Source organism: Triturus cristatus, chromosome 2_2, assembly GCF_964204655.1.
Source record: "Triturus cristatus chromosome 2_2, aTriCri1.1, whole genome shotgun sequence".
NCBI classification, from domain to species: Eukaryota; Metazoa; Chordata; class Amphibia; order Caudata; family Salamandridae; genus Triturus; species Triturus cristatus.
Window position 1 is genome coordinate 888843545 of NC_140582.1, and position 72089 is coordinate 888915633.

The window sequence follows — 72089 nt, forward strand, 5'->3', positions numbered from 1 at the left end:
AATAAGCATATGTTTCTGAATGCTTCTCCAGATATTGTAAACAAAGAAATAATACATACAAAATATATACATCATTAAAATAAGATACCAGTTCCTGATGAGGCAGAAGATAAGGCTTACTGGACATCATGTCTGCCCATCAGTGTTCCAGATGATGTACTCTCAGATCCACGTGTGATAAGGAGTTTAAATAAGAGCGTATTTTCTTCCACTGCAACGTCCTCTCCTGCAGTAGGTAGCCGTGGCTGACCAGTTCACCACCAGCAATCATACAAGGGATGTAGTGCATCACAAGCCACACTGACGCACCTACCTCAGTCTCATCAAAATTAACATTGCGCACATGATCTGACACACCTAATTTATACAAGAACAGTTGCATAGCAAAGGGGAATGGGGGCAGCGCTCCCCCACTCTTACCTGCTGTCTCGGTGGCAATCACTAGAGCCCCCAAATTCTTCAATGCGGCCGTCACGGGGGCAGTCAGAGCAATCGCCACATCCTCCCCCTTCAATGAGGCTGCTGCAGGACAGCAAAGTAATTGAACGCCACGGGCCCCAAAGGTCTAGCTACGCCACTGTACAATGCACTAACTGTCTTCAAAATGAAACCACTATTCTACCACAAAAAACATTACACGCTATTACACTAACTACACTATGAGCAGAGAAACGAACAAGTAGTCTATATTGGAAAAAAATCAATAAAATCATAAAACTTCACAATATGGAGACAAACAGATAAACCTTGACAAACTAATTACTAAAAACATCACACAATGTAGAGACAACTATAGCAAGACAACAAAATCAGCAAACACCTCTTCAATACACAACCAACTCGCAAGCACACTAAAGAGAAAGCAAAAATTACATGTGAAAATATGCTCTAAACATTGGCATCATTGCGTAAAGACAATTTGCATCATCATGTGTCATTTATCATGCACAAGACGACACAATCTTTGGTGTGTGAGGAGGTATCTAAAGAATTATGCAGCGCCACGCTAATCTGGTAAAATGGTGTGAAACATATCTATTTTTATTTTATAACAGCAAGATTACTAATATTAAAAAAGGGCATACATGATTGCAGTGTATTTACTCTTCTGAGTTACATCCTTAAGTACAAATATTAGCAAGATGCAAATGTATTTTTAATTTGTCAAATTTGATGATCGACATGTAAATAAGTATATTATAACAATATTAAAATGTTTGAAACAAGTATTAGTTAGTCATACCTATATACGAACAAGATTTTTCAATAAATTACACATTATTGTACATTACATTATATAAGTAATACACACACATACACATTGTTTAAAGGTTTTATTTTCGAAAATGCGTTTGCAACAACCACTACTTTTTACATTTTTTCATGATTTTTATACAGATTTTGGAACAGTCAACATACACACACACACACACACACACACACACACGCAAAACACATTTTGTTCATTCACAATAGATATACTAATGACACAGGAGGGTATTTATTCACAGATAATAGAATACATGGAAATAAACCCATTAGTCTCACTGTATTCCACATAAACAAAATCTAATTATGTCAAATATTGCAGATAACCATATTTACAAATGTTTAACATGCATGCCTGTAGCACTGCCTGCTGCCTAGCAACAATGGCTCACATACTTGCTCCATGCTGCAAGTATGCATTTGCTTACGTTGAGCTGTTCACATGGATTAATTACATATAATGTAAGTGACTTTGGTAATTATTAGAGTGATGCTCTTCTTCATTTCACTGCCTCAAAAGTAGCACACATGGAAATATTTTTACATACATAAAAGTAACATCCATTAGGTTGTGTGTCATTTTTAATTGGAGGAATATTTGCAATATCACAGACAGTCTCATTCATACACACATGTATTCTAAAACTATTTGTTGGATGAAGGAGCACTGGATGCTCCTGACATGAAACACCTATCTCCTCATCCAAAAACACTATGAAGAATATTGTGCTGCAAAGCCATTTATATATGTCCAAATGTAATGATTGCTGCACACGTATCCCCTTCCGTGTGTTTCTAAATACAGATCACACAATTGTGATGCAGTTATATTAATTGAACAACATCTAAAACAGTGGCAATGGTTAATACATGTATGTGCGAATGTTAGATAACATATGGGACTGTGTGTACAATTGTATAAGAAATATTTATTGAAGGAGCCCAACAGCCCCAGTTTTTGTTTTTGCCATGTGTATTTCATCTGTGTCTCTAACATGAGAGAAAGTAAGAAGCTCAGATTATGTACTGGATTATATGGTAATGCATTACGACTGATTTATGTGTGGCAGGAAACCACTATACTTTACAGTTCAAGGAAATATAAGAATTTTATATGAAAGAAAGTATTGATGTAGACAAAATATTATTTTTGATAGTCAGCTCAGTGACAGAGTCATAGAGCTTTAAGGACAGGTTTCAGTGACTAAGAGATTGTAGATTGTGTAATGAGAACATACTCATTCCCATGAGCTTTGTAATGCCATTGCATCTTTGGATTATTTCCAAATCTAATACATTTATGTGTGGATGAAGCGGTAAACAGAGGAGTGGGCATTTACCACAACATACAATAAGTACTAAGACCAAATTTGTATCTTTATTTTTGGATAGATACTGGATATAAAAGAGTTGTGTTTTATGAGTCTACCTTAGCTGCACACTGACACTATCCCAGAATGGAATAGCTCAGTGAAAATAAATACTGATAATACACAAATTTTGATTACATTTATGGCAAGGTCACATGTTTGAATATGGAACATCACACAATACTATCATGTATGCTAGTATGATTTTAAACTGAATACAAGATGTCATCAATGAGGTCTCAATTGTCACTTTGTGATTCAAACATTGGTGAATAACATGCATGTGGTTTCATCAAGAACACCCAGGTTGTACATGCATTTGAACTCTTGGAGACATGATATGGAAACTCAACCCTGGTGATGTATGCAAGTAATATCTTGAGGAAACGTGCATAGCCACAAATGGTGTACTAGCTATAAGTTGATAAAATAGCTCATGCGTAGCTTATGAGGGAGTCAGACTGAACCAGGGGATCTAAAAACCAACCGCTGTTCAATCCTAAAAAATATTTTGGTTATGTTTGCGGTTTGAGGGTACACTGGTTTGTGTAACAACACCAAATGCAATCTTGTGCATTGTGCCATTTATTCAAATAGTGTGCGGTCAATTTAGTGACTTGTTTTTTGCAACGGATTGTGCTTTTAAATTCCATAATCCGTGTTTTGATTTGGATTCACAAAGTGATAATTCAGACCTCAACGATGACATCTTGTCTTCAGTTTAAAATCATCACACGCCATTCATGTTGGTTTTACCCACAACATAATGATATGGCTATGTTATACATAGCATGCGTTTTGCCTCTTGTTATTATGTCTGGACTTGTTTGACATTACATGAATACATTATCATGATGAATTATAGATCTTGTCTTTAAGGGGCCATTTGTATCAAATAAGTGTAATGTTAAGCATCTCTCATTGCGTATGATACCCACTACCATTGTGCAACCGCAAGATGTGTCCACCATACTGAAATGCTAAACAGACCCTATGGTTATCTCACAAATCGCTCACTTTGTCAGGGATACATCAACAAAATCAATATTAAGATATTCAAGACACGAAGTAGTCACATATGTAGATTTTTTCATCCAACTCCATGCCCACTATCTTTATTTTGCTCAAGCACTCAGCGGTTGCTTTTTTGACAGCCTGTTGCCTGACTTTATCACTCTGCTATCGCGGAAGCACGTATACAACAAGGTCCGTCAACTGTTGTAGTTCTTCTGATCTCTGTAGCGTCATTGTTCCTCCACAGAGGCATGGCAGGTCAACGCCTTGATACTGTCAGTTAAATTGCCATAATAAGGATATGGCGGTTGTCCTTCCTAGGCATGAACGAGCACCCACAGCAGCACCCGTCTTGAGATATGTGTCCCTTATGTTCCTTTTGGTTTTCAGTTTTGGCAAGATCTGATCAGACTGCACTTCCTGATTCTCAGGATTTTATTAGCAGTTGATATACGCAGCCAGAGATGTTGCGCTGGTCTGTGGCATCCTATGTAGGAACTGATATTTTCATATTATATTCTGGCCTGTGACATTGTTCATTTGCTACAGGAGGCCAACTGTATAGATGTACATATTTATAGTCTCATGCTTCTCATGCTGACTGCTTTGACTTAGGTCTGGGCATAATTGGCTCATAAATTTGTATAAAAAAGAATTTTGCGCATTGCGAGGAGCGAGCTCTGTTGTCTTCATCAGTTTGTCTCCACAAGGCTTATGTCAATTCTTCTTTTTTCATACTATTGGAGTAACAATCCCTTTTGAGTTCCCCTCCTGATCATGGCATTTATTTTCACGGCATGTATTTTCATGACATTACCTTGGAAGATTGTTATCAATATCCCTTCTTTGCCTGTACAATACATAAATATGGCATTGCGTTAATTTTAATTAGACCTAAAATGGTACTTCACATTTTTTTTATTTTTGTGAGTTAGCTGTTTGCACTTTGCTTAACATATAGGTTGAATCTACAACTGATTGCTCACTTCTTCCTTAACTTAAAGGACGTTGATGCATCCTCGAGTTTCCACCGAGGTTGAGGTGGTATTGATGAGCTGAAATTGCGTGCAAGCAATAATCACATACACTCTCTACATTATTAGCTTAATGAGATTTTGGATAAACAATCTGATATCCTTGATTTGCTGTCCACTACATCTATTGGATAAAACTGTTCCCTTGGAATTTATTTTTATATATTGTTTGAGTGCTGTAATAACTGAATGGATGTATGTCTTTTGACATCTTATCTCTTTACAGGTTTACGTCACTATTAGTGAAGACCATTCAGAGTGACGATTCACTCCAACCACTGGTTTAGTATTTCACCTTTTTGGTTGATAAACTGTTGCGACACATGCATACCAACCTACTTTTATTTATCTCATTTTGGTCCTGATAAAAGCCGCTACACCGCTATGGAGGGTATTAGGAAGAAACATGCAGACCACCACTTATCTATGATAGGTTGAAGGCCCTCCAATCATAGCTACCGTTTTAGCTCTAACCTCTGGATGCCCCAATAAAACGTTTTGGGCTTACCCTAGAGTTAGTTTAATCTCACATACACCTATCTTTCTTTCTCTTCCTTACCACGCCCTGCTTATCTATTGGGTTTTGGAGACATCTTTCTGAAACACTGAAAACGGGAAACAACCTTTACAACGCAACTATTACATCGCACTACACTTACAACGCAGGCATTACAACGCAACATCCTTTACAACGCATGACACTACAACGCATACCATTACAACGCATACCATTACAACGTAGACACTACATCGCATGTCACTACAACGCAGGCATTACAACGCATACCATTACAACGCATACCATTACAATGCATACCATTGGAGTTAGAATAGTAATTTTTTTTTTTTTTTTTATTTTTAAAAACCTTTATTCGGATATTTCAGATACACAGCTATTCAGCCGACAACCCGGAGGTTCGGCAGCTCGTCAATCAACATATGTAGTCTTCTATAGCTGTCATGCAGGAGAGAAAAAAGGTTTCAATTTTTAAAGGAAAACATAACGAGCAAGGCAATATACATCATGTGTTCGCGTCAGATCCCACCGATGAGGCGGCCCCATATCCACCATCAGATCAGCCCTCAAGTGTGGAGGGGAGGGAGAGGCAGAGGCACTAACTTTCTATCAGATTTCATCCGCAAAACTCAAGTCGGAAGTGGGGCTAGGGGGAAAGGTGCTCCTCTGGTGGGTCAGTGGCAGGAGGCAGGCAGATGTACCCCCTATACTGGTTCCACCCCCCCCACACCTTGTGCCATTTCTTGGGCCTCCCCCGTGCACAATACACTGTTTTCTCCCGAAACATGCACCAGTCCATGTTGTTCTTCCATGCATCCAGGGTGGGCGGGCTAGGGGATCCCCACAATCGTGCAATATCCCGCTTGGCCACCATATTACCAAGGGTCACCCATTGAGTCTGCGCAGCATCGTAGTCTGTAGGGCCCCACACGTTCAAGAGACAGCGCCGCGCCTCTGAGTGCAACACAATACCCGTGACCTCCTGCATCACAACATGAATCTGCTTCCACAATTCCGCAATCACACCACACTCCCATATAATGTGCAGAAAGGTGCCCACCATCCCGCAGCCCCTCTTACACAGCCCGTCCTCGGAGAAACCCATGTGGACCAACCGGGGGCCAGTGACATAGACTCTGTGGAGTATCTTAAGCTGGACCAGCCGCAGCCTGGCGGGGATGGCAACCTCTTTCGGGGAGGAGACAGCGCACTGCCAGTCCTCATCGTCCAGCTCAAGACCGTCTCTAGTCCACTGGTCCCGCACCCCCAGGAGGAGATCGGTGCGGACGTTCACCAGCTTCTTGTAAATGAGAGAGATTGTGCTCTCCGGCACATGGCCGTCCAAGATCCGGTCCTCCAACGGAGAGGATTCGGGCACCTTCTCCCCCTCAACGAGGACCGACCGCAGCGCATGACGTACCTGCGCGTATCGGAAGTATTCCGTGCCCTCTAGCGCATATTCCGTCTGCAGCTCTGTAAACGACTTAATCCGCCCCTTGGCCAGCATGTCCCCCACCCTGGAGATACCAATCAGGTCCCATTTGTCGAAACCCTTAGAGTTCCAGAGTTTCCCCAGCATGTCCGAGTCAAACAGCGGAGTGGCCAGTGTGAGTCTATCCTTCCACCCCAGGGAGTTCGTGACTGCCTTCCACACGTTCACCGCTACCCCGGTCGGCCCCGTGAGGGATCCAGCCGGGGCCCTTGAATAAAGTGCTCTATAGTAGCCACCACCCCGCAACAACCACCGGTCCATAGCGAAGCCGGGGCTAAGCGCAGGACCGTAGACTCCGTGGTTGACTGCGCTCAGTTGAGAGGCCCAATAGTATCTCCGGATGTCGGGAAGCGCGATACCCCCGTCATACCAAGGGAGAGTTAGTTTTGCTATCGCTATACGCGGGCGGCCGTCCCACAGCAGCGAACGCTGTAGACTCTCAACCTCCCGAAAGTAACTGGCCGGGACCAGCTCCTGGGTGTTCTGCAGGGCATAGAGAAAGCGGGGAAGCGACATCATTTTAAAGAGCGCCGCACGACCGAGGAGGGAAAGCGGCAGCCGCCTCCAGCCTGCCACGTCCCGCCGCAGGCGCGCCAACGGAGGGAGCAGGTTTCGCTCATACCGTACCGTGGGGTCGGCTGAAATATAGATCCCAAGATACTGAAAGCCCTCCCGGGCGATCTGGATCGGGCAATTCCGCGGGGGAACCGGAGCGTCTCCACACAGGGCGTACAGATATGACTTACCCCAGTTGATGGTGAGCCCCGAGTTCCTCCCGAAGGAAGTCAAGATGTCGCAGACAACTATAAGGGACTTCCGGGGTGAGGTAAGATAGAGCAGAATGTCGTCGGCATAGAGGGAAATGCGGTCCTCGTGATCGGGGGACCAGCGAATCCCCCTCACGTCTGGGTGCCACCGTATCCATGCCGCTAGCGGCTCAAGGGCGAGAGCGAACAACAGCGGCGAGAGGGGACAACCCTGCCTGGTACCCCTTCCCAAGCCGAAGGGATTGGAGGTCCTCCCGTTAACCGCAACTTTGGCGAGAGGTCCTTCGTATAAGAGCCTCACCCAGCCCACGAATCCGGGCCCGAAGCCGAACTTCGCGAGCGCGGCCCACAAATATGCCCACTCAACCGTGTCGAACGCCATCGTTGCGTCGAGCGCCGCCACCACGGCCGGTTCCCGCATCGTCCCGACCCTTGCGATCACACCATGAATGCGCCTAAGATTCAACGCAGTATTCCGATGTGGGATGAATCCAGATTGGTCGGGGTGGATCAGGTCACCGATCACCCTGACTAGCCGGTTTGCGAGGATTTTAGCAAGGATCTTCGGCTCAGCGTTAAGGAGCGAGATCGGCCGGTATGAACTGCACCTGTCTCTAGGCTTGCCATCTTTATGGATGACCACGATCATTGCCAGGCGCTGGTCGAGCGGGAGGGAACCCGTCGCCCGCGCCTCCACAAACATGGCTCGTAGATGCGGAGCGATCTTGTCCGGCTGGAGTTTGTAGAGCTCAATAGGCAGACCATTCGGACCCGAGGCCTTGCCCGGACGCAAAGAACGGATCGCCCCCGCAATCTCATCGACCGTGATGTCGCCATCAAGGTCGTCCCTGTCCACGTCGGAGAGGCAAGGCAGGGCGAGATCGCGCAGGAGTGCACATGAGTCCTCCACAGGCCTGTCCGACACGGATGTATAGACCGTGCGGAAGTAATCCGCAAAGCACTGGACTATGTCCTCCGGCTCCGTGACCAGGACGCCAGCCTCCGTCACTAGGTCCGGCACCACTCGATTGACCCTCTCCTTCTTGTCCAGCCACGCGATCAATTTCCCGGCCTTGTCCCCGACGTCGTACAGACGGCCCCGCTGTTCCCTACTCAGAGCCTTGGCTGCGTCAGTCACGAGTGCCCTGTACTCCGATTGCTTAAGGCTCAATTCGTGCAGCGCCTCCTCCGTGACCTCACCCTCCAGGGCCAGCCCTAGGTCTGCGATCTCCGCCTCAAGCTGGGCGACCTCCGCGTCCCTCCGACGCTTGGCCGCTGTAATCAAGGAGAGGGCCTCACCCCGAATCACGGTTTTGAATGCTTCCCACAAGGACACCGCCGACGTGACCGAACCGAGGTTTTCTTGAAAATAACGGTCGATCGCCTTAAGTACCTCACTACGAGTCACAGGGTCTCTAAGATGCCACGGGTTAATTGGGGCCACCCTACCACCCACTCCTCTGGCAACATCCATACAGATCCACACCGGAGAATGGTCAGAAATACCTCGTGCCATGTGCCTGGCCTCAGAGACACTGGAAGCGTGTGCAGCCAGAGTAAGGACATAATCAATTCTGGAGAGACTGCCATGCGCACCTGAGTGGAAAGTGTACTGCCGTTGTGTGGGATGCAACATTCTCCAACAATCAACCAGCCCTAGGGTATCTATGAAATCGGGAAGCCACTTCTGAGCCCCCCCCGAAATCCTCTGAGGGTGCCTGTCAAGCAGGCCTGAGCCGACCGCATTAAAGTCACCACCCACCACCAACACGCCCTCTGGGAGATCCAGTAATGTCCTCTCTAAGTCCGCTAGGGTAGTGGGCTGCAATGCAGGGGGGACATAAACAGACACCAGGACCAGCGTCCTGCCCTCCCACCGTCCCGCTACTGCCGCGAAGCGCCCCCTATCGTCTACAGTAGTAGAGTCAACCTCAAATGGGAGAGAGGACCTGACTAGTATTCCCGCCCCTCTGGAACCCGAGGTGAACCCGGAATGCGCAACAAACTTATAGCCTTTACGATTGAGTGCATGGCACGTATTGCCAATCAAGTGCGTCTCTTGCAAGAGGACAATATCAGGGGCACATCTCTTCAGAAATTGCAGTACAATCCCACGCTTAATACGATCCCCCAGGCCATTCACATTCCAACTGAGTATTTTGAGGCCCCTACCCCCCATCCCAGCATGTAAGGAGACCACCACCACCCACGTGGAACCCGACCCGAAACACAGGAGCTTGCATCATGACGCCTTGCAGAACCAAAAACAACAACAACCCCAACAACAAACCCCACCCACCCCCCACCCTGCACCCCTGCGTAAGCTCTAAAGTGCCCCCCAACTTGCAGTGTGCCTGTCGCCCCTTATAAAACTAGTCTACGGAAAGAACCCCAGAGGAGGAAAAGCTCCCCTACTGCCCCCGCCACCCCCGGACTATCAACCTCCCGGAGGGATCGGAGTCGTGGTACTTAAGTCCCGGTTCAATGTTCGTCACCGGCACCATCTGCGCCACCAGAGCGTTCCACGCCAGGCCGCCCTTGGGGCAGAGTGTCCAACCAGTCTCCGACCATGTCGGGTGCCTCAAAAAAGAAAGTTCGCTCTTCGAACACCACCCGCAACCTTGCAGGAAAGAGCATGGCATATTTTAGTCCCATCTCACGCAGTCTTCTCTTGACCGCCATGAAGCCTTGCCGCTGCTTTTGCACCATCTGAGTGAAGTCCGGATAAAAGCTTACAGTAGTGTTCTGGAATGGCAGCGGGCCGGCCATCCGCGATGCTTGTAGTATGGCATCTCGATCCCTGAAATTAAAGATCCGGGCGACAATCGGCCTTGGTGGGGCCCCCACCTTGGGCCTCCCGCCAGGAACTCTATGGGCCCGTTCGACGGTAAAGAACTTGCTAAGGCCTTTGGGTGCCAGATGGTTCACCACCAGGTCCTCCACGAACAGGTCCACCGACTGCTCCTCCGAATTTTCCGGGACCCCAATGATGCGGACGTTGTTACGCCTAGCACGGCCTTCGAAGTCCTCCAACCGGCGGGCGAAGTGATCATTTGCTGCCCGGAGAGTACGGACTTCCTGCTGGAGGCCGGAGACATCGCCCAGGAGGCCGGCAGTCTTGAGGTCCAAGGACTGAACCCGCTCATTAGTTTTGCCGAGATCGGCCCGAACCAGGTTGACATCTATCGATATGGCATCTACTTTTTGTGCCAGGGTCTCAAATTGCTGCCCAATCGAGGACTTCATCCCTTCGATGGCCCCCATGATGTCCTGCAGGGTTAATTCTGTGGAGGGGGACGCCGCGTCCTTCGAGGCTTCCGACGTCGGGCCCGATTCGCCCGGGGACCCCCTCTGATGGGCATAGCGGTCCATGGTATTAGTCTGGGTGGAGGTGCCCCGCCTGGTGTTCTTGGGCTTCTGCTTTTCGGCGTCCGACCTGGTCGACATCTCAATCTGCCGTGTAGACAATCTCCTGGCCCGTACAGGGTAAATGGGCATGCAACCAGTGGCTGGCGCCGCGCACGCCCCGTCACGGGCGCCCTGGAGACTGGAAGGCGAAATCGAAAGTGAAAGTGAAATCCCCTCCACCTCCGACGACTCCTCCCCGACCAGGCCGCTGTTGTTCAATTAGGGCACGGGCACTGTGCCAACTCAAGTCCCGGGCACCGTGCGGGGATTAGGCCCCAAACTTCCAGGCAGTATAACTTCGGTCTCCGGTGGGCGATTTCGACCCGGACAACGGTTCCCGCCTCAGCAGCAGATCCTCTCCAATAGTCCGGGCATCAAGTACAGGATAATAGACAGGATAGATGCCGGAGGGAGCGAGGGTCTCGGGAGCTCTAGGCTCACGCGGCCATCTTGATCACGCGCTAAGCTCCTCCCCTAGAAGAATAGTAATTTTTAACCCCTACACTATCCAACACTTACCCTACTGTTGCACCCCCTGGAGTTAGAATAGTAATTTTTACCCCTATACTATCCAACACTTACCCTACTGTTGCACCCACTGGAGTTAGAATAGTAATTTTTACCCCTATGCTATCCAACACTTACCCTACTGTTGCACCCCCTGGAGTTAGAATAGTAATTTTTACCCCTATACTATCCAACACTTACCCTACTGTTGCACCCCCTGGAGTTAGAATAGTCATTTTTACCCCTATACTATCCAACACTTACCCTACTGTTGCACCCCCTGGAGTTAGAATAGTAATTTTTACCCCTATACTATCCAACACTTACCCTACTGTTGCACCCCCGGGAGTTAGAATAGTCATTTTTACCCCTATACTATCCAACACTTACCCTACTGTTGCACCCCCTGGAGTAAGAATAGTAATTGTTACCCCTATACTATCCAATACTTACCTTAAATGCAATTTAACATTATGCGTTGTAATGGTATGCATTGTAAAGGTAGTATGCGATGTATTGGAATGCATTGTAAAGGTAGTTTTAAAAAATGCGTTGTAGTGTCATGCGCTGTAATGGAATGCGTTGTAGTGGATGTTGCGTTGTAAAAATTGCGTTGTAAGTGCATGCGTTGTAAAAGTATGCGTTGTAACGTCATACATCCCTGAAAACATCCCTGAGCTCTTCCCTCTCAGAGAGGGTGTTGTAGCCCATATTGCAACCAGGTTCGCAATGCAAGGAGGTTTCCCTATGATGAAGCATACCACCTATGGGTGGGAGAGGGAAATCTTCCTGTTAAAAGGACACTCCTGCACTCTATTTCATTATCTTTCTAATTAGACCCAGGGTACTTGTTGTGTTTTGTTACTTCTTGTCTAGGGAAGCCGGTCCCTGCAGTCCCCTTAACTACTTCAGGCCCTCTCTTGTGTGTTAAAAGTACAAAGTAGATGCAGCACATGTAGATTGTGTTGAAAGGTCAGTGCAACATTCGTGAATTATGTCATAGATTTGCTATCTAATTCTAAAGCATGATTTGTGTGTAAAGGTCATTAATATCTTATTACCTAGTTTTAATAGCTAACACATTATTAAATATAAATATTGTTGGACCAACATCCTTGGGGTGGTTTTACTCCAACTTTTTCCCTTCTAGACGCTTGTTCTTACTGACTTCGGTTTTGCTGGCCTTAGAACTCTGCACACTTTACCACTGTGCTTGTGCTTTCTCCTTTTAAATATGGTAACATTGACTACACTGAATTTGCACATTTTATTTACTTGTAAGTCCCTTGTAAAGTGGTACTACATGCACCCAGAGCCTCTAAATGTTAAGCTATTAGTGGGCATGCAGCACACATTTTGTCACCCAATCAAGTGCCCTTTTCAACATGTCTCAGGCATGCCATTGCAGCCAGTGTGTGAAGTTTCAAACTGCTGGTGCAGATTAGGGCATACAAATTCTCCCTACTTCCACGGATAGAGTAATTTCACAGATACACGCACATACACACATCATACGCTTGGGCCCATTTCACTAACATATGCTCGATTACTCTATCAGCATAGAACTAGAACCTGTGGAGAGAAAACTCCTAAAACACCCTATACCTACACTGAGGTCGATAAGACCAGTTTGATATTATCCTGAGTCATGATCTAAACAACAACAATCAAAATAGAGTACTCAATAAACAACAAGAAATAACCACCAACACTGTATTTAAAATAACGGTACTTTTATCTAAAATTTAGTAAGAAAGTCAATCAAAGCAAAATCATTATTCTCATAATTACCTATTCTAGCTAAGTGTCATAAATGGGTCAGGACAGGTCTCTCAGTTGAAGTCTCCCGAGTCGCCGTCCTCACAGCATCGATCCTCACCAACGCAGGTTTGGGAAGAAGTGGCCTCAGACCCTCTCTAGGCTAACAATATTTATAGAGAAACTAGCAATATTAAAGAAACATAAAATGTTCTAAACGTCCGCTGAACCGCTGAGCAGAGCGAGCAGGAAAGGATGTAGCATCGCTACATTTGGAAAATCTCCGCTCAGAAAAATCACAAAAATAAAAAGACGGAAGAAGTGAAACTCGCGTTTTGCAAATGTTTCTTTCACATTCTCATTTCCTCGGAACCAGCGCTGTAATCACAAAGTTCATTATGGCTCCTTTGTCCTCCAAGGACACTTGGACATTCGCCCAGAGCTGCTGTCCTCACGGAAAACTTTTAAACCAGGCGAAGACTGTGGTCAGATGACTCTCGACCATGTTCAGCAAGGCCTTCTCATCAAAGTTCAGTCACTCAAATGCAGGCTTTAAACGGCAGCCATTTTTTACTAGGCCAAAACGGACCATCTTAATTAAAAGAGACAAAAACAACGTTACCACAGCATAGTGATTAAACAGTGTTAACCCCACTAATACCCTTATGTGTATGTAATTATCTAGCCTTTGCAACACAGAAAAGCATTAGTACACGACATTTCAAAAGCGTTTTGTGCTTTAAAACAAACAGCACTCAGCAACATTCATTTAGTAAACCTGCACATTATTATTTATGCAACGTGAACGCTCTCCCACGTGTAGTTTTCTCTTATTAGTACGTATTGGTTAATCAGAACATTCACACAAAACAAATAATTATCGTTACAAATTAATATTTTTAATTTCTTGACACTTAGACAAACCGGAGCTTAAGAACCCAATAGATTTTCAACAGAAAACTCTGCTCCAGCACTGCCACTTTGACATGGCAAGATAAACCTCTTGCTAGGCCAAAACCTCTCTTTTTTGCATGTAGGTTACCCCAAGGTTGGGCCCTAAACCACCCAGAGGGCTGGGTGCAGTGTATGTAAAAACGAAGACATTTATTTTTAAGTTTTACATGTCCTGGTAGTGAAAAACTCCTAGATGTGTTCTTTACTACAGAGAGACCTGTCTCTCCCATAGGTTGACTTTGGGGCAACTCATTACATTCAATAAGTGAAACCTTTCAATTGGGAGCAGGTAGGAATTTCAAGAGTAGGCTCTAAAGAATTGTAATTTAAAGCCCTCTTTAATGTAAAGTGTGATTTTAAGTCACAATTCTGAAAATGCCACCTTTAGAAAGTTGACATTTCTTGTCCTAACCATGTGGAGCCTTCAGCCTGTTTACTTGTTTACACAACTGGGTATAGCTGACAGTTTGTATTTGTGTATTGCTCACAGACAGTGTAACAATGAGTCATAGGTGTTGGCAGGATGAACCATTTCTGACTTGACGAGTGGAAGAAACTGTCGCCTACCACACTTGCATAAAGGCTCTGTCTGAGCACACTAACACATAGTTTTACACTAGACTATTGTTACCCCAGACAATCGAGGGCCAGGGCAAAATGGCAGGAAATTCAAAGCACCTCTGGAGGTGGAGCACTCCAGAACCTTCTACTTCAAAGTGGGACCATATATGAATATTGAACTCTTCGACCCAACTCTGGGCTGCTCTGCTAGAAGAACTGCTACTCTTTTGCCCTGGTGCATTGCTGCCAGAGTGATGGACTGAACCTGGATCTTGAACCCAGGACCCCCCGGAGTGACTCCAAAGGCTAGATGGCTGGCCTCCTGATCTGAGTGTCAAGGACAGAATCCCAGCACCTGGACTCTATCTGCTGTGAATCCTTATTTCCCAAGTATTGTGGCAGTCCTGGCCCCTTTGAAGTGGGCCTGGAGGTGCTGTGCCAGCCTATCTGTGGTTCTGTGGGCAGAATCAATGCAGCATGACATATCTCCTTGCAGCTGCTATTCAGAACTGCTGCTGCATAATGGACTTTCAATGCAGGCCTTTGAATCACAAGTCCCTCATCAATGGCATCCTCAACAACGTTGCAGGACTCCTCATCGCGAGTCCAGAAACTTCTTTAGAACCAGCCGTTCAACAACACATCTTCTACGCAGGACTATGCATCGCAAGGTCCTCGTCGATGACATCCTCGATGATGACAATGAACTTCCCATCACAGCCCTGCAGTTCCTCGGAATCGCCACTGCAAGACGCATCCTTGACGCGGGATCTTGCAACCCTCTGCAACCAGGATTTGAAGTACTCTTGCTCAACAGGCCTGTATCTAGCCCATGATCCATTGTGTTCAACCTGAACATGATTTTGTCCCAATCTGGTACAACCAGATAACCACATTTGGCTTTTTGTGCTTCTAGGATCTATTTTCACTTATATCTTTAAAATTGCAAATCTCCGGTTCCTGTGATTGAAAATTTGCAATTTTGGTGTATAATATTTTATTACATTTTACTCTACTTTTCTAAATTGGTGTGGCATTTTTCTTGTGTTCTGTTCTGACTTTATTACTGTTTGCAGTGTTGCAGAAATAGTTTACACATTGTCTCTAAGTTAAGCCTTACTGCTTTTGTGCCAAGCTACCAAAAGGTTAAGCACACTTTAATTTGAGATTTGCTTGTGTTCCACCCTAACAGAGATTGTAGTTCCTGCTTGAGTAGTGTTTTAACCCCCTTAACCGGTAACCCAAATTCCTACACATATGGATTGACAAGTCTCATGTGATTTACTGTTACTGCTATTACTGTTGATTGACATGTCTTTTCCTATTGTGTAGGGTTTCATTGTTTCACATGGCATCACAAAGGGTCTGTCTTACTGTTGCCTTTAATCTCCCAGATGCGTCACGTTGTAAATACCCCGCAACAGGCGCAAGGGGCTTGTAAATCTGCCCCACAGAGTAGGATCTTAATCGTTGCTAAAAAATAACAAAGCTGACTCTAGTCTGTTTTTCGGTTATTCTGGACTACTGCAGTTTTGCATATGGGAAAATATGGCACCCGAAAGTCGTCATTTTGATTTAAAATTCAAAGCATGTGATGCCCAAATGGTTACCAATGCAAGAAGCAAGACTTTATCGCCTGCCGCAAGTAGGCGCCATTGCCTTTGTTCTTGCCAAGAGCAGGACAGTAATCATTTTTGTTTGTCCTGTCATCTCTATATTTAGGCAGGCATTTTTAAGACCTTTATTTATAAGCAGAAAGATGGACTCTGTTGTTAATGCACTTAGATTATTATCTATACCCGATACAGCGAATGTGTGTCGTCAAATTGCCTTTAAAAAAAAAAAAATTCGGGCTCAATATTTTTAATTGTGTGTTTAAAGTGCTACAGTGTCTTTTTTTTTTTTTGTAAGCATTCTTTTGCTAGTGGTATTTTCCACCTGTATCGTATAAGTGTTATGGTGTTTACAGCTTGAATAGAACATGAGTAAAATGCGTTTATTCATAAGATTAATGCATTCTGCATATTTTTTGGGATATGTCTCAAAAATCGGCATTGAGCATTTATACCTGCTCGAAAAAGACGTTTTTTCTTTTAGTTTGAAACACTGGAGAGTCTTCGGACCGAGCACAGCATCGATGCAGCACTTTCATCACTGCTCACGATTTTCTCTTTCTAGCTCCTGTCGAAGAACAATAGGATTGGCCATCCCATCCGATATCCCATTTTCTTTCTTCTTCATAGAAATGTTGAAATGCATGTACGAGCACATTTCCTATTATTTGGTTAGTGGACCATGAGATCACAATAGCTCTGTTATGCAAATATACTTTGATATACAAATAAGGTCTTCGTTTTGCATTTACTTTGATAGACAAATTACTTCTTTTTCTATCATAAGTGTTGCAATTTGAAGAATAAAAGCGGGGCAAAATGATGTATTCCGATTCCTAACATTCCAACGTGTTCGATTGTGTCTTTTGACAGTATATGACAGTGACTAGCTACTTAAGCAGGGCTTTAAGTGGGATGAAAAAAGTGGGGGGGTCTCTCAAAGGAGCGTGGATTAAAAACACGAAAACTAAAAATCTGTGTTTAGCATAGTATTTCGCCCGACTTGTATTTTGCTGTTTCTGTCATTGCATCCCGATATATGATACAATAAGTAACAACGGGGCATATTATCAAGCCAGGCGATAAAATTATCGCCGCTTTAGCGGCAGAAAACTGCCGCTAAAATGGCGATAATGGGCTTGATAATATGCTCTATGGAATTCCAATTGAAGCCCATGTTAGATGTCCTTCACATCTAACATGGGCTTCAATTGGAATTCCATAGAGCATATTATCAAGCCCATTATCGCAATTTTAGCGTTCGTGCTGGTTCTGTCCCCGCCCTGAAATATCGGGAAGAATGCCACGAACTGTGCAGTAGATTTTTCGCCGGGGATAAGTCGTTAACAAGAATAATTGAGTTTAATGCATCCCCCTGGGGAGTATGTTTAAAATGGGCAAGCGGTGAATCATCAAAATCAGTCAACCCGCACACTTTGTTACTGCTTTGCTGACATAGTGTACAGTTGAAATCTCCAACCCAGATAATACATAAAGGGGAGAATTTTAGTGCTATTTTGTCCATTTCCTCTTGTAGGTAATTTATGACCCCTGTGCTTTGCTCTCCAATACCAATTGATTAATAATAAACTTACATCTAACAAATTAAAACACATGATCAGTTGGTACCAGGGTGAATCAATTACCTTTTCGATTACGAGCGCCTCATACCCCACTGAGATCAGAGTTACCAATCCCCCCTTGCTCTCCCTGACAGTGATGGTTCCGCTAAAACATTTAGCGACAAATATCCATCTATGTTAACATCCGCTCTACTCCATGTTTCCTGGGTACAGATAATATCAAATGTTTTAATGTACCAAACCCAAACCTCATCTGTTAGCTTTGGAATGATCCCTGCTACATTCCAGGAAAGGAGGCGTAGCTGGTGACAATTTCTTTGGAAGTAAGGTGCTTGCATGGCTTGTCCGTTAGGACCACTCGGAGTCTGGTCAGATGGCACAATAATTAAGCCCAATCCTCCCAGACTCTCACTCATATTATGTAGCTGGGATAAAGGGGGTTTATCGAACCCTTGACTCGCCTTCGAAGGATGTTGCCCATAATTAGCATTTAGTACCGCAACACCAATTTTCTGAGGATCAAACATTTTTTCCTCCAACCTACACCCCTTGGTTGGAAGTCAATCTATTTCAGCCAAATCGCTCAGTGGGGCAAATCGGTTTCTATGGAACCAGGGTTGTGTCTCAAGGTGCTTGGGCACTGGTAGATCGAAGTATTTCTCACTTATTCCATATTATCATTTAATGGTTTGGGTGGAGGATAAAAAAAGCCCAACAGACGTACCGAGATAATATGATTATACCCAATTTGATTTTGATTTGTCGTCATGTCAAGTATTGTTTTGACTAAGCCTGGGGATCTAAAGGTCAGCACAACACAGTCTCCTGCTACATTTTTGGTCGTTGCCCCCACCCACCTAATCCTACTGGCCATCTTAAAGTCAGCAAATAACAATTTATTAGCCAATCCTGTTTTTGTATTTAAAAAATGTAATGCCCTAATCCTCAATGAGGACCAATGTTCCCTCTGACCTAACAATAGTACCAGGACATTAGCTAGGATAATGATATAAGTTGTAGCTTGTGGCGGGAGCTGCAGATTAATATCAGCATCACTTATGCTCGGATTGTCACTCTGCTGACTCATAGTGGGGCCTTGACTTAAGGGATTGGTGACTGATTTAGCGTGCTCCGGGTTCACCCTTTTCCTATCAAAAGAATTATTTTATGTGGGCTGTCCATCTCTTCGCATGGGATCCTGGATCTGTGATGCTAGGTGGCTATCAATTGGGTGGGCCTTCCTTTGGTCTAAACCATCCTGTAACTGTGATTCAACTGGGGGAGTCAATATCCGTATTTCCTCCCCAACAGCCCCAACCACATTTTCTGTTGGCTTATGCATGTGAGCTAGTGAAGATGGGGGTACATTGATCCTCTCAAGTAAATGTAACCTATTCCCAATATCAGTCAGTTTTAGAAGGTTAGGGTTTAAGTGTGCTGCTAATACTGCTTGTAGTTTGTCCCAAAAAAGCCCCCCATCCACTGATGGCGCGGTTATTGTGGGGGGTCACCTCTACTTGAGATATGAACCTATTGGCTTCCAAGTTATGGTCATTATCTACGTGCTAACACTGATCAATCTGTAGCCTAGGTAGTACATCGGTTGATTTAAGATGTTTAGTTACTACCTGCCCCTTTTTTTTCTTCGGCTCTGGGGCCTTACTCCTGCCCCCCTTATTTTTTAATGACTGGCCTCTGGTTATAATTTTTGGCCTGACTTTGTGGCGTAACATTCTCTGTTATTATGTTTTGTGAAAGCAACCCACTGCCTTGTAGATGAGATTGGTTGTCGTCCCGGCTTGCAGGCAACCCCAGAATGCCGGGGCTATTAGATGCCAGTACCGGTAAAGCAGAGGGATCCATAGACAGGGACAGTCTACGTTCTGTTAGCTCTATTTTGTGTATAAGTGCCGATTCTGCTCTTATTAGGAAGGCATCCAACGTACCTACCACCCCCTGCCCTACTCTGGATTTGGCCATGACTTATTCCTCCCCTGACACCAAAAAACAAACTGATCAATAAAGTTGGTAAAGTCAATTAAAGTCAAATGGATTGGTCAGGATAATGAGTAAACCCCAGCCATCCAAACAGTACCTTTTTTTAAGCGCAATGTTTGTCTATATGACCTCCGGGATGGGAGTTGAAAATGGCACGGCCCTGCCCGGCCTCCTACGGCCTCTGATGGGTGCAGACGGGCCCGCCCTCGGCCCGGGCATGCCCGCGCACGTCCTGCGCTGCGGGAGGGCCGCTGTCATTTTATCTCACCCCCCCCGGCGCGATGACAGTCTCGCGAGAGTACAGGGGCCTCTGGAGGATGTAGTTCGTTGGGCCGTTCCCCTCATGGCCAAGAAAGACTTGGAGGAGCAGCTGTTCACCTCACGGCAGCAGCAGAGGCTGCGTTGTGAATTCCCTAGTCAGGTGGGCCGATGGGCGGATGTGTCGGATACAGGTCCTGGAAGCGTCCCGCGCTGCGGGAGGGCTGCTGTGGTTTTATCTCGTCCCCCGGCGTGATGACAGTCTCACGGGAGTACAGGGGCCTCTGGGGGATGTAGTTCATCGGGCCATTCCCCTCACAGCCAAGAAAGACTTGGAGGAGCAGCCGTTCACCTCACGGCAGCAGCGGAGGCTGCGTGGTGAATTCCCTAGTCAGGTGGGCGGATGTGCCGGATACAGGTCCTGGAAGCGTCCCGCACTGCGGGAGGGCCGCTGTGATTTTATCTCACCCCCCAGCGCGATGACAGTCTTGCGGGAGTACAGGGGCCTCTGGAGGATGTAGTTCATTGGGCCGTTCCCCTCACGGCCAAGAAAGAGTTGGAGGAGCTACCATTCGCCTCATGGCAGCAGCGGAGGCTGCGTGGCGAATTCCCTAGTCAGGTGGGCGGATGTGTCGGATACAGGTCCTGGAAGCGTCTATTTAGTTTCAGAAGGTAATGCTTTTCTAGTGGCAACTCCATTGACCTTTTTTTTCCGACTCTATATGTAACTACGCCAATGGATGCTACTGTTTTCGAATAATCTATGCATTTTTTTTTTTTACAGAGTTTCATATAGTGCGAACTTGACCCGAATCGGGAAGCAGAGTGCTTTACACAGCACCAGTTGCATTACAGGAGGACACATTCATTTTTGTTAGGCACGGGGGAGATTAAGTGATTTGTCCAGAATCACAGGATATTCAGCGTCATTGCCGACACTCGAACCCAGTTCCCAGGGTTCAAGGTCGACCGCCATAGCCGTCGTTATGCCAACTCCTTTCCCATTTGGATTTGAATATCTGTATGGGGCAGCCTAAAAAAGCGTTAAACTGCAACAAATCACCTGGCCCCTGCAAACCTATTTCTCTCTATGTCCAACACAATCCAATTCTTTGGTTAACATGGAGAAAGCCTCAGACTTTTTACAGGACTGCATTCCTAACTTCAACATACTGGCGCTATTCGAAAGAAACCATTTAAGGGAAAAGTCCTATTACTTCGAAGAGCCTTCAGATCTGCCATACTTCATCAATGACCACAAATCAGATCCAATGGATTTGGGGCATCTGCTATTAGATGACTCTTTTCCCCTTTCAATTGTGGCTGTTTATTTTCCCTGTTCTTACATAAGGTTTACAGCAATTAATATGAAATAAGGTCATTTTTCTCCCTTAATTGATATGGTTATGTTTCGTCTTTTTTCTGGATGCTTTCAATTGTGCATATATGACTTTACTTACATTTGCTCATTTAATGTAATTTATTAATTATTTTTAACATATTCCCTTTTTATTGCTCTAGTAGATTCCTAATGTGGTCTCCCCAAGTCTTTACTCCCTCCTGTCTGCTCCTAGCATCCTCAGTGTCCGCCTCACCTATCCAGTGTTAAATGTATATTTTTCCTTCATTGTTTTTATCCTCAGCAGATTTGTGATATGGTCGTCCATTTAGAATGTCAGCATATGTATTTCTTTACATATTTATTTTGTCCTGTTCCTATATTTGTTTTTTCCTTTATTCCTTATCACTCTAGTGCTTATGGCGCTGGGTCTATCTGTTAGGTGTTCTGCTGCTTCTTTCCCTATGAGGAATTTTTTGTGTTTAGTTTTCTTTCTTCCTCAGTATTGGAGGACCTTGGTCCTTGTACTTCCATTTCTCTGTGTATCTTGTTTTCCAAAGTGTGTTTGCCTTCACTATTTTCTATGCTCTTTCCTGTTTCTTTCCTTTTCTTTCCTATCTCTTTGCTCCTGAATGTTGAATTTGCCTTGTACTCCTAAGTAGTCAACAACTGTATATTTTTTGCTCTTTAAATACAACTAAGAACAGCTAAAAGGAATGTTAAAAGGGTTAAAAACCACACTAAACTTCAGCATGGCTTATCACGTCTTGCCCGCTCTAAATGTCATATAGCTTTGTTACAGGAAACCATCCTCCGTGATCTAGAAGTGAACCAAACTTAAGAAGCAGTGGGTTGGTGAAATGTTTTTATCCTCTACTCAAAACAATAATTTTGTGCAATAAATGTCAAAAATCCAATCATTCTCTCTCAACATCATTGTTCAGACGGACTCTGGCTATAAGTTAACCTTAGAATTGGGGACATTAAACTTACCAGACTTAATCTCTATGGCCATACACACCCAGACATGGTATTCTGAAGAACTTTTAACATACTATCTTGAAATACCCTTCTGACAACTTACAAGTAGGAGAAGACTTCAATCAGGTTTACGATCCTTCTCTAGACAGATGCTCCAATCTCACCACTCACTTTCTCAATCATGCAGGCTATGTAGGTAATTCGGAGATAGGTTCTATATTAATTTCAGACCATGATCCCGTATTAACTGGCCTTGATATTCTTGCCAACAGACCTAATAAATTCACATGGTGATTTAAAAATGTGCTTCTTTCAGATGCTGTTTTTTTCAAATCTTATGCTGTCTTCATCATCAAATTTTTTCAGTTTAACGAGAATGGACCGACCGTTCCCTTTGGTATGGGACACCTTTAAAGCTGCTTCAAGAGGCTTTATAACAGGTTTCCTCCACTTTAAGAAAAAAAATATTCAACAGAAATCTGCCTCTATCTTGGGTCATATCAAACATCTCAACATAATTATTACACTGGTAAAAGTAATACACTTGATCTTGATACTTTAGTTATTGGTAACATCATATTTAAGAAATTCTCAACTGAACAGGCCAGCGATACGCTGTTCAAACTTAACGCCAAGTATTATGGAGGCAACAACAGAGCTGATTCACTACTTGCCCGTTACTTAAAATGCCACAGGACAAATCAGCAATTAAGTCCATCACATCTCATAATGGCAAACAGGTATTCAGGGATCAAGATACTGCAGCATGCTTTGCCTCTTATTACAAAGACCTATACTCCCCAGAGCTTTCACCATCAGAGCAGTATCTCAAGCCATATTTCTCTACTCTCAAACCCAGGACTATACCACCTACAGATTTCTCCACCCTAGAACAGCCATTTCAAACCTAAGAAATACATTCTGCTGTTAAATCTCTTCCTAAAGGTAAAACCCCCAGTCCTGGTGGCTTTACGCTTGAATTAGAATTTAATTTTACTAAACATTTATTTCCCAAACTGTTTAAGCTTTTTACCAAATTCACCAATTCTAATTGTGCTTCTTGCTCACTTACGGAAGCTACTATCTGTTTAATCCCTATAAAGGATCACAACTTGACCCAATGTAAAATTATAGGCCCACTTCGTTTATTAGTTATGATGATAAAATATTAGCCAAAGCTCTAGCTCTTCACCTTCATTCTGTAATGTCAATTCTTATAGATGTGAACCAATCTGGCTTTATCCTCAACAAGAATTTTGGAGACAATTCTTGAACGTTCTTAAACATTATTATTTAAAGCCCACAAAATACAGGATTCCCTGCAGCATTATCATTAGATGCAGAAAAAGCCTTTTATAGGGTTAGTTGGTATTTTTTAATGAAGTCTCTAAATTGACATGTTAGTGAATCAAACTTTATTTGACTCGTCTATTGATCCCCTCAATTTTCGGTGTTGGTAAATGGTATAAGATCCTCCTACTTCCCTCTATGAAGAAGAACTCGACAGTGGTGTCCCTAATCACATTTATAATTTTTCCTACCACTGGAAATGGTCCTCCACTAACTGAGATCTTCTCCATATTTTACTGGTTTTAAAATTCATGACACCAACATCAAATTCACAGCTTATGCAGATGATATTCTTCTATTTATGCATCAACCCAAAACATCTCTCCGAACTTTCCTACAGAAACTCAATTTTTACTCTAATGTATCAGGAAATAAATTAAATATGGATAAAATATCAGTATTTCCCTCAAATAAATGTTGTCCTAGAGCTATTTTCAAAGGAGCAGAATACCAAGGTCAAATATTTAGGAGTACAGAATGGGAAAACTCCTAAAGATACACTTAAAATTACCTCTGATGTCTTTGCGGGAAAACTATTGACTCTCTCCCAAAAATGGTGTCCTTTATATCTCTCATGGTGAGGGTGTCTTGATACCATTAAAATGATCCTGCTTCCTATTATAAATTTCCATCTCATGATGCTCACTATCTGTTTATCTAAAAAAAAAAATTTTTCATTTGATAACTTTATTTCGGTCGGAGACCATAAAAGCATAAATAAAATTACATGCAAGATTACACATTTCATTAAAACAATAAATAGAATCAAGTTAATACAACGATTAAGAATGAATTAAACTGATGTTATCAAAGAAGAGAAGTTGTTAAAAAGGCGAGAATGTTTACAGAAAGCTTTTCCTTCTACGCCATGAGCCATATAAAAAGCGGGACACTGCAAAGACGATGGGGGGGTGGGTGTCGTATGTTAAGACCCTGCATGCCTGCGTGCAGTGTCTAAACCCAAGATTCCTGCATAGGGGGATGAGACACTTTTTCCTTATTGATTGGTACGCAGCGCAAAAAAACAAAACATGGCATATATCTTCTTGATTGTAATTACAAGCCGGCCAGGCAAAATTTTCTGTTTTTGCCCATTTGTGAGTAAATGCCCTAAGCGGTAAGCTACCGTGCCTTAACTGCAAGTAGAGCTTCCTTGCGAGGGGTGGATAGATTACATCTGGGAAGACCTCTGCTCGTGTTTCGGCTTTTATTAGAAGAAACTCTTTAGTAAGTTTCACCAGAGAGCTTGAACCGTGAAGGGTAAGTAATCTCTGTTGCCTGTGGCCTGTGAGTTCAGTTTTGGATGTCCTTTTACAGGACACCTCTGGGGATTCCCAAAGATCGGTCCTGCCGATCTTTGTACTAAGATCCTTGATGTGGGATAACCATGCGATGTTCCTATTTTTAATTAAGGCCCAGACCTCTATGAATTCCTCTCTGTAAGTTGCCAATTTGGCACCGACCAGAGTCTTTTCCAATAGAGCATGGGCCGCAAAGCTGCTAAATCTTCAATAGGTTCTATCCCCAAGTCAAATCGTCAAGGAATAAGCGGAGTGCTTATTGTCAAACCCACAAGACTTCTCATAAAACCCTGCTCAACCATGGTCAGCTTGGAGATATTTTTGTGACCCCATAGTTCGACTCCATACAGTGAAGCAGTTCTGGCTTGCAGTCGGTATATTTCTACTACCGGGGCTGCTGGTTTAAAGACCAAGGCACGCTGGACCTTACTAATCCCTCCCGCTATTTGAGACAACCTAAGCCTTGATTTCGAGATTTGTGGGCCCCAATCAAGGTTCTCTGTCAGGGTGATCCCAAGATAGACAAAAGTCCTGACTCTCTCAAGAGAAGAGCCGTTTAAGGTGGAGTTTGGACGAGTTTGCTTTGGGGGATTAAAAATCATGAACTTGGTCTTATCCAAGTTGGTCTCCAAGCCTCGGGCAGTACAAAATGCGAGAAAACCATCCAAAATACGCTGAATGCCCAATGATGTTTTGGATAACAACAAAGTGTCATCCGCAAACATCAGAGCGGGCACTCTACCAGTAGCCAACCTGGGGGCATCGTTGTCAACTACGTCAACCAGATGGTCGACGAGACCGTTAATGTAGAGACTGAACAAAGTTGGGGCCAGAACACACCCTTGGCGCACGCCCTTCCTAACAGGAAAGCGTGCGGACAAGTCGCCATGCCTCCCACACCTGACCTGGGCATAATTGCCGTTGTGGAGTCTAATTCAAATATTCAGTAGGTAGGGAGAAAGACCCATATCTGCCAAGACTTTGCACAACTTTCCTCTTGGGACAAGGTCGAAAGCAGCGCGCAGATCGACAAAGATGAGGTAGAGGCTGCCACCCTCCACTCTCACCGTTTTCCAGTATAAAACCTGTAGCCGGAAGATCTGATCTATGGTTGAGATCCCAGATCTAAACCCTGCCTGCAGTGTAGTCAATATCTTCTTTTCATCCATCCATCCCAAGATTCTATCTAACATAATTCTGCCCATTTATTTCTGGGAGGTGTCAATAAGGCTGATTGGTCTATAATTTGCCGGTTTTAGCGGACAGCCTTTCTTGAATATGGGGACTATCTCCGCACCCAACCAGGTGTCTGGCAGATCAGCCCCCTTGAGGATTAAGTTAAATAGTACCACCAAGTACGGGGCCCAGATTTTTGGTTGGGAGCGAAATAAGTCCGGGGGCATCTTGTCCAAACCGTGAGCTTTATTGAGTAAAAGCCTTACTATTGCAGACTCTACTTCTTTAAGAGTAATGGCCTCGAACAGTTCTAGGAAAGGAATACCCACGCCCACCAGGGAATCCTTATTCCATCCGCCACCCGGGGGTGCAAACAATTGGCGCTCCTGTTGGGGCTCAGGGGCGGCGGACGGGGAACAGATCTTAATAACACCAAGGACAGGGTCGCTCCATCTCGATGGTTTACACTCCAACGGTGAATCTGAATTTGGAGGGTCGCCCAAGTCCCCATACAATTCCCCAAAATGCGTTTCCCATACTTGTGGGGCTATATTTGCAGTTGGGGTCAAGGCTCCCCTACTCTCACCAGAATTCACAATAGCCCAAAACGCCTTGGGGTCTCTTTGAGAAAGGGTTAGCCTGAGTTCCTCCCATCTTTGCCCCTCCCAGTCCTTCTTTCAACTAGAAATGGCCTTCTTATATTCTAAGCGGAGTTTCTTAAGGTTAACCCTATCTTCGTCTTTAAATGCTGAAAGCAATTCCCTTTTTGCTTTTCTGCAAGAGTCATCGTACCAGAGATGTGTCCTAGCCTGCTGCTGTTTTTTCCCCACGGGATTGAACAAATCCACCAACTTATCAACTAAATGGGTATGAATCTCGGTGGAATAACTTGAGTTATATACACTTACATCCCCCATTGCAGAAAGGAATGGTAGAGCTATCTGGTATATTTTCGTCAGTTTAACGGGGGAATTCTGAAAGTTGGGCCATTTAACCCTCCTCCTATTGTTAGAAAGCGACACAGGAAGCGATGAGCTATTTGGATTGGGGGGAGGGTTTGTTAGGCCAAAGCTTCCCGGTTTGAGGGTTAAAACAAGGGCGTTATGATCACTGTCTTGTCTAGGGTAGATTATAAACTCCTGTAGCTTATCCCAGTGTCTTGTTTCCATTAGCATATAATCGATATTGGAGTTTTGGCCTGGTCTGTTAAACGTTGGGAGCCCCGGGCGATCGGGTTTCAGTCTCCCATTACAGGCCCTTAGGGACAATGCAAGAGATAGAGATTTAATTTGGAGGACCAGAGGGGTCCGAACTCTAACAGGAGAAATTTGTGGTTCCCAGACATGCCAGAACTGGTCCTCATCGTCCAGATCACCCGTGTCGGGAGACTCAAGGGGCTCAAATTGGCAGTTGAAATCGCCTCCTACTATTAGAGGGGCTGGGGGGTCAAGGGACAATATGAAGTGCTTTAATGCGTCAATGGTGCCAGATTCTTGACCATTCTTAACTGGTCTGGAATAAACATTTATTAGGGCAACCCTTGAGTTATCTTTTAGTGTTAGGAGTACACATTGGACGTCGAGGGAGTTTGTTGGAATCTGAACTGCCTGAACGCCCAAATGCGCCCCCACCCATATTGAAAGACCACCCGAAGGCCTCCCTCTACCACTTGAGGTTGCCAGAATATCAAAGGTGGCATAGCCAATCCTCAGATTCTCCTCCGTAGCCCAAGTTTCTTGCATTAGACAGATGTCATGGCTGCCTGTAAAATTGCTCCACTCGGGAGTGGATAACTTGCTTTTTATCCCAGCTATTGCTCTGTTCCTATCCGATAGGTCACCATTGTTTAAATTTGGGAAGATTTCTCGTGTTTGGGTGTTGGTTTCCAATATGGTGTCCCCAAGGTTCACTCCCAGCAGTAAATCCTCGAGGGGAAAAACCCCGTCGTTGTCCGTAATTTGTCTTGCTTCCAGATCTTCTGCATCTATTCTCGTGGGGCGGGGCGTTGATGCATAATCTAAAGTACTACTCTCACAACTACCCCTATCTACAACTATTTGGGTACCCATGGTTTTATCTAACTGGGGAACAGGACTCTGGATCACGACTGGTCAGTCAACCTCCTCCAACATACTGAATCTATTTTTTGGGGGAAATAGTGACAGTAGGGGGATATTCTGGAACCGGTCCTCCCGAATTACCATTTCTCGGCATGGTCTGTCATACGATTTATTTTCTCCCCCACCCACCTAGTGCCTCTGTTCTGCCCTGATCTGTGCTGAGATACTGGATAGAAGTAAGACAAGTGCAGTGGGATGATTTGGGTGTTAGACGTGTGGGGTGTCCTACTGCAGATATAATCTACAGCAAGCGTGTGCCTAAAGTTGACAATGACACAATTTACTGCAATGGATTTAGGTGTAGGCCCAATCCAGTCTATCCTCCTTGCACCCAGTATTTCTCCAGAGATGTTAAGGGGGAGAGGGCTATTTGAATTTAACCAGTGCATACATTTATTTTTTAATTCCAGGTAGTTCTCATTCTTCCCACCAGCGAGCACAACAACGTATGGTAGGGACTCAGGCGGGAGATCTATACAAGGAAACGCGGTGTTAAACCCCTCTCTAACAGTATTTCTGTTTGCTTTCGCTTGATTGTCTAGACATTTTTCCCCCACTTCAGTAGCCTCCCTCTGTGTTTTAAAACTTTCAGTGTCTATGTCCCTGGACAAAGGAATAATAGTGTCAGGAACAGTCTTGACCAACAGTTGAATGGGTACAGGTAAGGTCTTGGAACTGGTGAGGGGATTGTCATAGGTGGGAGCAGAACTGGAACAGGGGTTTGCAGGGGAACTAGTCAATTGGGCTTTACCAAGGCCTGCATTATTAATAGTAGAAACCAGTCTATCCAGCCTAGATAGCAAAGGTTTAAAATGCGAGCCAAGTAACTGTTCTATATGTGCCTGGAGGTCAAGTATCATATGTGTGGCCCAGAGAGGTGCCCGTATGGGGGGGTAGGGTAGGGGAACCATCAATCAGTGTGGCGGATTTAGTTAGAGGCTTGTTTTTACTTATTGCTTTGCTCTTCCCAGTCCTAGGTTTCTTGACTGCAGTGCGAGTTGCAGAAACCTTGTTTAGTGTAGAGTGGGATGGGGAATTAACAACCTCTAAGACATGCGTATCACTAGTAGTGGGCTGTGCGCAAGGCAGCTCAGCAAAGGAACACATGAGGGAGGAATTAAAATCAGGGGGATTGATGGTAGCAATTGAAGCGTCCTCCACTACTTGGGAAGAAGAAGGAATTGCGGGAGTGATTGACAAATGCCTCTCCGTGTTTTCTATAGCTGAAGCCACGACTCCAATTGTTTGCTGGACCATTTTGTCGATGGCTGTCAGACTTGGGAGAGATTGCGACGTTGCGGTCTGGTGCCTGGTTGCTGGGCGGGAAATGGACGAACTAGGATTTTTACAGTTTTTACCATTTCCTTTCATGTTTACAAATGGAAGGAAACAATCACGTGATTTGTTAAGATTCTTCCCTAGAATGTTAGGCAACACAGGGCATTACAAAGGATGAACGATTAGATGTAAAATCCGAGAGTCAATTAGTTTTATTACATGGGCAAAACCTAATTCTTAGAATAAGCAGAAACATCCACCTTTCATACTTTTAAAACAGTACCTTATGAGGTGGTGGGTCCAAATGAGGGGATGTCAGTAGGGTGGCTCTGCCCGGCCTCTAACGGTCCCTGACGGGCAAGGACAGGCCCGCCCTTGGCCTGGGCTTCGCCCGGGCGCTGCCCGTGCACGTCCCGCACTGCGGGGCACTCAGGGAGCTTAAATGCAGCCCGGTCGCTGCAAGATGACGTCGGCAGTTTGCGCCCGGAGCAAAGGACACCGGGAATTGAGGTCTGTAGGTCCGTTCCCCTCACGGCGCTGAACAAAGCAGGAAACCGCTGTCCTTGGCTCCCAAGTCGAGCCGTTCCCCTCACGGCAGTCTTACAGGTGAGTCCAATACCACCAAAGCTTGAATGTTTAAGAGCGCGTCCCACGCTGCGGGGCACTCAGGGAGCTTAAATGCAGCCCGGTCGCTGCAAGATGACGTCGGCAGTTAGCGCCCGGAGCAAAGGATGCCGGGAATTGAGGTCTGTAGGTCCGTTCCCCTCACGGCGCTGAACAAAGCAGGAAACCGCTGTCCTTGGCTCCCAAGTCGAGCCGTTCCCCTCACGGCAGTCTTGCAGGTGAGTCCAATACCACCAAAGCTTGAATGTTTAAGAGCGCGTCCCGCGCTGCAGGGCACTCAGGGAGCTTAAATGCAGCCCGGTCGATGCAAGATGACGTCGGTAGTTAGCGCCCGGAGCAAAGGACGCCGGGAATTGAGGTCTGTAGGTCCGTTCCCCTCACGGCGCTGAACAAAGCAGGAAACCACTGTCCTTGGCTCCCAAGTCGAGCCGTTCCCCTCGCGGCAGTCTTACAGGTGAGTCCAATACCACCAAAGCTTGAATGTTTAAGAGCGAGTCCCGCGCTGCGGGGCACTCAGGGAGCTTAAATGGAGCCCGGTCGCTGCAAGATGACGTCGGCAGTTAGCGCCCGGAGCAAAGGACGCTGGGAATTGAGGTCTGTAGGTCCATTCCCCTCACGGCGCTGAATAAAGCAGGAAACCGCTGTTCTTGGCTCCCAAGTCGAGCCGTTCCCCTCACGGCAGTCTTACAGGTGAGTAAAACCATTTTAGTGCAATCCAAACGATTCTCTTCAAATTTCTTTGGTAAGGAAAACCTCCTAGAATGTCTTTCTCATTATTAAAGTTCCCAAAATCTAGCGGGGTGTTGATTTCCCTGATGATGTGAGCTATTACAGGGCTTTCGAAGTTATGGTTCCTACTGGAACAAGCTATGATATCACCCTCTTTCAACAAACATCTACTTTTTACTTCAAACCCTCCTAAATATTGGCTTCCCAATACTATCCCTCATGCATGCACTCTCCTCAAACCTTAATATGTTTTTACTTTATTTCCCATTGATCAATCTTTCAATAATCCTATTTGATACAATATATATATATTTTTAAAAGAGGGAGACCTTTCTTCTGGAAGACCTGGTTCAACAAAGGTGTCTTGCTCATTTCTCAACTTTATGATGCTGGATCTCCTATTCCCCTTTCTGAACTATCTTCCACTTATAATCAAGAGGCTCATATGCACTCCCACTATCGGAAACTATGCACCTTGATCCACAACACCATTTTGCAGCAATTTCCTAATGACCCATCTCATCCAAGTACCCATTCTCACTCTATTGTCAATACCATTCACCCAAAAGTGTCCCACATCTATAAGCATCTGATTACACCTGACACTAATAGAACCAAACCACATACTGAGACTTTATGGGAGACTGATTTTGGGATCTTTTGGCTAATTTTGAGATGGGACAAAATATGGACAAAAATGAATTCTACTGCTTTAACTGCTTGTCCCACGCACACACTATACTTTTTTTACAGCACACTTTTTTATACCCCCATCTCACCTTTTTAAGTATAAGCTTATGCAACATGACACCTGCTGGCAATGTCATACTCTCCAAGGTACAGACTTCCATATGTTCCTTACATGTCTCAATTAGCTTTCATTTTGTCCTTCCATATGGAACTGTATTACTGTTAGTAACAAAACCCAGAACTTAGGTGGTGCTTTAACTGAATCCCTTAGTAATTGTAAATAGCGGTTTCAAACTGCTCGGCCCTAATTGCACAGTGCATGGAAAGTTCCGATGACTGTATTATGTTTTTATAATCTTTTAGATTTTAATGATGTTTTAATCATAGTACTTTTCACTATTTTTTATGATAAATAGTTATGCAACTGGTTTTTGCTTTAATAGGTGGAAAGTAATAGATTTATTGATCAAATTTTAGAGTTATATTTCTTGTATTTTTTAAACCGGTGTGTGTATTGTTTCTTGTCTTTTGTGATCTCGAGCGTTCGACATAAAGACTATGGAATTGTATTACTGATATTATTCAAATTCATTTACCCTTTTCACATAAATTAATTTTCTTAGGTACTGCTCATGACCTTAGGAACTGAAACAAGAAAACTGGTAAATTACTAGACTTATTGCTGTCCATAGCACTTTCTACTATTACCCCACTTGGAAGTCTACGTACAAGCCCACTCTACTATCTTGGTGTAACTTAGTATGTTACCATCACAGGCTAGACACCTTTAAGATATATTCAATGCAGCTATATTTTAAGCCTACTCAATTATGGATGGCTCTCACTACCTTTTAATCATGATCTGCTGAGGGTCATTTGCTGTCTTCTACCTGATTGTATACTTTTGCTCTACATATTCGCTCGTGAGAGGTTTATACTATTGTATTGAATAATGTTTACTTCCTGGAATGTTGTTGTATTTCCTAATTATGATTTGATATGTTCTGCCTGTACCTGTTCAAGGCAATCTGTACTTCTCTCCTGTCTATTTTTGCTCCTCTTTCTCTTCTCTGTCTTCTTCTTTCTTTCTATCTTAAAACTCTAATGTTTACCTTTACATTGCAACTTTAACAACCTCATCTTTCTTCTTTGCACTTAACTCTTACATAGTATTTCTTTTCCACGATCATACTTATCTTTTCATTTGACAATGTACTGTTTTTGTATTATTGCCTGTTATGATTCAATAACATTTCTTTAAAAAAAGAATATAGGACTCCATTGAAAGAGCACGCAGTCTACTGAAAGACCAGTTTCAATGTTTTCATACTACCAGTTAATATCTCCTTGTTGCACAAGAAACGGATGGTGAGTAGTCATTTTATGTTTTGTCCTGTATGATGTTACATTAAAAGATGCCTTTGCTACCATGAGCGTTACAACAAACAAATGATGTAAGGAATGCTGACAATGCAGACATTCTCCCCCAGTCAAGAGATCTGGGTTAAATCCATTGTTCTTTTGCCCACTACGCCACCCCAGTTTAGACATGGCCATATGCAAATCAGTCTTGACCCTGTGCCTCATGGGAACAGTCCAGCCTGAACTGCCAAGCCATGTCTTCCCTGGACCGGAATCAAGCATCCTATGACCGGTTTCTGGCTATCAGCCGTCATCAGCCAGGATAGCTTGACTCCAGTGGCGTAGTGAGCACGGGTCCCACGTCTGGGAATACCCATCCCACTTAGGGCGAAAAGCGTTACAACAAACAAATGATGGACGGAATGCTGACAATGCAGACATTCTCCCCCAGTCAAGAGATCTGGGTTAAATCCATCGTTCTTTTGCCCACTACACCACCCCAGTTTAGACATGGCCATATGCAAATCAGTCTTGACCCTGTGCCTCATGGGAACAGTCCAGCCCGAACTGCCAAGCCATGTCTTCCCTGGACCGGAATCAAGCATCCTAGGACCGGTTTCTGGCTATCAGCCGTCATCAGCCAGGATAGCTTGACTCCAGTGGCGTAGTGAGCACGGGTCCCACGTCTGGGAATACCCATCCCACTTAGGGCAAAAAGCGTTACAACAAACAAATGATGGACGGAATGCTGACAATGCAGACATTCTCCCCCAGTCAAGAGATCTGGGTTAAATCCATCGTTCTTTTGCCCACTACGCCACCCCAGTTTAGACATGGCCATATGCAAATCAGTCTTGACCCTGTGCCTCATGGGAACAGTCCAGCCCGAACTGCCAAGTCATGTCTTCCCTGGACCGGAATCAAGCATCCTAGGACCGGTTTCTGGCTATCAGCCGTCATCAGCCAGGATAGCTTGACTCCAGTGGCGTAGTGAGCATGGGTCCCACGTCTGGGAATACCCAACCCACTTAGGGCGAAAAGCGTTACAACAAACAAATGATGGACGGAATGCTGACAATGCAGACATTCTCCCCCAGTCAAGAGATCTGGGTTAAATCAATCGTTCTTTTGCCCACTACGCCACCCCAGTTTAGACATGGCCATATGCAAATCAGTCTTGACCCTGTGCCTCATGGGAACAGTCCAGCCCGAACTGCCAAGCCATGTCTTCCCTGGACCGGAATCAAGCATCCTAGGACTGGTTTCTAGCTATCAGCCGTCATCAGCCATGATAGCTTGACTCCAGTGGCGTAGTGAGCACGGGTCCCACGTCTGGGAATACCCATCCCACTTAGGGCGAAAAGCGTTACAACAAACAAATGATGGACGGAATGCTGACAATGCAGACATTCTCCCCCAGTCAAGAGATCTGGGTTAAATCCATCGTTCTTTTGCCCACTACACCACCCCAGTTTAGACATGGCCATATGCAAATCAGTCTTGACCCTGTGCCTCATGGGAACAGTCCAGCCCGAACTGCCAAGCCATGTCTTCCCTGGACCGGAATCAAGCATCCTAGGACCGGTTTCTGGCTATCAGCCGTCATCAGCCAGGATAGCTTGACTCCAGTGGCGTAGTGAGCACGGGTCCCACGTCTGGGAATACCCATCCCACTTAGGGCGAAAAGCGTTACAACAAACAAATGATGGACGGAATGATGACAATGCAGACATTCTCCCCCAGTCAAGAGATCTGGGTTAAATCCATCGTTCTTTTGCCCACTACGCCACCCCAGTTTAGACATAGCCATATGCAAATCAGTCTTGACCCTGTGCCTCATGGGAACAGTCCAGCCCGAACTACCAAGCCATGTCTTCCCTGGACCGGAATCAAGCATCCTAGGACCGGTTTCTGGCTATCACCCGTCATCAGCCAGGATAGCTTGACTCCAGTGGCGTAGTGAGCACGGGTCCCACGTCTGGGAATACCCATCTCACTTAGGGCGAAAAGCATTACAACAAACAAATGATGGACAGAATGCTGACAATGCAGACATTCTCCCCCAGTCAAGAGATCTGGGTTAAATCCATCATTCTTTTGCCCACTACGCCACCCCAGTTTAGACATGGCCATATGCAAATCAGTCTTGACCCTGTGCCTCATTGGAACAGTCCAGCCCGAACTGCCAAGCCATGTCTTCCCTGGACCGGAATCAAGCATCCTAGGACCGGTTTCTGGCTATCAGCCGTCATCAGCCAGGATAGCTTGACTCCAGTGGCGTGGTGAGCACGGGTCCCACGTCTGGGAATACCCATCCCACTTAGGGCGAAAAGCGTTACAACAAACAAATGATGGACAGAATGCTGACAATGCAGACATTCTCCCCCAGTCAAGAGATCTGGGTTAAACCCATCGTTCTTTTGCCCACTACGCCACCCCAGTTTAGACATGGCCATATGCAAATCAGTCTTGACCCTGTGCCTCATTGGAACAGTCCAGCCCGAACTGCCAAGCCATGTCTTCCCTGGACCGGAATCAAGCATCCTAGGACCGGTTTTTGGCTATCAGCCGTCATCAGCCAGGATAGCTTGACTCCAGTGGCGTGGTGAGCACGGGTCCCACGTCTGGGAATACCCATCCCACTTAGGGCGAAAAGCGTTACAACAAACAAATGATGGACGGAATGCTGACAATGCAGACATTCTCCCCCAGTCAAAAGATCTGGGTTAAATCCATCGTTCTTTTGCCCACTACGCCACCCCAGTTTAGACATGGCCATATGCAAATCAGTCTTGACCCTGTGCCTCATGGGAACAGTCCAGCCCGAACTGCCAAGCCATGTCTTCCCTGGACCGGAATCAAGCATCCTAGGACCGGTTTCTGGCTATCAGCCGACATCAGCCAGGATAGCTTGACTCCAGTGGCGTAGTGAGCACGAGTCCCACGTCTGGGAATACCCATCCCACTTAGGGCGAAAAGCGTTACAACAAACAAATGATGGACGGAATGCTGACAATGCAGACATTCTCCCCCAGTCAAGAGATCTGGGTTAAATCAATCGTTCTTTTGCCCACTACGCCACCCCAGTTTAGACATGGCCATATGCAAATCAGTCTTGACCCTGTGCCTCATGGGAACAGTCCAGCCCGAACTGCCAAGCCATGTCTTCCCTGGACCGGAATCAAGCATCCTAGGACTGGTTTCTGGCTATCAGCCGTCATCAGCCATGATAGCTTGACTCCAGTGGCGTAGTGAGCACGGGTCCCACGTCTGGGAATACCCATCCCACTTAGGGCGAAAAGCGTTACAACAAACAAATGATGGACGGAATGCTGACAATGCAGACATTCTCCCCCAGTCAAGAGATCTGGTTTAAATCCATCGTTCTTTTGCCCACTACACCACCCCAGTTTAGACATGGCCATATGCAAATCAGTCTTGACCCTGTGCCTCATGGGAACAGTCCAGCCCGAACTGCCAAGCCATGTCTTCCCTGGACCGGAATCAAGCATCCTAGGACCGGTTTCTGGCTATCAGCCGTCATCAGCCAGGATAGCTTGACTCCAGTGGCGTAGTGAGCACGGGTCCCACGTCTGGGAATACCCATCCCACTTAGGGCGAAAAGCGTTACAACAAACAAATGATGGACGGAATGATGACAATGCAGACATTCTCCCCCAGTCAAGAGATCTGGGTTAAATCCATCGTTCTTTTGCCCACTACGCCACCCCAGTTTAGACATGGCCATATGCAAATCAGTCTTGACCCTGTGCCTCATGGGAACAGTCCAGCCCGAACTACCAAGCCATGTCTTCCCTGGACCGGAATCAAGCATCCTAGGACCGGTTTCTGGCTATCAGCCGTCATCAGCCAGGATAGCTTGACTCCAGTGGCGTAGTGAGCACGGGTCCCACGTCTGGGAATACCCATCTCACTTAGGGCGAAAAGCATTACAACAAACAAATGATGGACAGAATGCTGACAATGCAGACATTCTCCCCCAGTCAAGAGATCTGGGTTAAATCCATCGTTCTTTTGCCCACTACGCCACCCCAGTTTAGACATGGCCATATGCAAATCAGTCTTGACCCTGTGCCTCATTGGAACAGTCCAGCCCGAACTGCCAAGCCATGTCTTCCCTGGACCGGAATCAAGCATCCTAGGACCGGTTTCTGGCTATCAGCCGTCATCAGCCAGGATAGCTTGACTCCAGTGGCGTGGTGAGCACGGGTCCCACGTCTGGGAATACCCATCCCTCTTAGGGCGAAAAGCGTTACAACAAACAAATGATGGACGGAATGCTGACAATGCAGACATTATCCCCCAGTCAAGAGATCTGGGTTAAATCCATCGTTCTTTTGCCCACTACGCCACCCCAGTTTAGACATGGCCATATGCAAATCAGTCTTGAACCTGTGCCTCATGGGAACAGTCCAGCCCGAACTGCCAAGCCATGTCTTCCCTGGACCTGAATCAAGCATCCTAGGACCGGTTTCTGGCTATCAGCCGTCATCAGCCAGGATAGCTTGACTCCAGTGGCGTAGTGAGCACGGGTCCCACGTCTGGGAATACCCATCTCACTTAGGGCGAAAAGCATTACAACAAACAAATGATGGACAGAATGCTGACAATGCAGACATTCTCCCCCAGTCAAGAGATCTGGGTTAAATCCATCGTTCTTTTGCCCACTACGCCACCCCAGTTTAGACATGGCCATATGCAAATCAGTCTTGACCCTGTGCCTCATTGGAACAGTCCAGCCCGAACTGCCAAGCCATGTCTTCCCTGGACCGGAATCAAGCATCCTAGGACCGGTTTCTGGCTATCAGCCGTCATCAGCCAGGATAGCTTGACTCCAGTGGCGTGGTGAGCACGGGTCCCACGTCTGGGAATACCCATCCCACTTAGGGCGAAAAGCGTTACAACAAACAAATGATGGACAGAATGCTGACAATGCAGACATTCTCCCCCAGTCAAGAGATCTGGGTTAAATCCATCGTTCTTTTGCCCACTACGCCACCCCAGTTTAGACATGGCCATATGCAAATCAGTCTTGACCCTGTGCCTCATTGGAACAGTCCAGCCCGAACTGCCAAGCCATGTCTTCCCTGGACCGGAATCAAGCATCCTAGGACCGGTTTTTGGCTATCAGCCGTCATCAGCCAGGATAGCTTGACTCCAGTGGCGTGGTGAGCACGGGTCCCACGTCTGGGAATACCCATCCCACTTAGGGCGAAAAGCGTTACAACAAACAAATGATGGACGGAATGCTGACAATGCAGACATTCTCCCCCAGTCAAAAGATCTGGGTTAAATCCATCGTTCTTTTGCCCACTACGCCACCCCAGTTTAGACATGGCCATATGCAAATCAGTCTTGACCCTGTGCCTCAATGGGAACAGTCCAGCCCGAACTGCCAAGCCATGTCTTCCCTGGACCGGAATCAAGCATCCTAGGACCGGTTTCTGGCTATCAGCCGACATCAGCCAGGATAGCTTGACTACAGTGGCGTAGTGGGCACGGGTCCCACGTCTGGGAATACCCATCCCACTTAGGGCGAAAAGCGTTACAACAAACAAATGATGGACGGAATGCTGACAATGCAGACATTCTCCCCCAGTCAAGAGGCGTTCTGGATTCTTTGCAGTCTGTTGATGAGCTTGGACGAGGCTCCAGCGTAGAGGGCGTTTCCGTAGTCGAGTCTGCTGCTGACTAGGGCCTGGGTGACTGTTTTCCTCGTGTTTGTCAGGATCCATCTGTAGATCTTGCGGAGCATGAGGAGGGTGTTGAAGCAGGTGGAGGAGACTGCGTTGACTTGTTTGGTCATGGTGAGTTTCGAGTCGAGAATGACTCCCAGGTTGCGTGGGTGGTCAGTAGGGGCCAGGGGGGTCCCCAGTGATGCGGGCCACCAGGAGTCATCCCATGCTGAGGGGTTGGACCTGAGGATGAGGATCTCCGTCTTGTCTGAGTTCAGCTTAAGTCGGCTTTACTTCATCCAGTTGCCAACGGCCTTCATTCCCTGGTGGGGGTTGGATTTGGTGGTGAGAGGGTCCTTGGTGAGGGAGAGGATCAGCTGCGTGTCGTCGGCGTAGGAGATTATGTTGAGGTCGTGCTGTCGGGCGATGCGTGCTAGTGGTGCCATGTAGACGTTGAACAGCGTGGGGATGAGGGAGGATCCCTGTGGGACGCCGCAGATGATCTCGGAGGCCTCGGACCAGGACGGGAGGAGGTGGACACTCTGAGTTCTGCCGGAGAGGAAGGAGGTGGTCAAGTCCAAGGCCTTCTTCCGGATCCCTGCATCGTGGAGGCGCGTACGTAGTGTGTGGTGGCAGACGGTGTCGAAGGCGGCAGAGAGATCCAGGAGGATGAGGGCCGCCGTCTCGCCGTTGTCTGATTGGGAGGCGTCCAGGATGTTGTTGTCTTCGAGGTGACGGGTGGGCTGGATAATAACTATCTTCTCGATGACCTTTGCTGGGAACGGAAGCAGGAAGATGGGCCGGAAGTTTTTGATGTTGCTCGGATCCGCCTTGGGTTTCTTCAGCATGATATCAAACTAAAAATATATAGAAATATACTGCACATTAGGTAATACACATACCCCATGGTGTGCTAACGATCACTAAGGATAATTATTACTCCAGTAGGGTTAAGAAGGTAACAAACTGTAATATTAATCAACTCCTCAGGAATGAAGTGTTTTTACTAGCAGCGGAAAATCTGAAGACAAAATCTTTGACATGAACTAAAGAAACAGTTCTGAATAGGTGGAAAAAATAGCATTCCACTTCCTCATTCACAGGCCAGTGTTCTCAGAAATCATCAAAAGAAACAACACGAACTCTAACAGCAGAGACAGAGAAAGCAGCAGCTTAAATTAAATTCCAGGAATGACATGCATCACACACTAAGGTGAAAAATCATCCCAGTGTGAACAACTCCAGTGCAGAGAACAAAAACAGGGTAGCCAGGGGCTTATGCTACTACAGACATGCTGTACAACCCAGCTACTAAATTGAACGGATCATGCTCTAAATGTTCACTCACTGGAAATGGGAGCCTAAAATCAGTGGAAATTAAAGAGAGCAATGAACATTTTTGGGGCCACCTGGGAGATAATATTGTCTGTTTCAGAGATGATAATCAGAATGCCTAAGAGGGATTCTAACACGTTAACCAAGGCGCTTCCGCATTTTAAAGAGGATTCTATGATTCTGCCAGTCGGACGTACGGGGGGATGGGTGTGGTTAATGGGGGGAGGGCACTTGGAAACAAGTAACATTTCCTGAGAAAACTCTGCCATTGAAAGAGCACATGAATTTCACAGTTGTCAGTAAATGTAAATAATTCCAACAGTGATTAACCAAACGTCCTGTAAATCTGAATATACAATTGTGCCCTTATGATCAATACACCTTTGTAAACTGGGGGCGTTGTAGATTTCCCCTACAACTTTTTAGATTAGATAGATTTTTCAATGTCATCTTTGCAAACAGCAAATCTGGCAGAGTCTTGTCAATGGATCTTAAATATTAAGGGAGCTTAAATATTAATAGGGTTTGAACTGGAAATAATATTTTCTTTTCTTAAAAGTACCTCAATTGAGTTATTAGAATTCAAACTAAAGCAGTGACCCCAACAATTACTCTTTTATAACGTGCACCTCATAATACAATGTGTTGTGCAGCTCTTGAGCTGCTGCAAAAATAGTTTTCATTTAGGTATAAGTTAAAAATATGTTACTTTTAAAGCTATTGATATGACCCTGCAATTTATGAATGCGACTTGTGAGATTTCAGTCTATCAAATTATAAACATGTATTAAGAAATACAAATTTAGAGAGGATTGACATCATTTTTCACAACAAAATGTAATATGTTCTCTTGTGCGTTTAAGGACAGAGTTAAGACCCCCACACATATCTCAAACTTATAATGTTTAACGCTGTTCTTTATACCACCAAAAATTGACATTCTTTGCAAATGAACTTGGGAAGATGGCAAGATTTTGCAGAAGGGAGAGAATGGGTTATGTACTCAAGCCCATCAGAAGAGGGAGGCAGCCAGCGCTATTTGACATTGCTTAACCTGAATCACATTTCTGGTCTGAATTATATTTGCATACCAAACTGTCTCTTTCTAAAAAGAATGGTTGAGTTAATATAACCAGGCAATATGTGTTTTATGTTGTCAAAGATCTAGATGGAAGGTTTACCGTTAGATACTGTTTACTGTTTAGGTATGCATGTCCCCACTGTTTCACTGTGGCGTTGAGGCCCTGGTTGTTGCTTCATATGTTTTGTGTTATAGGTGCATAAAGAAAAGAAATCTCCAGAGAGGAGCTTTGAAACAGCCATCTTCAATTGGTAGCTCTTTGGGTAAACCGACTTCAGCTATTTTGCGATGAAAGTGGCCTTCACATTGTGGGTCGGATAAAATGTAAATTTTTCTTTTCAGCAGTCTTCAGGAACTTTATTGGCACAATAGGTGCATCAATGCGACTTAGAAGTGCTTTGATTGCAGTGCATAGAATATGATGTGTCATTGCACTGCACTAAAAGTCATTGTTATTATCTTTATAACCTTGCTGCACCCCAGCAAGCCATTCTCCTCTAATGACCAAGCAAGGGTAGCCAGTCTGCCACCTGCCTGGTGGATATCACATGTCTGGGGGGCCAGCTTTGCTGGCAGGGCTCAACAGTCACACACAGCAATGGTGTTAGTTAGCCTGATCCTTCACCTGAACTATAGCAAACCTATGAACATTGTGCTATCTTAGTGCAAAACCTGAAAAAATCAACTTCTTTTGTAAAACCGCATCTTGAGCCTATTCGTTGCACTGTGTGATGCAGAAATGGTCTGACCATTTCCTTTTTCAGTCTACAGTGCAAATATTAACTCAAAAAATCACTGAGCTTGTTTAGGTGCTGCTGACAGCAGAGCTCAGAAACACTAAGAGGCAATTACTGACGTGTTTCAGGGCTCTGCTGTCTGTAGCCGATGCACTAACTTGATTTTTAGGTCTCGCCTGACCCAGCGCATGCGCTGGTCTGGCGAGACTTATTGAGAGGGCTCCAAAAAGTGCTACCAGGCCAGCCTAGAGCCACAGTGCATGTGCGCGGGCACGCGCGCCGCGCTTCACCGCCATTGCTTTCAGTTTCGCGGCCGCACGGCCGCTTTGATGTTTGATCGTGATTGCGATCGCGATCACACTCACTTTCGCGGCCGCACGGCCGCTTTGCATAGCAATAGGTCTCGCTTTTGGGACCTTAGAAGTATTTAGTTATGAAACTGTTGCATGGCTAAACGCTTATAAGGTCCCAAAGGTGAGACCCATTGGCTATGCCAATGCTTGTTATAGTTTATGTTCACGCTGCAGTGAAGAAAGAGAAACTCGCAGGCCTCTTCTGTGTGAACATAAAGATGGGGTTTATGACACAGACCCAGATGTTTTCTATGTGTCATTTATTGTAATGCTAATTTTCTTAAAACTGTGAAGGGGTATAGTCTCTTTTCCAAAATGGACAACACTAAAATATATCAAATACAGCGTCTCTTCCATTTCAGGTATTTTCCTTTCTCTTTTATTTGGGAAGGAAATATATTTAATGCAGTACAGGAGACATTTATTTAATGCATTACAGGGCATACGGTCTTGGTCCAGTACAGCCCTCAAATGTATGTTTTGGTGAGATTGCCTCCTGGGTTCTGTTTCCCTGCCCAACTTCCCTTCCAGATTAACTTGTCTGGTCAGCTTCTAGAGTACATTCCTTACAGTAGTTACTCTTCAGGCAACATCATAGACTCCAAAAAGTAAGAGCAGCTGTTGGTGGCAATGATAGGAAGCAGCTTTCACGGAGTCGTCAGTCTGCTACCAGCCAGTGGATTTGGGGAACCTGTCCATTAGCAGTTGCTTCTGATGCTGTCTGAGCGACTTTGACCCCCCAACTACTCGGAAACAGCACAAGCCTGCCACTGGTAAATTTTCTCTCAGTAATGCATTTCCATTCATTGATCGTGCTTAGACAGGCAGCACAGATTGACAGCAACAGTGTTTACAGAAGGCGTCCTCACTTAGTCCTCCACATTGCTGCGTCCTTTTGCATTCACTGCAAAGCTATGACTACTAGTGCAGTGACCAGAGAGACATTAGTTGGCCCTGCCCAGCTCTGATACTTGTTTTGTGTAAGACACTAAACTGTTCAAGTCATCAAAGTATTTGGGTTATATACCCAAGAAAATTAGGGAATTGACATCCCATTCACTCTGTTAGTTCTTCCCTTTTTTGCAGGTTTATCCCAAAACGTTTTGCCTTCTGCCTCCTATGTTTCTGACCCGCTTTTTGTTAGCTATAGGATTCTGGGCACTTTTCCACTGCTGATCAGTGCTAAAGTGCATATGCTCTCTGTGTAAATTGTCATTATAATTGGTTATCCATGATTGGCATATTTGGTTTACTGGTAAGTTCCTTGTAAAGTGCACTTTGTGAGTGTGCCTGAGCACACTCTAGTAGTGGGCTTCCAGGACTGGTTGTACCACCCACCTGAGGAGTCCTGTGAATTTGCTTCAGACCTGCTACTGCAGTGTCTGCATGCCCAGTGTTTAATTGCCATGTTGACCTGGCAAGTACACCCACTTGCCAATTCCTAACCTTCCCTTTTCGTACATGTAAGGCACCCCCTGGTAGGCCCAAGTTACCCCCATGGGCAAGGTGCAGTGTATGTGAAAGGTAGAACGTCTTCTGGTGTGTTTTACCTGTCCCTATTGTGAAATACAATGTATTTCGTTTTTCACTGTTGGAAGGCTGTCTGTCCCACAGGTTAACATGGGAGCTGCCTTGTATCATCTTTCATCATTCTTATATCATTAATGGCATAAGGAACACACATAGGACACACATAAAGGGGTATTGTGTTATTTTATATAAATTGCATCATTTATATATACCCACATCTCGATATAGAAGCTGTCAACACAACATGAAATTCAAGGTGATAGGTGATTAGGTGACAGGTGACATATCGTGCTCATAAAGTGTATTATGTACAAGGTGATTAAAATATGTACAAGGGTAAGGAGGGCCAGAGTAAACAATGACTGTGCTGCTTTATCCAAGTTTGTTCATTCCCCCCTCCCCCCAGTCCTGATGAAGACCCGCATTGACTATTCAAAAGTGCCTATATTGGGTTGAAACGTCGACGACACTTCTCGGTTCAGATCAAGGCTTTGCTTGCCAACAAAAAAACTTGGAAAAAGCAGCACAGTCATTGTTTACTCTGTTTACATGCTATTACAATTGTGTAACTGTGTTGATTGGATCTCAATATGTTGGCCATTGCATCTACAGGTACTTCACCTTTAGGTGCACTGTGTGGTATATCAAGGTTAGCAGAACCAGAACACCACCTTTGGTGTAGATTGACAATCTCTGTGAGGTCCTGAAGAATTGCCGCTAGATTGCTCTGACACCCAGGCAAGAAACATTTTGACCACATGAAGCTGAGTGCAACATCCTGACACATTGCATCAGGTAGTCGCCACTCTATTTTTAATCAGGTTGGAAGCCAGTTTCATTAAAATTATTTTGTCTTCACTTCCATTCCCTGTTTTATCCCCACACGGTCTACTGACCCTCACTTTAGCACATCTACACTTTTAGGTCCCTCACAGCCATGGCACCATATGGCAAGGAATAAAAGATCTCCGCCAAAGAGCCCCTCATAGGGTGCCCGTCAGGTACTGCAGCGCCGACCTGACGAGTACCATGCCCTATGATGAAGCATGACATCCAGCTGGCTGGGGGTGTTAGGGCCCTAATTCCTAAAGGAGGGATTCCCCTTTCCCTACTTTCCTAACTGGACAACCTGTCGCTTTTTTGAACCTCTCTCCCCCTTTCTCCCCCTTACCTGCATAGGAACTGCATACCCTTTTTTGGTTTTAACATTGACTGGGCATGTATGCAGGACCTAACAAAGCACATAGTCCCCTTTATTTGGTTTGAGTATCCTTATAAGGTCATGATTTTGTTTCTTGACTAAGGAGAATATGCGCGATAGTTTGACTGCCTGTAACATATCACATTCTTATATGATAAACAATTTGCTTTTTTCCCTGCAGAATTCCTCACATAGTCTACATCCAACGACCACAGCTAAAATCTTAGTTACAACCTATTTTGCACTTTTCCAGCTTCGCACAACCAGCTTTTTACCATATATAAATACAGCAAAGCACATAAGAAGCCATGGTATCTGATGTATAGCTACTCACTGTAGTCAAGTCAAAAACAAGCACTTGCAAGCAGTGGAGGCTCCTACTCTAAGGCGGAGGAGCATCATTTCACTGCTGCTAAGCAATGAAAGAAATAACAAATGCAATGAAAATAACGCAAGGTTATTATCATTATATTTGTTCCTGCTGCACAGCTTTGGGGGGGGGGCTGCTCTGCTCTCAGAGCAGGGGAGGAGTGGTCTACCAACTCCTAAGTGCACATGACTGTCTGTGGGGCCTTCTCAGGCCGGTCAAACAGTCATACGCACTTCGCCTGTCCTGCATGCAGGCTGCATTACAGCCTGCATGGAGAACATGCCCAGGCCCCCATTCCCTGGCTTAGTGCTGAACCACGGTGCCCCCACCAACCACAATGCTGCATTGCAGTGTGGTCATTGGCTTAGGGGAGGGAGCCTGGCTGCTTCCTGTTCCGGAGAAGAGAGACTGAGACTATGTTGGAGATAGCCGGAAAGCGTCGAGAAGGTATGTTTTTTTCATTTACTTTTTATATCCCGCTTACCACCGCCCCGCAACTTCCAATCCATGCCGCACGCTACTACTGGCAATGCCGATCAGAGTTTGTTATCATGCATTACCACATTAAAGCCAGATGAAGTAGCTTAGCTAATGCTTGATTTCTCGATGCCTGTACATGCTGTGGTAGTTGGGCCCTCAGGCCCTCATGCATACAAATGAGGGACGCAGGACACAGGATGACTGGTACTGTAAACTGGCCAGGAGCACGTGCGCTCGGCCCCTTTTATTGTCAGGGTCACCTGACTGGTGACGCCTGTGGTGGGTGGGTGTTCAGTGTGGGTTACAGGCACAATGGAACACTAGACTGTATCCAGCCGGATACTACATCCCTCCCAAACTTTAATGAAAGTTCAACCAAAATGAAGTCCGATCCTGTGGGAGAAAAACACAAGTTCCAAACAAAACATAAATTGGCGATCATGACTTCCACGTAGTCTCTTGGCTGATGGTCAACTGCCGGCGAGGGTGTTCTGACAGCCGGGACCACTCTGTCTCCTTGGCACGATGTCTGAGTGCTCTGCGGATGTGTTCTTTTTGGACTTACATCGTGGAAGTGCGCTTCACAATCTCTTTCTAGTACTGCCATCGGTGGAAGTGTGGGCGCCCTGGTAGAGGTGTTTCCTCCGAGTAGTAGTTGAGTAGTTGTGTTCTTCCAGGACTCACCGTTGCAGGATATCCCTCTCACGGATACCCCTCTCTCGTGAGTGTCCCCTCTCACTTTGTTGCCAGGTTTCCACTGGACCGGTGGACCACCGCCTTGTCGCTCCACTCGCGTTGGGGGAGTCACGACGGGTCCTCTTTCCGTGTCCGAAGTTCCGCCTGAAAGGGTGCTGTTGGCACTTGGTCCTTCGCGCTCTGCCTTGTTCTCCCAGGAGCTCCAGAGCCAGCTTCAACAGTCCATCTCTCGTCGTGGGGATCCGCTGCCACCGGTGTCCCTGAGGCCTCTGCCACTTGGATGTCCACGGTCCTGTTTCCGTGACTTCCCAGAGGTGGTTGTTACCAACGGACCGGCTTGCTCGTATCTGTCGTCCCCGGGTGACCTTCGGGTGCACGCCTCGACGTATACTCCCAGTGGGGCTGATGTCGTTCTCCAGGTACCGGGTCTGGGTGTCCATGCACCTTCTCACTTCCCTCTTCGGGTACTCCTTCTGGTGTGTGTGTGTTGATCTGTCACGCCCACCTATGCGCTCTTCTCCTTTCCTCTTCGGGTGTTCTCCTTCTGGTGTGTGCGTGTTGATCTGTCACGCACACCTCTGTGCTCTTCTCCTTTCCTCTTCGGGTGTTCTCCTTCTCCTTCCATTGCTACGTGATCCAGTCTTCCTGCCTTATTGCTCGTCCTTACCAGGCTTCCTCGTGTAGCGTGCACTCTACTCGTTTCCCTCTGGTCTTGTCCCGCCACTAGGACACTGTCTTCCTTTCCCTCTGTGACTGGACCAATCATCGCGACCTTCTGTCTCGTAGTTGCTTCTGATGTTGCTTCTGATGTTGAGTGATGTTACTGGACCTCTTTTCCTACTCCTCCTGGTCCTCTTTGTGAACCTCTCATGGGGACCTCTTCACTGACGTCCCTTCGGACTTCCTCTTCTCTCCGGCTCTGATCCTTGGCAGGTCAGTGTGCTCTCCGACCTCTTGTAGGCCTGCATCCTCCTTGCGACCAACTGGTGGTCAGCGTCGTCCTCCTTGCGACCATCTGGGTGGTCGGCTTCTTCTGTGCGACCATCTGGGTGGTCGGCTTCCTCCGTGCCACCATCTGGGTGGTCGGCTCCTTCCGTGCGACCATCTGGGTCGTCGGCTCCTTCCGTGCGACCATCTGGGTCGTCGGCTGCTTCCTCCTTGCGACCATCTTGCTGGTCGGCTTCTTCCTCCTTGCGACCATCTTGCTGATCAGTTGCTTCCTCCTTGCGACCATCTTGCTGGTCGGCTTCTTCCTCCTTGCGACCATCTTGCTGGTCGGTTGCTTCCTCCTTGCGACCATCTTGCTGGTCGGCTTCTTCCTCCTTGCGACCATCTTGCTGGTCGGCTTCTGGTGGTCGTGTGACCATTTCTTTTCTTCTCTCGCAGTGGCAGTGCTTCAGCGCGCTTCTGAATGCGTTCTTTAGTTGCTTCCGTGGATGCACCTGCTGCGCACTCCCTTCGGATCCGTTTGAGACTTGCTGCCGTGGGCTGTTGTCTTGAACCATTCCTGCGATGACCACCCCTGGCCAGTAGGCGTCACCGCAACTCACGTATCACCTGGCAGCTTGTCTTTCGAGGTTCCCTTTCAAGGTCACTTGTGGAGGTCTGCCCCTTCAGCGTAGGCAGTTACATATTTTCCCCACTCAGCTCTCCTGTGTTGCAGCTTTTCCCCTCGCTGCTGTGCATTCCCCGTGGCACCTTTCCTTCCTTTCGCTGCATTCCACTTGCGCAGCCTGATCCTGCTCCTCAATGCCGATCAAATAGTATGCCTCAGTGCTCTTCCTTGTGTCCCGGTGCTGTCGCACTCACTGCTCCATGCAGTCGCACCTTGATTGTTCCAGGGGGCGCAGTACCTTGAATGGCCACTAGATGGCGCTGCAGTTTCTTTTTTTTTTTTTTTTGTTCGACTTGGATCCTGCAGCTCTACTGCTCCACGCTGCTGGCCTCACCCAGAGCTTCCACTGCCTCCTTTCTTGGTACCCAGTCACTGTGTGCCTCTGCTGTGGACACTCTCCTGTTGCCAGGCACTGAAACTACGGTAGGTGGTTTTGTTTACTAGACTTGCAGAGCCTTTGGCATCATACATGGGGCAATGTGTGTATGGGCCTGGCAGCTCTCTCTCCTTTGCTGCTGCACGGGTCTCTTGCGACCTTCCCGCTAATTTTGAATTTGAGCTTCAATGCGCGCTGGACACCCGCTGACTCCCTTTTCCCTTCCGCCCGCAGCAGCTCCTCAGTTCGTCCGCTGTCGGGGCGGGGATGGTGGGCTGTGCTGCCTCTACTTTACTCATGGGGGTGGGGGGGCTGAGTGTCCTTGCTGTGCAGTTACCTTTTAGTGCTCCGCCCCTCGCATCAAGCTCACGGGCTGCGCGGGGGGGGCTGAACCTGCTACCGGTGTGGTGTCTCCGTTATCTCCGGGCTGCATCGGGACTTCGCAGGCGGGCGCGGTCGGGTCTCACGGGCCTGCCAGTCGCGCGCATATTCGTCCGGCGGGCGGGCACTGACACAGAGGCTGCCTGACCTCGCCGAAGGACTCCATGAGGCACTTCCCGTTTGCCTTTCGCCTTTGTTCTCACACGGATTCACCCCTACCGCAGAATCCGCGCGCAGTTCACTTCTCTGGGGGGGTAGGGATTGTAGCTGGCACCGGAGGCCTCTTGCTCAGTAGTGGGGGGGGGTGCGTAGTTGCTCCACTCTCCGGCCTCCCTCGTAAGTCCACTTAGCTGCGCCTGCTGGGCTCACCGTCTGCCCGATGACGACTCGAGCCCCTTCTACAGCGGCGTCGACATCTTGGCCGTCCTGCCTTCCATGCCGTTACCTTCGCCCTCCCCGGGCCTTGCATCCCCAGGTTCGCCGGTACCAGGCTCTTCCGATGCGGGGTAGGCTCCCGCTCGGCTTCCTTCCATCGGGGTCACTATGTCGCGGCCAACACGGGTGGGCTCCGGTTGGTCCGCTTTTCTCTCACGGTACTTCCACGCCGGGGGTCACAACGGCAAGCGCGACGGGGTCGGGGTGGGAACCCGACTTCCTCTATTCACTCTGGGGTGGCTTGCACGCCCGCAGGTCTTCGCGGCGGTGCGGGGTGGGCTCCCGGTCACCGCTCACGCCCGGGGCTCGTCACACGCCCGGCGGGCGATCAGGCGCTGTTCTCGCCTGCTGGGGGGGGGGTCTCCACGCAGGCAGCTCTCTCCCCCCCTTCATATTCGCTGGGCTGCTGCACGCCAGGGCACAGCCCCCTCGTCACCAATGTGGTAGTTGGGCCCTCAGGCCCTCATGCATACAAATGAGGGACGCAGGACACAGGATGACTGGTACTGTAAACTGGCCAGGAGTACGTGCGCTCGGCCCCTTCTATTGTCAGGGTCACCTGACTGGTGACGCCTGTGGTGGGTGGGTGTTCAGTGTAGGTTACAGGCACAATGGAACACTAGACTGTATCCAGCCGGATACTACACATGCCACACAGTATTCAATGCAGGAATGAATTTGAGACAGAAAATAATCACGTATACCAGCCATGGGTTTGGACATGCGAGCAGTACTTTTGTTTAAATGTCATGCGACTATTTAAGTAACGGATGCTACCAGCCACGATTGTTTTCGGTCATTGTGCAAAGGAAATTATCACCACTTGTTAATGTTAACAATTAGCCTTCTCCGATTGTTAGTATCACGATTTGGAGATATATAATTTCTTTGTATTTGTGGAAACGCATATTCCTGTGACCCCATGTTCTCATTTAGGTAAATGTTCTGGTTTACTTTGTTGACCTCTTGACCTCTGTTTAGAGCGAAACTGCTTTCTCTGGCTTTCCTTTCTTGTCACCATCCAAATACATACCGGGGTTAAAGCACATCATTAGGCCACGAGCTGTGCCCTTTCTGCGGAGTGCTTGCTATTCCGCAAACTGAGATACACAGGTTCTGTTACAGAGTTTATTTTTTGCTTTCTTCTTGCTAAATTGGAACACTGCTTAAGGTGTTAGTCTTTGATGTGTAAACCCCAGAGATGATTATATATTCATATTTTCGTGTTTCCTATCATTGCTGCCATCAGTCAGTTGCTTCGTGCTCTAGCATACTTCATTCGTAATGAGTCTCGAGGGTTTACAAAAGCCTGACTTACCGCCTGGGCATTTCCTGAAAGTGCTACAGTGTATAGGACGCAACCCTGTTTTTTTCCAGTTTTAGACATGTAACACAACAACAAATAATGTGATCTTTAGGTTAATTGCAGTACATTTTACAATACTGCTATGTCAAACTCTGATATAAGTATGCCTTTCCGCTTAAAGATAGCTGTGAAATGCCAGATTAGGATATATGCATTGTTATTTTCAGGGGTGCAGCTTAATCAGTGATATTTGCGAACGTGATTCTCAAATTGCACAACTATAAAAGCAATAGGCTGCAGGGTGTAGGAGTGAGATGACGAAGGTTCAGGATGTTTGCGTGAGGAACAGTGTCAGTAAATATTTGCATTAGGCGGGATCCTCTTTCTAGAGTGGTGCAGTTGGCCAAAAACTATGTCTTGGAATGCCACATCCATTAGATTATTTATCCCAGCATCCTTTAGGTCTTTTGTTTCAGTAGTCTGCTTGGAAATTTGAGAGTGGCACAGCTACCCAAGCTTACTAATGCCAATATTTGTGTATTCAAAAGTAGTCAATTTGCACCCATTCAAGGAGTGCATCTATGTGTGCAGATGTACTACTTTTTTGATATACCAATCACTATATATGTTTAAGTTCCCAGTCCCAAAAAATAAATATTTCAGACCCGACTCAGGCCCCCAGAAGCAACTACCAAAAAACGAATGCATAATGTGGAGTGTCACACCCCAAACACCAGTGCTGAAGCCATGTCCCGGACTGTCATTCATGGGCCTGGTAGTTCTCCATGCAAATTCATGACTATGTTAACATACAACACAATGGCCTGGAGTCCAAGCCAACCAATCGCTTATTTTAAATGTATATACACTGCACACACTCTTCTTCGTGTCTGCTACAGGAAGCATTTCTAGCAAGGTTCACTAATTAACAGGCTTATTTTGATGTTGTGCTGACTTGCATCCACCCAACACCATAGCAGAAACGGGAATGACTGACCTCCGGTCAACCGTTCCGACTGCCTAATCATGATGCCCTTGCACTTTGTGCGGTCACATACTCCCATTCCTCTATGGGAGCTCATGTTATGGCCGTAAACTGGCCATAGCACCAGCACCCATAGAGGAATGGGAGTCTGTGCTCATCCCTGCATCCTTTGGTAGGCACCTCAAGATGCAGAGATTAACAACGGGCACCTATGGTGCTCCCTCGGCCCCTAACCGGAGGCCGAAAACAGAAAGGGGCCCTGCTGGGGGCCCCCAAACACGCTTTTCCACAGGGTTTCCGGAAACGCCTTCCATTTGGATAACGGCCGGCCTCCAATGAAGGCTTTCCGACAAAAATCATAATCGCCCCCAAAATATCGAAACCCTAAATATCATGATACACAAAATTGTGTCCAAAATATCGAGCATAGAAATATCATTTTCCTATACATAGAATTGTAAGTACACAAATATTAAAATAATATCAAAAAACATCTACAAAAATATCGTTTTTCATATATATATATGTCATCAGTGATGTCATGAGTGATGTCGCTGACCATGTCATGAGTGATGTAATATGTGACGTCATCAGCAGTGCATTGGGGGCGCGCGAGTTATAATTAGCTGAACTAACTATAACGGGGGAATTTCAATGGTTTTGTACAAGTGAAAAGTCCAGCTAACTATAACGTGCCTGAAACCTATGGTTTTTTCAGTGAATTTCAAAGGTTTTTAAAATGCTAATTTCTAACTATGCCTACAGAGATAGGACATGTGAAGAAAGAAGAAAAAAATCACAGAAAGAAAAAAAAAGAAATGCAGAAAGAAGCAACAGAAGTCCTCAAAGATGAAGAAAAGTGCAGGAAGAAGGATAACGTGCAGAAAGAACAAACAGAAGAGCAGAAAGAAGCCTTGTTGCAAAATCATCCTGTACCCTCAACTTTTTCAGACGGATACTGGTGGTAAATGAGTCTGACTAACCAGTCCTAGAGCCAGTGCTATGTTAAAAGACACTTAGAATACAGTGAAAACACCTACATGCACTAGGGAACACTATGCGTTGGGGTCCCCCTGTGATTAGCATGACCTCCTCTGTAAGCCCCTAGTATATAATAGGGCAGGGGGATTAAAACTACCTCTTGAAACGCGCCACAGGGCGTATTTGCACACGTCACCTCAGGCCCCGTCCCCTCCCTTCTCCACTGTGTAAACACACCCTGTGGCCTTTTTAAGTTGGGAGATTAAGTCCCCTTGAAACCTGAGGGTCCCTAGGGTCCAACTAGACCACTAGGTACCTCCAGTAAGCACCACAGAGCTGTGTTGCAGAGAGGTGTAAAAAGTGGCACGGCCTGGACCACCTCTCTGCAATGCAGCTCAGTGGCGTTTACTGGAAGCACCTGGTGGGATAGTTAGCCCCCAGGGGCCCTCAGGATTGAAGGGGAATTATATCTCCAACTTAAAACATGCCATAGGGCGTGTTTGCACACGTCACCTCAGGCCCCGTCCCCTCCCTTCCCCACTGTGTAAACACACCATGTGGCCATTTTAAGTTGGGAGATTAAGTCCCCTTGAATCCTGAGAGTCCCTAGGGGCAAAATAGCCCACTAGGTACGTCCAGTAAGCGCCATTGCAGAGAGGTGTAAAAAGGGGCACGGCCTGCACCACCTCTCTGCAATGCAGCGCAGTGGTGCTTACTGGAAGCACCTGGTGGGCTAGTTGGCCCCCAGGGTCCCTCAGGATTGAAAGGGAATTATTTCCCCAACTTAAAACGTGCCACAGGGCGGGTTTGCACACGTCACCTCATGCCCCGTCCCCTCCCTTCACCACTGTGTAAACGCGTCCTGTGGCCGTTCTAAGTTGAGAGATTAAGTCCCCTTGAATCCTAAGGGTCCCTAGGGTCAAACTAGCCCACTGGGTACCTCCAGTAAGTGCCACAGAGCTGCGTTGCAGAGAGGTGTAAAAAGGGGCGTGGCCTCAGAACACCTGTCTGCAACGCAGCTCCATTGCTCATACTGGAGATAGCTGTTGGGCTAGTTGGCCCTCAGGGACCCTCAGTATTGAAGGGGAATTAATTCCCCAACTTACAACTGGCCAGGGGGTGCGTTTGCAGAGTGCTGCAAGGAGGGGGCGTGGCCTCCGACGCGATTCCGGTCTTTTATTTTTTTTATTTTTTTAAGAAGGGGGGCGTGTGACCCCCCTTCTTTTTCTAATTTATTGGCCCTGGGGACCCCACCCCCCAGGGCCTGCCTCCTAATTTTTATTTTGTTTGAAAAAAAAAATTTGGAAGGGGACCGCGTGGCCCCCCTCCCAAGGCCGTAATCGGCCCCAGGGACCCAAGGACCCAACCCCCGGGGCATGGCCTTTTTAAAAAAAAATTCTTTAGGAGGGGGGCTGCATTGCCCCCCCCCTCAGGCCACTTAGGGCCCCGGGGACCCCATCCCACGGGGCCGGCCATTGTTTTTTAATATTTTTAAAAATATATATGTATAGAAACACCTAGGACATGCTGGACAAACTGTATGTACCTATCACCGTGACGATTTGCGTGATATTCATTAAAAGGCGACTATGCATACAAAGAATCTACGTGGAATGTATTTACACCGCTAGTGAAGCTCTGACGTGTCTGAAGACCTACTGTGCCTAATCCCGGAACCCCCGCTGGTGGGTACTCTCCAAGTAGACACCCATGTCTTATATTTACACAAACATGGGCAGCTATTGACGGGCACATTTAATATAAACGCACACCAAGCCATTCAAAGGGGATGCGACAAAAATTAGACCAAAACTATGCAAGAAACACGCCTCACGGTTAATAAAACACACATCCACCGCCGGATGTGTAATAGATTTTATTTTACTCTCTTGAAAGGAGACAAACCTCACTTGAGAGTCACAGCGCGCTCCTGGCTGAGCCCAATGCTGTGTTTCACCCACCAGTGCCCGCCGAGTGCCACACACCTCTGTGTTGTATTCCACCAGCTAGTGCGTATGCTATGACACTCTCTAGCCCATGTGCACTGTAACACCACTCCGTGAATATGTCATGCCACACTTGCCTTCGCACGGGTTATATTGCCCCATCTAACGTGCCTTCCTCTGCCTATGTTATAACGCACAGCGCTATGCCATACATATTACAATCTGGGATCCATATCTTTGTCACAGTGCATATGCAACGTTACACTCCCCAGCACATATTTTATATTACAACTTTAGAGACTAGTTAGGTTACACAACCCTGCCCTGTGCACATTACACTCCAAGGCGCAAATCGCATAGCACACGCTAGTGCCTGTGCTATCTTGCGCTCTCCAATGAATCTGTCATTGCGCACAATGTATTGCATAATATATTTCACGCCCGGTTCATGTTATGTCACACTTTTTGGTGCATAGTTTATACCATACACTATATCTAGTTTTCATTTTCAATCGTGCTCTCAGGACTATGTTCTATATCACACGGTGTTCACCTACCCTTTTCACGGGCATTACATTTTGCGATGGGGGTGGAGGGACAGGGGGTGTTTCTGCCAAGTGAGCCCGGAGTCACAGTCACAAACGTCCTCTTCTTCCTGAATAAAATTGAGATTATGCTGCATACTTGGTCATATTTTAAGTAGTTCGCACAGACACACATTTTAAAAACAATAAAGTTCCTAATACCCACTTTCTCTCAACAGTTAGCTTGCTGCCCCATCCCCCACCTCCCTATCCTCTGTTGTCTGAATCCATGGACTAGCCTCCTCCCTCCTGCCATGCATGGTCTGATGTGCTGCCACTGCCCTCCATTTAGCATGATGTACCAGTCCACTCCTCCTGCCCTCCACTGCCCAATTATATGCCCCATCATTGACCTCCTGCTTAGCCTCTGTGCTTAGCTTGCTGCCCCTATTCTCCTTCCCCCTGACCTCCGATGTCTTTGTGCATGCCCCTGCTCCATCCTTTTTGCCCACCATGTTCCATGGACTTGCCACTTCTATCTAGTTTGAGTGTTCTGTTGAGCTGCCACTCCCCTCCCACCTGCCTAGCATTGTCAGATGACTGTAACCTGTCCCTGCCACCTCCAACTTGCCTGTCCACATGCCATGCTCCTATCCCCTTCCTCCTGTCCTCCGTGGTCCATATTACTGCCACACCCTTCTGCCCTCTCTGGTCTGTTGTGCTGCAACTGCTCCTCCTGCCTGCCCCGTGCAGTATGTTGTGAGGCCCCTTCCCCTGAACTCTCTTGTCTGTGCCCAGGTCCTGACCCTCCCTTCTATCCTCCATGGTCCTTTGTGCATGTCCCTTCACCCTCCTTTTTGCCCATCATAGCCATTGTGCTGCCACTAACCCTCTCGCTTGCCATGCATGGTCTTCTGTGCTGCCAAGGCCCCTCCCACCTCCCCTGTAGTGTCAGCTAGCTGCCCCTGACCCCTTCCCACCTTCCCTCAATTGTCTGTGTGTATGCTATCATAGTCTCACTGTTGATCTCCATGGTGTGTCTTGCTTCTAGTGCCCATCCTGCCTGACCACCATGGTCATCTTGCTGCTCCTGCCCTGCCCCCTGGCCCCCAGCCCTCTGTTCCATGTACAGACCCCTATTCCCTCCCTCCTGGCTTGTCTGTTACATTGTAATGCCCCTGATCTGTCCCTCCTGCCCTTTATGGTCTGTTATGCTACAGCTTTCTCTCCTGTCTGTCCATTATGGTCAGCTACCTACCATTGCCTATTTCCCCTCTGTTCTCTGTTGTCCATGTGCATGGTCCTGTCCCCTCCCTATTGCTTTCTATGGATTGTTGTGCTGCACTCCTGTCCCGCATGCCCTGTATTGTGCTGCTGCAAACCCTGATGCCTGCCCTGCAGGGTCAGTTTGGTGAACCTCTCCATGTCCCTCCTGTCCTCTGTTATACAAGTCCATATCCCTACCCCAATTCCTCCTCCCTTCCATGATCCAATGTACCATACTTGCGAACATTTTAAACATGGTAAGAGGGAGATTTTGAAAAGAAAATGGGGCATTGTTTTTCCCCTTTGAGTTACATTGAAAAAGAGGAGATTGTAGATAGGAGACAGATCAAATAAAGCCCATTTGAGCTTAAAAACATTGGACGTTTCCTGGCTGAATTGGATCTGTTGGCATGTATGGTTGTATGACCACTGCCTCTTCCTTCTGCCCACAATGGACTATTATATTGCCACAGCCTCTCTTGCCAGTCCTGTATTGTTGGTTTGTTTCCCCTGCCCCCCTTTCCACTGCCCTCCATAGTCTGTTGTGCTGCCACGGTCCTTCCTGCCTGCCCAGTGTGGTCAAATTGTTGCCTCTGCACCCTCCTACCTGCCTTTAATTTTCAGAGTCCATGCCCCTGGCCTCTGCCTTTCAACAGTATCCTAATGAACAACTAGATTGCTAACATTCTATATTTATTACAAAAGTGTGGAACGCCTGACGTCATCTTGATGTAATCAAAACTGTAATACCTAGAGCATTTCCTTTAGAAATTACATATATGAGAGGGTCTTATTTGCATCAATAGTATGGTTAGTGCTCTAAAGAACTAAAATGAGAACATATTTTCTGAGTTTTCAAATAGCGACAAAGCACTTTTAAATTATTTGTTATCTTTCTGTTTTTTATCCAGTTGACCACTTGATTAAATGTTGCACTTAGGGGAGAGGATGTGGTGGTACTTCCAGAGCTGCAGATTTTGCAACTGGGGAACCAGGTTGGAGTTTCTGCTTCAGCTCGACATTCTGTGATTCTGGTCAAATCACTTAATCTCCCCATGTCTACAACCAAAATGAATTTATTCTTGTGTGATGTAACCAATGCTCATGTAAAGCACTCCAATACCTGACAAGTCTGCACTATATAAAACTGCAAAAACACAAATAATAATATTTTTGCACACTTCTGTCATTGGGCTATACTTGGGCTACATCTGGGTGATATTTGGGCTACATTTGGGCTCTTTTGTCTCTGGTGGCCATCTTGGGAGATTTATTTGTTATGAAGTTTCCTAATTTCCTCATTTACTGCAGTCTCCTAAGTAGGAAATGCTTTCAGTTTTTTATTTTGATTCAATCAAGAAGGTATTCAGATATGTCACACATTTGCCATAAATTCTGAATGTTAGCACTCTAGTTCCTCATTAGATCACTGTAGTAAAGCTACTGCTCACCACGGAAGTCTGCTGCTGGTATTCAAAGTGCATGTTTCAGTCTGCATGTCAGAATTTTTAATGAAATAGAAGAGGATTTGAGAAGTCAAAATGTGCCCTCATTTTTCTTTCTGCAGCACTAATCATAATTTCTATGGCAAAATGAACCCCCTCATTTTTTTCCTTTGCAAATTAAATGTTTTAAGTGTTACCACTTTATTCCAATCAAGATGGCTTCAGGTGTGCCATACATTTGTCATAAGTAAGACTGTTAGCGCTCTAGTTGTTCTTTAAAACACTCTGGGACATTCTGCCATTCGGCTATACTTGGGCTACATCTGGGTGATATTTGTGCTACATTTGGGCTTTTTTGTCTCTGGTGGCCATCTTAGGAGAATTATTTGTTATGAAGTTGCCTAATTTCCTCATTTACTACAGTCTCCTCAGTAGGAATACTTTCAGTTTTTTACTTTGATTCCATCAAGAAGGCATTCAGATGTGTCACACATTTGCCATAAATTCAGAATGTTAGCACTCTAGTTGCTCATTAGATCACTGTTGTAAAGCTACTGCTCACCAGGGAAGTCTGCTGCTGGTATTCAAAGTGCATGTTTCAGTCTGCATGTCAGAATTTTTTAATGAAATAGAAGAGGATTTGAGAAGTCACTCAAAATGTGCCCTAATTTTTCTTTCTGCAGCACTAATCATACTTTCTATGGCAAAATGAACCCCCTCATTTTGTTCCTTTTTAAATTAAATGTTTTAAGAATTACCACTTTATTCCAACCAAGATGGCTTCAGGTGTGCCATACGTTTGTCATAAGTAGGACTGTTAGCGCTCTAGTTGTTCTTTAGAACACTCTGGGAAGCTGCAGTAGAACACAAAGGAATCAACTGACAGTCTCTGCCCTTGTTGGATGTACATGTTTTACTGAGAATGTCAGACTTCATTCTCACATGACTGAGAAAGATAATGTCAATTTACAGAAAATATGCTCTCAGTTAGCTTATAGATCACCTTCCAAACCTCTGTGGGAAAAGCATGAGAAAATGGTTTTCTCTCAAACATGATTCATGATATCACAGCAGAAGGCTTTTTCACATGGTAAAATCACCTTAGAACACACCACAATTCCTAAAATGAGTATGGTACCATCAACAAATGATTTATAATGTAACTAAAGTCTTAAAACCGTCTATTAACTGCAAAGCTTTTTTAATGAGGTGCTATCATGTATATTGGTCCCAAGAAGGCTGCCAACACTTCTTGGATGAAGTGCTGACAGCCAATCAGATCTCACGATGAGATGTGTGGTTAGGCTCCGCCCAGATATATATGTGATTTTACTTTTGATTTTCTCAGGAACTACTGAACGGATTTACACCATTTAAGCAAAAGGCACATGCCTGACCTGAGAACTACCTCTTTGCCAAATTTCAAGTAATTCTGTTCAGCCGTTGAGGCTGTACCTTCAACTAAAGGTCCTATGGGAAAATGCATGGGAAAAATGTGTTTTGGGACCCCCTTTTTACTCAGCCCCCGCTTGACGAATCACCCCGAGACTTTCAGGGTAGGAGCTGAGTGGAGCGCCCCATTAGTTTTGAAAATTTCACGAAGATAAGTCAACCGGCGCCAAAGTTATTCAAAATAGAATTTTCAGATTTCCTATGGGAACTCGGTCCTAACTATAACTTTCTACTGGCGACCGCCAGTAGATAATATATATATATATATATATATATATATATATATATATATATATATATATATATATTTTCAGTGAAAAAAACATAGGTTTCACACACGTTATAGTTAGGAATTAGCATTTAAAAAACCTTAGAAATTCAGTGAAAAAACCATAGGTTTCACACATGTTATAGTTAGCTGGACATTTTACTCGTAAAAAACCATTGAAATTCCCCCGTTATAGTTAGTTCAGCTAACTATAAATCGCGCGCCCGCAATGCACTGCTGATGACGTCACATATTACATCACTCATGACATGGTCAGTGACATCACTCATGACATCACTGATGACATCTCAAATGACATCACTGATGACATCACTGATGACATCATCCAGTGAATGTGTGTGTTTCTGAAAATTACCTATGTTTTATATATGTATATCTCAAGGTCGATGGAAGAATAAATGGGTATATAAGTGTCTAAATGGATGATTTGTTTTTGAAAAATTGATTGTGTTACTGACTGATTAAGTGTATCATAGTGAATACATGGCGTAGTGAGTAATGTTTAAATATGTATATATCTGTATCAGTCTTTCTCTTTGTGTATAAGTGGCTGTATGGGTTGGTGAGTAGCTACATGAGTGTCTATATAGGTTATTAGTTGTTTTTTTGAGTATCAGTCTGAGTGTCTGCATGGTTCGGTGGGGGGTATTACGTAGTGCATAGGTGCATGAATGAGTGACTCACTGTTTGTATGTGTTGAAGACAGCATGTGTGCAGGACTGCATGGGTGGATGAGTGTGTGTATGGGTGTGTTAGTGAGTAAATGACTGTCTCAACAGTGTCTTTATGAGTAACTACATATGTTTTTAACTAGTATATGTGACTATTGGTGTATATAAGTGAGTATATGTGAGAGTGAGAGATTGAAAGAGTTCCTGTATGAATAAGTATGTGTTTCTATAAGTGATTGTTTAAAAGACTAAGTATGTGTAAGTTTTTGTAGAAGTAAGTGTGGTGGTGTGTGTATAACTATATGCAAGTAAATGTATGTTTGATTCTTTATTAGCATGAGTGACTATGTGTGTGAGTAACTCTATGGATGAGTGGCATTGTGTTACAGGATGTATAGGTGTATGAGTACATATGATGAATGAGTACATGTATGAGTGACTGTATAGGACTGTTGGTGAATGAGTGGATGTGTATGTGGATCTTAGAATTACTGAATAGGTTGTTGTAACTGGTATTGGTATGTCCATTGTTTTGAAAAGTTTAGTCTCTATTTTTGAATGTGTGTATCAAAGGTTATATTAGGGTGAGAGGAGGTCTGCCACTCTATCACAAGGATGATGTCATCAGTGATGTCATCAGTGATGTCATTTGAGATGTCATCAGTGATGTCATGAGTGATGTCACTGACCATGTCATGAGTGATGTAATATGTGACGTCATCAGCAGTGCATTGCGGGCGCGCGAGTTATAGTTAGCTGAACTAACTATAACGGGGGAATTTCAATGGTTTTTTACGAGTAAAATGTCCAGCTAACTATAACATGTGTGAAACCTATGTTTTTTTCACTGAATTTCTAAGGTTTTTTAAATGCTAATTCCTAACTATAACGTGTGTGAAACCTATGGTTTTTTCACTGAATTTCTAAGGTTTTTTAAATGCTAATTCCTAACTATAACGTGTGTGAAACCCATGGTTTTTTCAGTGAATTTGCAAGGTTTTTTTAATGCTAATTCCTAACTATAACGTGTGTGAAACCCATGGTTTTTTCAGTGAATTTGCATGGTTTTTTAAATGCTAATATTTTTTTTTTCTTCTATTTTTTCAAACATATTTTTATTTTAATTTTCTAACCTTTTATAAAGACTATGGTTAAATTTTAAAAATTCTAAAAAAAAATTTTTTAATATATTTTATAAAATAAACATGTAAAATTTATTTGCAGTACATTTTTTCCTTTTTTTAAATTTTTTTAGTACGCGTACCGTAAGCTCACGGTAAGCGTACGGTTTACGCAACGTCCGTAATTTATCTACGCTGTTTGCGTATATTTACGCAATTTCCGTAGCCGCGCGTACTCCGTGTGGGACGCGTACGCGTGTACGCTACACGCGCACGTTACGCGGAAGTGAAGGGGCGTGCCTGTTGTGCACATGGACGCGTGCGTGTGTCTTTTTTACGCGCATGCGTACTTTTGCCCTAAGCGTACCGTAAGCGTACGGTAGGTCATGTGATCAAGAAACACAACTTTTGATTGGTTGAAACTACTTTCAGTTCTAGAACTCTCCTACACCACACCCATTCCCCTCATTTCTGCTTGTGATCCCTTAGGAGAAGGAGCTGGGTTGTCTTTGTGATACGATGGCAGACCAGCAGAGCCCTTCTGAGAGTGAGGCTAGCACTAGCAGCACTACCTTGAGGCAGAGAGCGAGGAAACAAAAGACTTCTTATGTATGGGATTATTTTACATTTCCTGAAGGCCAGCAAAAGGTAAATGCACCCTTAGTAACTTGTAGGCTGTGTAAGCGTGTACTTTCAAGAGGTAATCCTGACAGGAAGTATTCCTTTGGGAATCATACCATGATGAGGCACCTCAAGGATGTACACAAGAGGACACATGCACGACTTACTGGAGGTAACCCTTCAGTAAGTGAACCAAGCACATCCACAGCAGCTCAGCCTGGACCATCATCTGCAGGGCTGACTCCTTCTTCTGCAGGTCAGGTGAGCCCTTCATCTGTGGGGGGAGCATCTCCTTTTGCTGGCCCTCTGGAAATTAACCCTCGATTTCGGAGGGTTGATATTCGATGCGCCTCTTGTCATGATCTAATTTGTCATAGGGAGACCAGTGTTTCCCTAGTGAACAACAAAATAGATCAGCACACTTGTCGCAGAGACTAATTTTCCCATTCTTTCTTTCCTCTGTCCCTGCATGAACACAACGGCTCTTTTAAGAGCCAACCTTATCTTTCATCTTTTTTTTCTATATGTTTTTAAAAACTTTTTTTTTTTTTTACCGTACGCGTACGGTGCGCGTATTTTTTTTTTTTTTTTTTAAAAACACTAAAAATCAATTATCACATTACAAGGTCCTTGAGAGACTACAATGAAAAACTGAAAATGTGATTGTAGAGAAGTAGAAAAAAAGGAACCATCATATTATTCACTTACCATACCCACTCAAAAAAATATTTATTCATTTTTTTTTAAAAAAAATTGCTTTAAAAATGGTTCTAGTTTTCGAAAATTTTCTATATCAATCTGAAAAAAAAGAAAAAAGTATTAATATTTTTTAAAACATTTGATAATACAGTACACATATTTACATATTTATCAAAAAATATTTTTGCCTTAATTTGAATGCACACTTACTGCTCTTTTTTTTTGGCAAGTGAAAATCACTTATACAGACTGACACATTATAAATCCACTTTTCAGATTTTTTTAAAAGCACATGTCCATACTGCTTTTTCAGACCACCACCATGTGTATCCTGGGTGACTGCCTACAGTCCAGCAAGGGCAACCAGCCTTAGTGATGCTGAATGTATTTGCATTAAGGAACAGCTCACACTCTCCTCTTCTGCCCCCATGGCCATCCAGGGTCTGGAGGGACTACACTTTTGCTTTCAGATTGGAGCTCAGCTATCTCTAGCGGGGTTAGTCATCTACCGCCCCCCGGGGGGGGAAGAGCCCATCCTGACCACTCTGATGGATATTATCATCCAGAGCTCACTCTCTCACCCTCAGTTTCTGGTCGTCGGTGATTTTAATATTCACATGGACAGGACAGACTGTTCTTCAGCGGATTTACTGAGGTCCACTCTGAACTCAGCCAACCTTAAACTTGTTAACGAGGGCCCTACACACAGAGCGGGCCACATGCTCGATTTAATATTCTCCAACATCACTAATATGATGGCTAACACCCCATTACCCCTGATTTGGTCAGATCACTCCCTGATACCATTTCAATTTGTAGTAACGGCGGATAAACCTATGACCAGTAAGTGCTCGTTCATGAAGAGACATTGGAGCAAGCTGGTCCCAGCCACTATGGGTCCACACCTAGCGGAGACCATGCCGACCTTCTCCTCCAATGCGGACACCGATGCTCAGCTTTTTAATGACTGGATCGGGAATATGCTAACTTCTATAGCTCCGGCAACAGCCACAATATCCAAACGAGACTCCCCATCTGCCCCCTGGTTTTCTGAGGAGCTCAGAGTGCAAAAATCGCACTGTAAAAAGTTGGAGCGACTTTGGAGGCTAAATTATGATCTTGCAGAGAAGGCCTACTATAAGGAAGCCTCAAAAAAACTGCATAAAGCCATCAGAAAAGCAAAAAAACAGTACTATGCGAACTCGATTCGGCTAGCTGAACATTCAAGCAAAGAAACCTTTAAAATAGTTCAGTCATTTTTCAAACCCATATGTATTGAGAGGGAAGTTTCCCCATCAATCTCGTTCTGCAACAGCATTTCGGACTTTTTTGACTCTAAAATCAAGAAAGTATATGAGTCTTTTGGGCCAGTGAAGACCACGGTTAAATCCGATTTAGCGGGCTTAACACCGAACTATGCTACCCTGACACAATTTGATTCAATAGACCTAAATACGGTCAAGCAGGAACTAAGTCGTTGCAAATCGGGCTCGCCAGACGACCCTTGCCCTCCTAAACTCTGGAGCCGCATAGCTGATTTTGTGGCCCCCGCTATTCAACGCATTTGGAATTTGTCCATCTCATCGGGGGTGTTCCCGGATATTTGGAAACATGCCACTCTTCTCCCCCTAAAGAAAAAATCTAATGGGGACCCTAAGGATCTCAATAATCTCCGTCCAATCTCCCTCCTTGTAGCACCAGGCAAAATGCTTGAAAAAGTTATCCAGCGGCAATTAAATCAATTCATTGAATACAACAAAACTCTACATGAGACGCAATCAGGCTTCCGACCTGGTTTTAGCACCGAAACAGCTTTAATTGAGGTGGCAGAGTCAGTAAGGTGGTCGATGGACTCGGGAGACTCAGCGATGCTGGTGCTCCTGGATCTGTCGGCCGCCTTTGACACGGTCGACCACGCTATACTACTGTCTCGACTAGCGGAGATAGGCATCCAGGGTCAGGCACTGAAGTGGTTACAGTCCTATCTGACTCAAAGAACTCAGAAGGTGGCATTAAGGGACGTCTTTTCTACACCTAAAGCGCTGAACTGTGGTGTCCCACAGGGCTCGGCTTTGAGCCCACTTTTATTTAATGTCTACCTGGCTCCACTCTTTACGCTGATCGCCAATTGGGGGATCAAGGCAATCTCATACGCCGACGATACCCAATTGGTGTTCCCATACTCAGAAGTGTCAGAGGCATCCTTCTCAAATTTTAAGGGGTGCCTACAAGACGTTGCCTGCTGGATGAACACCAATAAATTAAAACTCAACACTAGTAAAACTGAGGTGATCTTCTTTGGCAGAGACCCCCCCCCACCATCTGATTTATGGTGGCCGGCAGAGATGGGTATAGCTCCCTCGCCTAGCCATTCTGCAAGAAATCTAGGTGTGCGGTGGGATAATAAGTTGTCCTTTGTTTCACACATACAGCAAGTTGCTGGCTGCTGTATGAGCAAGTTGAGGAATCTACGTAAGATTCTTCGACTTCTACCAGTCAGCTGCCGAAAAACCGTAGTCCACGCCACAGTCACATCCAGGCTGGATTACGCCAACGGTCTGTATTTGGGCCTACCAAAGTACCTTATACAGCAACTACAACTGGTTCAAAATGCGGCTGCGAGACTTTTAATGAGGATTCCGTTCAAGCACTCTGTCTCTCCGTACCTCCTCTCCCTTCACTGGTTACCAGTTGCTAGTAGAATAAAATTCAAAGCACTCACTCTGGCCTTCAGATCCTTATATGGAAACTGCCCAAATTACCTGAAAGTTCGACTTTCAAGGTATTCCCAATCTCGTTCGCTCAGATCCAACAACCATGTGCGTCTGACAGCCCCTAGAGTAAAAAGAGCCCGGCTGGGAGGACGAACCTTCTCGGCCAATGTGGCCAATCTATGGAACTCACTACCCATCACCCTCCAACAGGCCCCATCTGAAGCCTGTTTTAAACACCTGCTGAAAACCTGGCTGTTTACCCAGTCTCGCTAAATGCTACCCTCTCCAGCCTCCATGGTCTGATACACTTGTTCTCTCAGCGCCGGGACACCTCCTCGTGAGGTAGCTGTTCGCGCTATACAAAACTCTGTATTATTATTACAGACTGAAACCTCAAAACCCTACTCGCTTGTAAATACTGTGCATGATTATACATGGAAAGGAGCTGGGTGTGTGCTAAGAGTCTGCTTCTGCACCAAAAAAATCGCTCCCCCTTTTTCCTACTAATGCAACTGTGAAATCACCAGAGCAAAACACAATAAATCTCTGCCTGTAATTCCTATTTGCACACAGAGTCATGTTTTCACATTAGTCACAAAACGAAATTTCTTTGCCAATTTGAATGCACACTTACTGCTCTTTTTTTTTGGCAAGTGAAAATCACTTTTACAGACTGACACATTATAAATCCACTTTTCAGATTTTTTTAAAAGCACATGTCCATACTGCTTTTTCAGACCACCACCATGTGTATCCTGGGTGACTGCCTACAGTCCAGCAAGGGCAACCAGCCTTAGTGATGCTGAATGTATTTGCATTACAGACTGAAACCTCAAAACCCCACTCGCTTGTAAATACTGTGCATGATTATACATGGAAAGGAGCTGGGTGTGTGCTAAGAGTCTGCTTCTGCACCAAAAAATCGCTCCCCCTTTTTCCTACTAATGCAAATATAAAATTACCAGAGTTGTACACAATAAATCTCTGCCTATATTTCCCAACATGTGTAACCTGGGTGACTGCCTACATTCCACCAAGGGCAACCAGCCTTAGTGATGCTGAATGTATTTGCATTACTGAGTCCAACCTCAAACCCTTAAACTATTCTTTTTTTATACCAATACACCTTAATTTATCGTGAAAACATAGTCCATATTATTTCACATGTTCCTCACATTTAAATTTCTCCCAAAACAGAAAATAATAAACACAACTTCAACAAAAAGAATTACATTTCTATTATTCATTTCTTAATTTACCATATACATCTCCTCTCAAACTCTAAACTCACCTTTAAAATTAGTTAGTTGTGAAAGAAATGTGGCACTCAAACAGCAGATTATCAGAGCCAGGATCTCTGTTCTCTACACCTCTCTCCTCTCAGCAGAACCAGATAATGGCAAAGTTTCCCTCTATTTTTCCACACATATACATGTAAGTTTCAAATCTCAGTGCTTCCCCCTTTTTTTCAAATGTTATCACACATTTCTATTGGTTGAAAACCAACCCTTTTCCAAAAGTACCCTTCCCCCAACTTGACTTCTGCCTAGTACCCTTCCCCCAACTTGACTTCTGCCTGCTACCATAGCAACAGCTCATGGAACACTGCTGTGTGGAGTCAGGTCAGAAGTTCGCCAAACAATGTTTCAATTCCACAGAGCAAGAGTGCTTGACTTTTCAAACCTAACAGCAAATCCATAGTACTGTTCTTTGGTAACACATTTTTCTGTACCAATACAAAACATGCTTCTATTAATTTACACATACAGCCTAGTTTTTATTCTAGAATGGTATGAAACAGCCAATCAGTTCTTTTTTTTAAAAAAAAAATATGTATGCCTCCATTTCCAAACTGTCTTTCTTTTCATATTGCCATTCTACTGAAAGACACCTCCTGAGTGCATCCAGTTCTCCTTTGAAGATGTTCACAGTGTGGATTGTAGGGCACAGCTATGTCTTCTGGAGTGAAAAGTTTGCAGAGAAAACAGGTATGGTGAGAGACCTTGCTTTGCCAAATGTAGACATTAAATGGATTGGTCAGAGAGGGTTAAAGTGGCACCAATTGATGCCATTGGTGAAATCCTTCATTCAAATCCAACACCCTGACCTCATAATAGTGCACTGTGGTGGCAATGACCTAGGCACTTTGACTGGGGTAGGTCTGGAAATGCTTATGAAGGACACCTTTGCACAACTGTTTTCACTTTTCCCTAAAACTGCCTTTGTTTTTTCTAACATATGCCAAAGGCAAAAATGGAACTGGTCCAATCATTTCTGTCCGCAGATTGACAAAGCAAGAAAGCACGTCAACAAATCTGTTTCTGCTTTCCTCCGTGACTATGGTATGGGTTCCATTTACCACAACAACTTGCGTTACGACATGCAAGACATTTATAGAGGAGATGGTGTGCACTTCAATGATGAAGGGAACAGAGTCTTCCTCTTGAACCTTAGACTCTGCATCGGTACTTACTTGTAGGTACCAATAAAAAATCACTTTATAAACACAACGGCTCTTTTTAGAGCCCCCTAATAACTAAACACTTAAATCTGAATTTCATTTCTTTTATTTATTTTTTTTTTGTTACCGTACGCTTACCGTACGCGTACCCCGTGATTTTTTTTTAAATCAATAAATGTTTTCTTTGTACTTTTCTATCCTTCTTTGACCCCCTCACAAATGTAAGGGGGTCTGTAACTCTCCTCCTTGCCCCCTTTTCTTGTTTTCACTCTTTTTTTTTCTGAGTGACACACACAAAATGGCGGCCGCCGCTTCCTGGTTTCGGCCGATTCGAATGTTTACTAAGATCTAAGAGCCAATCAGAATCGCGCTCGCGCACGCCACCGTACGCGTACGGTAAGCTTACGGTAAGCGTACCGTAAGCTGGCTCAGATATATATATTGATTTAAAGGCTATTTTCTCAGAATCTACTGAACAGATTTACACCAAACCTACAAAAGGCACTTCCTTGTCCTGAAGACTACCTCTCTGCCAAATTTCAAGTAATTCTGTTCAGCCGTTCGGGCTGTAGCCCTGTCTAAAGGTCCTATGGAAAAATGCATGGGAAAAACGCGTTTTGGGACCCCCCTTTTATCTCAGACCCCGCTTGACGAATCCCCCCGAGACTTTCAGAGAAGGAGCGGAGCGTAGCGCCCCACCTATTTTGAGAAATTCGCGAGGATTCGTCGACCGGCACCAAAGTTATTCCAAATAGAATGTTGCGGATTTCCTATGGAAAAGGGGTCCTAACTATAACTACCTACTGGCGACCGCCAGTAGGTAATATATATATATATATATATATATATACATTACTGCTCCAACACACCGGTCAGGTGCACTCTCAGGCGGGTGCTTCTTAGTGCGGGGGTGTACCTGCATTCTATTACCGCTGCAACTCCCCTTCTCACATCCAACTTTACCGGAGAAAGACAGCACTCACAGGGGGCAGTTCCCAAAGTTTATTCACTGGAAACTTACACGATCACAAAACAGACGCGTTTCGGTAACAACCTTCATCCATGTTTACCGAGGCGCCAACTCGCCATGATTTTTAAACGTTCATACAATCCATAAACAGCGACAAGGGACAAACGTAAATCACGTTGTCCCCGACATTTCCTCCTAATATCAGCGCCATCTTGGAATGTCCTAAGTCCCAGCATAACAAGATGGTAACATGTTTAAACACAGATATGCTCATTCATAAATTTAAGTTCTATACATATTTACACGCTATAAAGCCCTGGATGGGCAGAAACTTGGAGGAAAAGCGCATTTCAAATTAAGAATCATGGCTACGGCTACCAAGTTGTACAGTCACTATATATCTTGCATTTATGATCATTAATTCTCAAACAAATATCACAGTGGGTAAGCACTCGCTTCCTCAATACCTTATGTAGGAAATTCATTATTCAATAAAATTAGGAGATCAATCAAAAGAAGTTCAGAGAACCAATACAAAAGATCAGATACTTCATAATTCCATCTATACATATATACATATATACAAATCTTTATGCCTAGTGTAACTATCATAGGGAATTCATCAGGCTTCAGAAGAATAAGGTGATAAATGCTCTACTCTCTTACGTGTACAGCCAACTCTTCGCTACTATTGAGACCCCATGGTGTCTTGGTCTGAAGGTCGATAATGTACCGTGACTCCAATCTCCGGAGTCTCAGTATCCTATCACCCCCTCTAGGATTCATCGGTACATGGTCCAGACAAAAGTAGCTCAGCTCATCCCTGTTACGATTATGTACTTTATCAAAATGTCGTGCTACAGGATATGTCTCATCACCCTTGTTTATCGCTCGCATATGTTCAAGAATTCTGATCTTCGTGGGATGAATCGTGCTGCCCACATAACGTAGGCCGCATGGACACATAAGACAATAAACTGTATAGGGTGTAGTGCACGTCAAAAACTTCCTGATATTCCTACTAATTCTCATGCTTGGGATATCATAACTAAGCACTCTCTTACTCCCTTTGCAGGCTTTACATTTCCCACATGGAAAGAACCCTTGTAGAGCTCCAAAAGGTGTTCTTGGGGCGTCACTCAAATAACTACACACTAAGTCATTTTTGATAGATCTAGCTTTCCTGAATGTGATCAGGGGGTTAGATGGAAGATCTCCCCCTATTATGCTGTCAGTCTGTAGAATGTGCCAGTTCTTTCGCATATTTCTTTTTAGGTCCCTCGCATTCCTAGAAAAAGTCGTAATAAGCCTGAATTTACCTCCACTAGTTTCATCATCCTTATCCTGTATTTGTTTGTTCATTAACAAATCTGATCGTTTGGTGGCATTCACTCTCCCAAAGGCCTCATCTAGAACTCCCCTACTGTAGCCCCTTGCTTCAAAACGTCTGATGCTACTGATTGCTGCCTGCTGAAACTCATTCTCATCAGAGCTGTTCCTCTTGATCCGGAGCAATTCCCCATAAGGGATACTCCTTACCAAATTGGTGGGGTGACTACTTGAGGCATGTAGGACGGAATTCCCTGCTGTCTCCTTTCGAAAAAGTTTAGTTTTGAGCTGCCCCCCATCTACATAGATGTTGACATCTAAGTAATTCACAGACACTGCATCCACTTCGCCAGTGAATTCAAGATTCACCTTGTTATTATTAAGGACCTTTATGTACTCTCTGGCTGTGTCAAGTGAACCGTTCCACACGATGAACAAGTCATCAATGAAACGGTACCACCTGACTACCTGATTTGTCCAGTGTATGTTGGAGATAACCGAGGCTACCTGCTCCTCCCACCAGCCTACGAACAAGTTCGCATAGCTGGGGGCGAAGCAGGTACCCATGGCCGGCCCTGAGGTCTGTCTATACATCTGTGTGTGAAACAGAAAGATATTATTTGTGAGACAGAATCTGGCAAAGTCCATTATCAGTTCATTATGTTCCATGTATTTTAGAGGGCGTTTCTTAAGGAAATATTCCATTGCCACCAGTCCATCGTGATGCGCTATCGAAGTGTACAGACTTGAGATGTCCAGTACCATCAATTTGTATTCTTCCTTCCATTGTAAAGAAGCAATGTGCCCCAACAAATCCTTCGTGTCTCTTATATAAGATTTTAAGGTCTTAACATGGGGTAAAAGAAAAGAGTCAACATAGATGGACATGTTTTCTGTGAGACTTCCCTGGGACGCCACAATTGGTCTCCCCGGAGGTGTCAGCCTATTTTTATGCACCTTGGGTAGGTGATAACAGGTAGGAATAGTAGGGTTCAATCTTCTCAGGAATAAAAATTCATCCATAATCAGTAGTCCTTTTTTGTGCCATTTAGTAATAAGAGAATGATAATCCTCCATACTTGTGTGATATTCATTCGCAGTGATGGCAGTGTGAGTCCGCTCATTGGAGAGTTGACGTAGCGCTTCCTTGTCGTAATTTTCTTTGGTCTGCAGGACAATATTGCCCCCCTTATCCGATGATTTGCACACTATTCCTCTGTCCTTGCTCAAATCTTTTAGGGCCTTATGTTGTTTAAAAGAAAAATTGCTTTTATCTGAATTGTCCATTAAAATGACAATTCAGATAAAAGAGAGTACATAAAGGTCCTTAATAATAACAAGGTGAATCTTGAATTCACTGGCGAAGTGGATGCAGTGTCTGTGAATTACTTAGATGTCAACATCTATGTAGATGGGGGCAGCTCAAAACTAAACTTTTTCGAAAGGAGACAGCAGGGAATTCCGTCCTACATGCCTCAAGTAGTCACCCCACCAATTTGGTAAGGAGTATCCCTTATGGGGAATTGCTCCGGATCAAGAGGAACAGCTCTGATGAGAATGAGTTTCAGCAGGCAGCAATCAATAGCATCAGATGTTTTGAAGCAAGGGGCTACAGTTGGGGAGTTCTAGATGAGGCCTTTGGGAGAGTGAATGCCACCAAACGATCAGATTTGCTAATGAACAAACAAATACAGGATAAGGATGATGAAACTAGTGGAGGTAAATTCAGGCTTATTACGACTTTTTCTAGGAATGTGAGGGACCTAAAAAGAATTATGCGAAAGAACTGGCACATTCTACAGACTGACAGCATAATAGGGGGAGATCTTTCATCTAACCCCCTGATCACATTCAGGAAAGCTAGATCTATCAAAAATGACTTAGTGTGTAGTTATTTGAGTGACGCCCCAAGAACACCTTTTGGAGCTCTACAAGGGTTCTTTCCATGTGGGAAATGTAAAGCCTGCAAA